This window comes from Coregonus lavaretus (assembly GCF_964263955.1).
Source record: "Coregonus lavaretus genome assembly, chromosome: 1".
NCBI lineage: Eukaryota > Metazoa > Chordata > Actinopteri > Salmoniformes > Salmonidae > Coregonus > Coregonus lavaretus.
In genome coordinates this window covers 52,399,865-52,471,953 of record NC_139988.1, presented here as the reverse complement: position 1 = coordinate 52,471,953, position 72,089 = coordinate 52,399,865, and the positions used below count along the sequence as shown (strand labels likewise).

Sequence of the window (72,089 nt, the reverse complement as noted above, 5' to 3'; positions counted from 1 at the left end):
CCCGCAGGCTTGGAGGGAAACAAAAGTCATTCCACTACCTAAGAATAGTAAAGCCCCCTTTACTTGCTCAAATAGCCGACCAATCAGCCTGTTACCAACCCTTAGTAAACTATTGGAAAAAATTGTGTTTGACCAGATATAATGCTATTTTAGAGTAAACAAATTGACAACAAACTCTCAGAATGCTAAAGGAGAAGGACATTCAACAAGCACAGCACTTACACAAATGACTGATGATTGGCTTAGAGAAATTGATAATAAACGATTGTGGTGGCTGTTTTGTTAGACTTCAGTGCGGCTTTTGACGTTATCGATCATAGTCTGCTGCTGGAAAGACTTATGTGTGACTTATGAATTCCCCAGGGCAGCTGTCTAGGCCCATTACTTTTTTCAATCAAACTCAAAGCATTGTATTTGGGACAAATAATTCACTAAACCCTAAACCTCAACTAAATCTTGTAATAAATAATGTGGAAATTGAGCAAATTGAGGTGACTAAACTGCTTGAAGTAACCCTGGATTATAAACTGTCATGGTCAAAACATATTGATACAACAGTAGCTAAGATGGGGAGAAGTCTGTCCATAATAAAGCGCTGCTCTACTTTCTTAACAACACTATCAACAAGGCAGGTCCTACAGGCCCTAGTTTTGTCGCACCTGGACTACTGTTCAGTCATGTGGTCAGGTGCCACAAAAAAGGACTTAGGAAAATTGCAATTGGCTCAGAAAAGGGCAGCACGGCTGGCCCTTGGATGTACACAGAGAGATAATATTAATATGTCAATCTCTCCTGGCTCAAAGTGGAGGAGAGATTGACCTCTTCACTACTTGTATTTATGAGAGGTATTGACATGATGAATGCACTGAGCTGTCTGTTTGAACTACTGGCGCACAGCTCAGACACCCATGCATACCCCACAAGACATGCCACCAGAGGTCTCTTCACAGTCCCCAAATCCAGAACAGACTATGGGAGGCGCACAATACTACATACAGCCATGACTACATGGAACTCTATTCCACATCAAGTAACTGATGCAAGTAGTAAAATTAGATTTAAAAAACAGATAAAAAAAACACCTTATGGAACAGCGGGGACTGTGAAGCAACACAAACATAGGCACAGACACATGCATACACACACACGATAACATACGCACTATACACACACGTACACATGGATTTTGTACTGTAGATATGTGGTAGTGGGCGGCAGGTAGCTTAGTGGTTACGAGCGTTGTGCCAGTAACCAAAAGGTCGCTGGTGCTAATCCCCGAGCCGATTAGGTTAAAAATCTGTCGATGTGCCCTTGAGCAAGGCACTTAACCCTAATTGCTCCTGTAAGTCGCTCTGAATAAGAGTGTCTGCTAAATGACTAAAAATGTAAATGTAAATGTAGTGGTGGTGTAGGGGCCTGAGGGCACACAGTGTGTTGTGAAATCTTTGAATGTATTGTAATGCCTTAATTTTGCTGGACCCCAGGAAGAGTAGCAAATGGGGATCCATAATAAATATAAATACAAATACTGGGTAAAGGGTCTGAATACTTATGTAAATGTGATATTATTTTTTTTTTTTTGTGCAAAAATGTCTAAAAACCTGTTTTTGCTTTGTCATTATGGGGTATTGTGTGTATAATGATGAGGGGGGGGGGACAAGGGTCTGAATACTTTCCAAATGCACTGTAGGCACAGTCCCCATAGACTTTTATGAGAGGAAGGTCATATTCCCTTAGGGGGTTCTGTTTTAATGTTGGATGCTGTGAATGCCTGCAATTAAGCATAAATTATGCATGGGAAAAGTGAAGTTTACACAGAGGGATAGCAAATATGTGTATGTAAATATGTGCAATGGATGAGCCATGAATTTCAGCAAAGACGAGCTGTTGACATTTCAAACAGCAGTTGATATGCTCAGTGAGGTTTAGAGAAGGGGTGCTCAGATTATAAACTACTGTAGCTAGCTAGGTAAATGAAGAAAGAGCTCTATGTAGACAGCAACATCCCTTTAATAAAGTGTATTATATTTTTATGGTGAGCCAGCAAGGCAAATTAACCTTATTGAAGGAAAGTGCTGTCCAGAAATCTCTTTATTTACCTAGCCACAGTAGTTAATATCCCATAGACTGGGGATATATTAAAAACCTGTTTTGTGTGTAGATTGACGAGGGACATTTTTTATTTAATCCATTTTAGAATAAGGCTATAGTGTAACAAAATGTGGAAAAAGTCAAGGGGTCTGAATACTTTCCGAATGCACTGTATATTACCAATTATGGTCTGAACAAGCAAACAAACAAATAAAAAAAACATTTTTCACAGACATTGAGCCAGCAGAGTTTGAACAAGGACAACCATAGAAAGCAATGATGCAGTTCTCCCCATCTCCCATGTACACACAGATCATTTATTCATTGCTTATCAGTGGTGAACATAAAGCCTTGGCTGTTGAGAGGATACCTGATGTTTGTGACAAAGCAATTAATCAAACACATCATGGGTCACAAAAACAATTCGATACCCTCCTGTTCACAGTCACATTATTCAAACTGAGTGGATAACATAGCGACGTGGACAAACACACAAAGAATACCCCACCCTCTCAATTGAGTCTTATCTTGCTAGTTGTTTTTGCATAAAATATAAACAGCATAAGAATTCAGTGAGGTTGATGTAGATGTGAGTGCAACATATGGAGGCTTAGGTAATTGATTGATGGTGCTCGCTGTCCATTGTCTGTCACGCATCGCAACTCCCAATAGATAACTATCCTGCTCTACCTCTCCCTCCCTCCTTCTTTCTCTTCGCATCTCTGTATTTCTCTCTCCTTCATTTGTTTGAGAGATGAGGTGGATCCAGTGTTGCATTTTCAAGTGTTAATTAATTATCCTCTTTGTCTTACCCTCCACTACGTCCACAACCACCCACATGGGTGGGCTGCATTAAGTATCCATGGTGGGTGGCTCGCCATTCCCCCGTGGGGCACCATGGGTACTGGGAGGTGAGGGAGACACACTAGAAGGGAAAATCTTCACACTCCTCCATCCTTGTCTCTCAGCGATAATAGTCATGCCGTTTTCCTTAATAAATGGTTTGGGCAAGCTAATGAGTGTGTAGACTGGGTTAATCCTATCATCTACATACAGTGGGGAAAAAAAGTATTTAGTCAGCCACCAATTGTGCAAGTTCTCCCACTTAAAAAGATGAGAGAGGCCTGTAATATTCATCATAGGTACACGTCAACTATGACAGACAAAATGAGGGGGAAAAAATCCATAAAATCACATTGTAGGATTTTTTATGAATTTATTTGCAAATTATCGTGGAAAATAAGTATTTGGTCAATAACAAAAGTTTCTCAATACTTTGTTATATACCCTTTGTTGGCAATGACACAGGTCAAACGTTTTCTGTAAGTCTTCACAAGGTTTTCACACACTGTTGCTGGTATTTTGGCCCATTCCTCCATACAGATCTCCTCTAGAAAAGTTATATTTTGGTTTCATCTGACCATATGACATTCTCCCAATCCTCTTCTGGATCATCCAAATGCACTCTAGCAAACTTCAGACGGGCCTGGACATGTACTGGCTTAAGCAGGGGGACACGTCTGGCACTGCAGGATTTGAGTCCCTGGCGTCGTAGTGTGTTACTGATGGTAGGCTTTGTTACTTTGGTCCCTGCTCTCTGCAGGTCATTCACTAGGTCCCCCCGTGTGGTTCTGGGATTTTTGCTCACCGTTCTTGTGATCATTTTGACCCCACGGGGTGAGATCTTGCGTGGAGCCCCAGATCGAGGGAGATTATCAGTGGTCTTGTATGTCTTCCATTTCCTAATAATTGCTCCCACAGTTGATTTCTTCAAACCAAGCTGCTTACCTATTGCAGATTCAGATGCAGCTGTCAAAGATTGTCCTTTGACAGCTCTTTGGTCTTGGCCATAGTGGAGTTTGGAGTGTGACAGTTTGAGGTTGTGGACAGGTGTCTTTTATACTGATAACAAGTTCAAACAGGTGCCATTAATACAGGTAACGAGTGGAGGACAGAGGAGCCTCTTAAAGAAGACGTTACAGGTCTGTGAGAGCCAGAAATCTTGCTTGTTTGTAGGTGACCAAATACTTATTTTCCACCATAATTTGCAAATAAATTCATTACAAATCCTACAATGTGATTTTCTGGATTTTTTTTCTCATTTTGTCTGTCATAGTTGACGTGTACCTATGATGAAAATTACAGGCCTCTCTCATCTTTTTAAGTGGGAGAACTTGCACAATTGGTGGCTGACTAAATACTTTTTTCCCCCACTGTATATAAGAATGATGGCGGCCACTGTGTTCTTGGGGAGCTTCAATACTGCAGAAATGTTTGCTACCCTTCCCCAGATCTGTGCCTCGACACAATCCTGTCTCGGAGCTCTACGGACAATTCCTTCGACCTCATGGCTTGGTTTTTGCTCTGACATGGACTGTCAACTGTGGGACCTTATATAGACAGGTGTGTGCCTTTCCAAATCATGTCCAATCACTTGAATTTACCACAGGTGGACTAAGATCAAGTTGTAGAAACATCTCAAGGATGATCAATGGAAACAGGATGCACCTGAGCTCAATTTCGAGTCCAATAGCAAAGGGTCTGAATACTTATGTAAATAAGGTATTTCTGTTTATTATTTTTTATAAATTAGCAAAAATTATAAAAACTTGTTTTTGCTTTGTCATTATCGGGTTTTGTGTGTAGATTGCTGAGGATTTTTATTAATTTAATACATTTTAGAATAAGGCTGTAACGTAACAAAATGCGTAAAAAGTCAAAGGGTCTGAAGACTTTCGAAGGCACTGTATACACTGTATTATAGGCAATGCCATCCTATTCAACTATTGCTGTATATATACTATTCTATCCTGCGTATTCTAGATATACTAAATATTCTATCCACATGCTTTCCATAATGTCTATACATTCCATCACACATACACAGCGTTGTACGAGATCTTCAGTTTCTTGGCAATTTCTCGCATGGAATAGCCTTAATTTCTCACAACAAGAATAGACTGTCGTGTTCCAGAAGAAAGTTATTTGTTTCTGTCCATTTTGAGCCTGTAATCGACCCACAATTGCTGAAGCTCCAGATACTCAACTAGTCTCAAGAAGGCCAGTTTTATTGCTTCTTTAATCAGCACAACAATTTTCAGCTGTGATAACATAATTGCAAAAGGGTTTTCTAATGATCAATTAGCCTTTTAAAATGATAAACTTGGATTAGCAAACACAACGTCCCATTGGAACACAGGACTGATGGTTGCTGATAATGGGCCTCTGTACGCCTATGTAGATATTCCATAAAAAATCTGCCGTTTCCAGCTACAATAGTCATTTACAACATTAACAATGTCTACACTGTATTTCTGATAAATTTGATGTTATTTTAATGGACCAAAAAATAGCTTTTCTTTTGAAAACAAGGACATTTCTAAGTGACCCCAAACTTTTTTTTTGAACGGTAGTATATATACTCCGGACTCTGACATTGCTCGTCCTAATATTTATATATTTCTTAATTCCATTCTTTTACTTTTAGATGTGTGTGTATTGTTGTGAATTGCTAGATATTACTACACTGTTGGAGCTAGGAACACAATAATTTTGCTACACTCGCAATAACATCTGCTAAATACAGTGGGGAGAACAAGTATTTGATACACTGCCTATTTTGCAGGTTTTCCTACTTACAAAGCATGTAGAGGTCTGTAATTTTTTATCATAGGTACACTTCAACTGTGATAGACGGAATCTAAAACAAAAATCCAGAAAATCACATTGTATGATTTTAAAGTTATTAATTTGCATTTTATTGCATGACATAAGTATTTGATCACCTACCAACCAGTAAGAATTCCGGCTCTCACAGACCTGTTAGTTTTTCTTTAAGAAGCCCTCCTGTTCTCCACTCATTACCTGTATTAACTGCACCTGTTTGAACTCGTTACCTGTATAAAAGACACCTGTCCACACACTCAATCAAACAGACTCCAACCTCTCCACAATGGCCAAGACCAGAGAGCTGTGTAAGGACATCAGGGATAAAATGGTAGACCTGCACAAGGCTGGGATGGGCTACAGGACAATAGGCAAGCAGCTTGGTGAGAAGGCAACAACTGTTGGCGCAATTATTAGAAAATGGAAGAAGTTCAAGATGACGGTCAATCATCCTCGGTCTGGGGCTCCATGCAAGATCTCACCTTGTGGGGCATCAATGATCATGAGGAAGGTGTGGGATCAGCCCAGAACTACACGGCAGGACCTGGTCAATGACCTGAAGAGAGCTGGGACCACAGTCTCAAAGAAAACCATTAGTAACACACTACTTTTAGATTCCGTCTCTCACAGTTGAAGTGTACCTATGATAAAAATTACAGACCTCTACATGCTTTGTAAGTAGGAAAACCTGCAAAATCGGCAGTGTATCAAATACTTGTTCTCCCCACTGTATGTGTATGCGACCAATAAAATTTGATTTGGTAATCATGGCCGAATTACTGACCGGGCACGCAGGGCTAGAGGCACTTCTTAGATAGGAGATGGCTATCTTCTTAGATAGGTGATGGCTACTCATTTTATTTCCAAGATCATTTTGAACTGTCCACTATGGGCAATGCGAGTTCCTGTTATCATCTGTGAGGCTCATGACGAGTTAGGTGATTGGGGTGAGTATGGGCTAAAGCCGTAAACTATGGCTCCGAACATCGCACTTTCAATCTCAGTGCTAGTCACACATTTATGACTCGTTTCAGGAAACTAGGCTTATGTCGCACGTCACATCTTCACAGGAGAGGCATTTGAATGTAAACATTAATTTTTTATCAAAATGCGTTTTTTGGCAGAAATGCTTTCTGAAACGTATGAACTTTCATGTGCCTTAATAACAAACGTGTATGCAATCTGTAAATATGAATACAATTGTTAAATTACGAGCCTAGTTGGTTTAGCCTCGGGGAAAAAACGGAACCTTCCCGCTAGGCATGATTGGCTGAGATTATGGATGGGCTGGACATGCCGAGAGATGAGTTCAGATTGGTCTGCCATGTAGCATGCTTCTGTCTATAACATGAGCTGCTCACAGTGGCGGCTCCTGAAAAAATTCTCAGGGGGGGCAATTTTTCTGATGATTTAGGTGACCTACACACATTTTAAAAAAGATATGTCCAGCAACAACATGAAGACAGGGGCAGCATATAAGTCAATACCAGAAGCATTTATTGACTGATCTCAAAAGTGTTGGCTTACCAGGGTTGGTGGAGCCCTCAGTTTCATCTTTGCCTCGCAAAGCTAACTCAAACACTCCGCAAAACTTCACACACTGGATTAGCCGGCTGAGGATGTGGCGGTTCTTGCTAATGTCGTAGTAAATATATTTGTTATAGTGAATATGGAATATGATATGTTGAGTAAAATGTTGTGCTAAGATCTATTTAGGTCAGGAGCTGGTTATAAGTTCTGTTCCTATCCAATAACAATGGACAAAAGGGTCCTATCTTGTCAGCCTTGTCAGTTTCAGTTCTCCAGTAAACTTGTGATTATCAACACTAACCTCATCGTTGTGGCGGCGGACAGCTAGCCTGTATCCCTCATCCAGTTGAGTGGGAATGTTCACTCTCCCCAAAGCAGACAATCTCAAACAGGTATCCATGTGGGTCTTTGACAGCTCATGTTTCTTAATCTTTCCTGAAAGATGGTGCATGTCCGTTACACACCAGTCACTGTCCAAGCGGTGCTGTCTGCCGTGCCGCCTTCAGGGTGAAAGAGTAAGCAGGGGGTAGCAGAAGACTGCATTAGCTACATCGCAGCCTGCTAGCCAGGTTTTTCGTTCGTACCAATTTTTGGAAAATCCTCGGGTGTAGGACTTCCCCCCTTTAGTAGAAACCTGTTGAATTATTAAATTTGGTCTGGGAGGTCCTAATTGTTTCGTTGCCAATTTATCTTCATTTGTTCGCCGACAAAAAGGAACTTCTTTCAAAGACACAATCGAGTTGCACTGAAGCCTAGCCATTTTGACAGTAATAGTGAATTGATTGACGCTGCTACCCGCTCTTTTCTTAGTTACGTTCATGGTTATGTTACGTATGACGAAAGCGCGTAAGTGCAAGCCCTCAGAAACCCATAGAGATTGTATTGAAAGCTCTGATATTTGAAAAAAATAGATTTTACATGGGAGTCTATGACAGACTTCTGGGCGATTTTCAACCTGACTGAAATCGCCCCAAAAGGGGGGGGGGGGGGCATTTGAAGCACGACTTTAGCCTGATTGGACATTTAGTGGCACTGTGGCAGATCAGACGTCTAAAAAAAATCCCTTCCTTTTCCCGTTTGGCAGTGCGTCGCCCATATCGCCCTATTGAACACACCGCCCCTGGCTGCTCAGTATGTGTAGGTAATCTTTTCTAATGCGACTTTGTTTGAAAGACATCACGAAGAACTGCAAAAGTGTTGCTAATGATCACCACTTTCTGGAAGACGATCCTGCCATGCTGACTCTCTCTGACTCTGAAAATGAATCAGACGACGAGGAAATCCCAGATTTAGGAGAAGAAAAAAATATTTGAAGCAGACATTGTAGAGTCTTCTGGAACGGCGATCAACAGTGTTGTTGACACGGAAGAAGTTGACCGAGTTTTGAAATCAGTGGAATGCCCAGTGGAAGCAGAGTATGATAGTTAATGATATGGAGAAAATTCTGGCGTTTGATTGCAAATATGCGGAGGGAGTCGAAAAGAGAATTCACAGAAGACTGTTGTATAAAACGCCTGTCTCTGGATTACATCTTCAAACTAAGGGCAACCATGGCATCCGTGACAGAGAAGGAGAAGCGTTCATCCATGTATATGGGTAAGAGAGTCAAGCTAGCTACATCTTCAGATATTATATGTTTATAATTTTGTCAGAAAGTCATTTCATTGCAAGTTAAAGTGTGCTGTTAGCTAGCTAGCTAACGTTAGCTGGCTGGCTCGCTAGCTAATGTTACGTGTATGATCTGTTTAGTAATATTATTAGTATCTCAGAAAACCATTTGCATTGCTAGTTATAGCCTAGTGTTAGCTAGCTAGCTAACATTGAACCTAGTTGGTTAGATTTAGGTACCTGCAGATTCATTAATGGTTTTAATGTTATGAGTTGGGATTATGGTTCATTGTTTATCTAGCTAGCTAGCTAGCTACATGTCTCAACAAAATACTCCACTATGCAAGTAACCATTTCAATGTACCATTTACATCTTCTGTATCCTGTGGATGTGACAAATAAATATTGATTTTATTTGATATAGTGTGTGTTTACCAGAGACAGTAATGTGAAGAACAACATGACCTGCACCAAAGTCAAATTAGGATATATTTTTAGGCCAATGATACAGTGTCCAAGTTCAAAAATTCTACCGTAGAATGCCCTGCTTTTATTTCATCACACTCACAACCGTAAGCTATTGTCTGTAATTAGCTCGCCATTAACTTGTAAATAATGATCTTGTTGTGAGTTTATTTTCCTGTAATAATGAATAAAAATGTGCTAACGTTAAGGCATTGTCAGCTATGATATAGTCATTGTTTGAACTGGCTAGCTAGCTAACAAGCTAGAAACAAACCAAAACATTGTTTAGAAAGTTGCTTTTAGTTGCCTGGTTTTCTAGATTGACATATATTAAATATATTTTTAAACGGATGGGTTTATTGGTGTTAAAATACACCAGTTATGCTATTTTGGACCACCAGGCTGCTGATGTCATGCAGCCTGTCGTTTTTGTGTTTGTACTTTTTCATAGCGACAATGACAAGTTTGATGTCGGACGACAATAGAATGTTAATGATGTCACTGCGACAACTGTCTACAGACATGTCGATAGATGTAGTATAAACCAGCCTTTAGTCTTGAATCTTTGTTTGTTTAGTACACTACCATACTCACTCTGTTTAGCACATGGCCTCACATGTGAATCCTTAAAGAGATGGGTGGGGCTAACGCTTAAGCGGGTGTGAACGATGCTGAATGGGTGTGGACAAAGAAGAGCTCTCCAGTAGGTGTATCAAAACATTCAAGGTCCATTATCTCAAAAGTGGGGTTACAAGGTTATTAACTTTCAAAGCAGAATTACTTTCCCATTGTTTCTCAACTGTAGTGTATGATTTACCATTTTCTAGCTCTGAGTCTCTACTAATATCTAATGTAAAAAAAACAATATCAAGTGTTGCTACATTTTTTAATATCCGTTCTTTGTTAACCCTAACCATTTTAATTGTCATTTTTGTAGTTTGTTCTAGTCATTTGCAGCAGAGAACTGGAAGGAATGGCGGCCAAAGGAGGTGTTGGCTTTGGGGATGACCAGTGAGATATACCTGCTGGAGCGCATACTACGGGTGGGTGTTGCTATGGTGACCAATGAGCTAAGATAAGGCGGGATTTGCCTAGAAGTGATTTATAGATGACCTGGAGCCAGTGGGTTTGGCGACAAATATGTAGTGAGGGCCAGCCAACGAGAGCGTACAGGTCACAATGATGGGTAGTATATGGGGCTTTGGTGACAAAACGGATGGCACTGTGATAGACTACATCCAATTTGCTGAGTAGAGTGTTGGAGACTATTTTGTAAATGACATCGCCGAAGTCAAGGATCGGTAGGATAGTCAGTTTTACGAGGGCATGTTTGGCAGCATGAGTGAAGGAGGCTTTGTTGCGAAATAAGAAGCCGATTCTAGATTTAACTTTGGATTGGAGATGCTTAATGTGAGTCTGGAAGGAGAGTTTACAGTCTAACCAGACACCTAGGTATTTGTAGTTGTCCACATATTCTAAGTCAGACCCGCCGAGAGTAGTGATTCTAGCCGGGCGGGCGGGTGCAAGCAGCGTTCGATTGAAGAGCATGCATTTAGTTTTACTAGCGTTTAAGAGCAGTTGGAGGCCACAGAAGGAGTGTTGTATGGCATTGAAGCTCGTTTGGAGGTTTGTTAACACAGTGTCCAATGAAGGGCCAGATGTATACAAAATGGTGTCGTCTGCGTAGAGGTGGATCTGAGAGTCACCAGCAGCAAGAGCAACATCATTGATATACACAGACAATAGAGTCGGCCCAAGAATTGAACCCTGTGGCACCCCCATAGAGACTGCCAGAGGTCCAGACAACAGTCCCTCCGATTTGACACATTGAACTCTATCTAAAAAGTAGTTGGTGAACCAGGCGAGGCAGTCAGTTGAGAAACCAAGGCTATTTAGTCTGCCAATAAGAATGCGGTGATTGACAGAGTCAAAAGCCTTGGCCAGGTCGATGAAGACGGCTGCACAGTACTGTCTTTTATCAATCGCGGTTATTATATCGTTTAGGACCTTGAGCGTGGCTGAGGTGCACCCATGACCAGCTCAGAAACCAGATTGCATAGAGGATTAGGTACGGTGGGATTCGAAATGGTAGGTGATCTGTTTGTTAACTAGGCTTTCAAATACTTTCGAAAGTTAGGGCAGGAGGGATATACAGTTGAAGTCGGAAGTTTACATACACTTAGGTTGGAGTCATTCAAACTCGTTTTTCAACCCCTTCACAAATTTCTTGTTAACAAACTATAGTTTTGGCAAGTCGGTTAGGACATCTACTTTGTGCATGACACAAGTAATTTTTCCAACAATTGTTTACAGACAGATTATTTAACTTATAATTCACTGTATCACAATTCCAGTAGGTCAGAAGTTTACATACACTAAGTTGACTGTGCCTTTAAACAGCTTGTAAAATTCCAGAAAATGATGTCATGGCTTTAGAAGCTTCTGATAGGCTGATTGACATCATTTAAGTCAATTGGAGGTCTACCTGTGGATGTATTTCAAGGCCTACCTTCAAACTCAGTGCCTCTTTGCTTGACATCATGGTAAAATCAAAAGAAATCAGCCAAGACCTCAGAAAGAAAATTGTAGACCTCCACAAGTCTGGTTCATCCTTGGGAGCAATTTCCAAATGCCTGAAGGTACCACGTTCATCTGTACAAACAATAGTACGCAAGTATAAACACCATGGGACCACGCAGCTGTCATACCGCTCATGAAGGAGACGCGTTCTGTCTCCTAGAGATTAACGTACTTTGGTGCGAAAAGTGCAAATCAATCCCAGAACAACAGCAAAGCACCTTGTGAAGATGCTGGAGGAAACAGGTACAAAAGTATCTATATCCACAATAAAACGAGTCCTATATCAACATAACCTGAAGGGCCGCTCAGCAAGAAAGAAGCCACTGCTCCAAAACCGCCATAAAAAAGCCAGACTATGGTTTGCAACTGCACATGGGGACTTTTTGGAGAAATGTCCTCTGGTCTGATTCAACAAAAATAGAACTGTTTGACCATAATGACCATCGTTATGTATGGAGGAAAAGGTTTGGGCTTGCAAGCCGAAGAACACCATCCCAACCGTGAAGCACAAGGGTGGCAGCATTATGCTGTGGGGTTGCTTTGCTGCAGGAGGGACTGGTGCACTTCACAAAATAGATGGCATCATGAGGAAGCAAAAGTATGTGGATATATTGAAGCAACATCTCAAGACATCAGTCAGGAAGTTAAAGCTTGGTCGCAAATGGGTCTTCCAAATGGACAATGACCCCAAGCATACTTCCAAAGTTGTGGCAAAATGGCTTAAGGACAACAAAGTCAAGGTACTGGAATGGCCATCACAAAGCCCTGACCTCAGTCCTATAGAAAATTTGTGGGCAGAACTGAAAAAGCGTGTGCGAGCAAGGAGGCCTACAAACCTGACTCAGTTACACCAACTCTGTCAGGGGGAATGGGCCAAAATTCACCCAATTTATTGTGGGAAGCTTGTGGAAGGCTACCCGAAACGTTTGACCCAAGTTAAACAATTTAAAGGCAATGCTACCAAATTCTAATTGAGTGTATGTAAACTTCTGACCCACTGGGTACGTGATGAAATAAATAAAAGCTTTAATAAATAATTCTCTCTACTATTATTCTGACATTTCACATTCTTAAAATAAAGTGGTGATCCTAACTGACCTAAGACAGGGAATTTTTACTAGGATTAAATGTCAGGAATTGTGAGAAACTGAGTTTAAATGTCCTTGGTAAGGTCTATGTAAACTTCCGACTTCAACTGTAGGTCTGTAACAGTTTGGATCGAGTCTCACCCACTTTTGAATGGGGCATGCTTATTTAAGATGGAGAGGAAAGCACTTTTGAAGAACATCCAGGCATCCTCTACTGACGGAATGAGGTCAATATCCATCCAGGATACCCGGGCCAGGTCAATTAGAAAGGCCTGCTCGCTGAAGTGTTTTAGGGAGTGTTTGACAGTGATGAGGGGTGGACGTTTGACCGCGGAGCCATTACGGACGCAGGCAATGAGGCAGTGATCGCTGAGATCCTGGTTGAAGACAGCGGAGGAGTATTTAGAGGGTAAATTAGTCAGGATGATATCTATGAGGGTGCCCATGTTTACGGATTTAGGGTTGTACCTGGTAGGTTCCTTGAGAATTTGTGTGAGATTGAGGGCATCTAGTTTAGATTGTAGGACGGCCGGGGTGTTAAGCATATCCCAGTTTAGGTCACCAAGCAGTACGAACTCTGAGGATAGATGGGGGGCAACCAATTCACATATGGTGTCCAGGGCACAACTGGGGTCTGAGGGGGGTCTGTAGCAAGCGGCAACAGTGAGATACTAATTTCTGGAAAGGTGGATTTTTTGAAGTAGAAGCTCAAACTGTTTGGGCACAGACCTGGATAGTATGACAGAGCTCTGCAGTTTATCTCTACAGTAGATTGCAACTCCGCCCCCTTTGGCAGTTCTATCTTGACGGAAAATGTTGTAGTTCGAAATGGAAATATCTGGATTTTTGGTGGCCTTCCTAAGCCAAGATTTAGACACTGCTAGAACATCAGGGTTGGCAGAGTGTGCTAACGCAGTGAATAACTCAAACTTGGGGAGGAGACTTCTGATGTTAATATGCAAGAAACCAAGGCGTTTTCACAGTTACAGAAGTCAACAAATGATAGCGCCTGGGGGGTAGGAGTGATACTGGGGGCTACAGGGCCTGGGTTAACCTCTACATCACCAGAGGAACAGAGGAGGAATAGAATAAGGATATGGCTAAAGGCTTTCAGAACTGGTCTTCTAGTGCGTTGGGTACAGAGAAAGGGGGCAGATTTCCGGGCGTTGTAGAATAGATTCAGGCCATTATGTACAGACAAGGATATGGAAGGATATGAGTACAGTGGAGGTACACCTAAGCATTGGGTAACTATGAAAGAGATAGCATCACTGGAGGTACCAATTGAGCCGGTCTCCGCATGTATGGGGGGTGGGACAAAGGAGCTCTCTGAGGCTGGTTGAGCTGAACTTGGGGCTCTACAGTGAAATTGTGTAATAAGAACTAACCCAAACAGCAATAGGCTAGGCATATTGACATGGGAGAGAGGCATAACGCAATCACAGGTGTTATTCGAGAGGGCTAAGACAACAACTGGTAATGGCGACGAAAGTTTGGGCTGAGGCTAAACAGATCAACAGGATGGGGTACCGTGAAAGGAACAGTCCAGCAGGCATTAGCTGTGTAGCTGAGTGATCATAAGGTCCAGTGAACAGCACTAAGTAAGTCCGGGAGCAGATCGTAGGCTGCTAAAGCACAGGCGAGCAGGAGGCACGGCTGTTGATTGCGCATGCTAGCGGGCCGGGTTAGCAGATGGATCTTCGTGGTCGTCGCAACGGGAACCCTGTTGAAACCACATCAGACGATTACGTCGGCAGACCAGACGTGATGGATCGGTGGGGCTCCGTGTCGACACTAGGAGGTCCCATCCGGTTGACAGAGAGGTAGATAGCTGGGAGATGGGCCTGGCTCGAGGCTAGCTCAAGGATAACTGGTACGTCGGGAAGTGGATATTAGCCAACAACAGCCATTCGGTTGCAGCTAGCTAGTTGCGATGGTCCGGTGTTAAGGTCCAGTGATTCCGGCAGAAAATCCGATATGTTCTGGGTCGATAGCATGCTGTGCAGACTGGCCGATAATTGCCCAGGCTAGAGCTGGCTGGTAGGTTGTGCAGGCCACGGACAATGGTGAAGACCGCTAACGGTGGCTAATAGCAAATAGCTAGTTAGCTGGCTAGCTGGCTAGTTTCAGCCGTGGGTTCTTGATAAAAGGTATAATAGAATCCGTTCCACTTTGGGTAAGGCGGGTTGCAGGAAAGTATATTTAGTTAGAGGATGGAAAGTGAGATAGAAAAATATATACGAATAAAAGACAAAAAAAAAAAAAAAAAAAAAGCTATTTACACGAGGACACAACACAATACACGACCACACTACTACGCCATCTTGTATATTACCATAACCCTTAGCCCTAACATTAACCGCTCTGTATTAATGCCTAAAATTAACCCACACGTTAACACCCTTGAAATGAATGCCTAAACTTAACCCTCAAGGTTAGTTTCAGTTTCACTTTTGTGCAGTTTGACTGACAGCTAACAGACGGCAACACACTCTGTAATCAAAATTACAACATATTTCGTAATCCCTGTTGCCTGCTGTTTCAAATCTCTCAGTTTGCCTTAGAGGTCAGTGAGCTGAGAGAAGGGTCACGGGTGTGTGGGCTTCAGTTGTAATCTTCACTCCTGTCCTACTGCGGGACAGCACTCTGCTGAGAAAGCACCTGGGCAGCCATCATGCAAACGGACTAAACACACGGCCCCAAAGGTACCTGGGAATGGGCTGAAACAGATTTCTGAAACGGCATTCTTCACTATCTTCATTGTATAGTACCAGCTTTTTGAAATATACAAAAAGCAGATCTAGCGCTTTGACTTTCTTGGCAGTGTAAACAAATCCTTCAGAATATTTCAATTTTGGAGAATCTTTTATACAATGGGTTAAAGTTATGTATAGTAACCCTGGGTGTAAAATAGTAAATAATGGCTACTTCTCAGAAAGTATTAAACTGTTGTCGTGGAAATGACCACCAAGGACTCCAAGTCAAACTTAAATGAACAGATCTTTATTATCACGGCCAGAGAGGTTACAACAAACTTAATATTCAAAGTACAAGTCTGTCAGAAGCTCTGAAGGGGTGCTCCCCTTCAGCACTCGTTATACTCATGCACAAACTAGGCGTCTCTGCTCTCAGGGTGCAATAAGCTAATCATGACCTTGCACACATAGTTTCTAGGCATTGGGCCAAAGTAACAATGTGTTCCCTTCTTTCTGTTCTTCTTCTATCAGTCCCTTCCCTGAGAGCAAAGTCACAGAACATCCTAACACAATAATCAGGACTCAACACGCTACATGTAGTAACGCATTTGCAGAGACACAGAGGACACTACAATTTCCACTACACTCCCTCCTTTTATCACTATATGTGATAACAAAAATAAATTGTACTTCTTTACATACATTCAGTCTATCAACAGGAGTGCCTTTAGGAAATACTGATTATTACATTTTAGTCATTTAGCAGACGCTCTTATCCAGAGCGACTTACAGTTAGTGAGTGCATACATTATTATTTTTTTCCTCCGTGGGAATCAAACCCACAACCCTGGCGTTGCAAACGCCATGCTCTACCAACTGAGCTACATCCCTGCCGGCCATTCCCGTCCCTATCCTGGACGACGCTGGGCCAATTGTGCGCCGCCCCATGGGTCTCCCGGTCATGGCCGGCTACGACAGAGCCTAGATTCGAACCAGGATCTCTAGTGGCACAGCTAGCACTGTGATGCAGTGCCTTAGACCACTACGCCACTCGGGAGACTTAACAAGAGGCATAACAATAGGCAAAAATCCATCTTCATATTTGATCCTTTTCCCATTACCCTTTACATTATAAGGTTGCTGTCGTTAAACAACCTAGCTTAAAACCTTCAGGTTCTTAATCATACATGGATACTAACTCATTCTTGTATATTAACATCCATTATAGGGGGAAAGGGGGGTTCCTGGAGAGACAGCAAGTTATCAGTATCACCTTCTTTAGTATAATTGAACTTGATAGTTGCTGAGACTCGAGTTGACAGGGTAGTACAAATGGCCTTACAACAAGAAAGCAAAATGATCAAACACATTAAACAAAAGATTCCAGCTATCACCCACTGAGCTATCTGGGATCCCCAACCTCCAAAGACGCCTTTCAGCCAACCAGTAAACACCCACTGATTCCCCAGAATGAGACTTTGCAACAGTGGCAATGTAGTTAGCAAGATCAGTCACATTTGATGACATATCTGTGACAAAAGTGCAGCATTCATCGCCAATGAGTGCACAAGTACCCCCTTGACCAGCCAATAAGTAGTCAGGTGCCTCTCTGTTTTGCAGGGCCACCTTACGGAATGCTTTCACTTCCTCATTCAGAGCAAGCGAAGCATTTCTAGTAGCATTTCCCATTTTCTCAACTTTAATAGCCAAATGTCAAATTTGATCTAAGGCACATGCAGCTCCATATTGGGGCAGCAAAACACCAGTGAATCGGGAGAATAAGGTCTGCACCTGAGCGACATCTGCAAGGGATCGCTTATTAAAACGAGGGGTCGGTTGATGATAGTCCCTGAACACAACCCTCAATTCTGTTTCAGTGTTTCCAAGGACTCTCATGGCCGGCACCACAAACCCAACAGTACACGTCCCACCCCAATTAGGTGGTAAACTATAATAAGCAAATCGGCCACACAACCAATATGTACCATTTGGGGCTCCTTTCAGTGCGATAGACTTATTGTAGACAAAAATTGCATAACTCACATTTCCTCGTGCTCCTGTAACAGAATCATGTTCTACAAGAGAGCAGTTTTGCTACCATTAACCAACATAGTACAGTTACAAACATTTTCACCCAAATGGCTACTCCCATTTCCTCTAATACACAAGGGGGCTACCAGGGATCCTACTATTTGTATTTGTATTTATTATGGATCCCCGTTAGCTGCTGCCAAGGGGTCCAGCAAAATGAAGGCAGTTATACAAATCAAAAAAACATTACAATACATTCAGAGATTTCACAACACACTGTGTGCCCTCAGGCCCCTACTCCACCACTACCACATATCTACAATACAAAATCCATGTGTACGTGTGTGTATAGTGCGTATGTTATCGTGTGTGTGTATGCGTGTGTCTGTGTCTATGTTTGTGGTGTTTCACAGTTCCTGCTGTTCCCGCTGTTCCATAAAGTGTATTTTTATATTTTTTCTTTAAATTTACTGCTTGCATCAATTACTTGGTGTGGAATAGAGTTCTTTGTAGTCATGGCTCTATGTAGTATTGTGCGCCTCCCATAGTCTGTTCTGGACTTGGGGACTGTGAAGAGACCTCTGGTGGCATGTCTTGTGGTGTATGCATGGGTGTCCAAGCTGTGTGCCAATAGTTCAAACAAACAGCTCGGTGCATTCAACATGTCAATACCTCTCACAAATACAAGTAGTGATGAAGTCAATCTCTCCTCCACTTTGAGCCAGGAGAGATTCACATGCATATTATTAATGTTAGCTATCTGTGTACATCCAAGGACCAGCCGTGCTGCCCTATTCTGAGCCAATTGCAATTTTCCTAAGTCCTTCCTTGTGGCACCTGACCACATGACTGAACAGTAGTCCAGCTGCGACAAAACTAAGGCCTGTAGGACCAGCCTTGTTGATAGTGCTGTTAAGAAGGTAGATCAGCGCTTTATTATGGGCAGACTTCTCCCCATCTTAGCTACTGTTGTATCAATATGTTTGACCATGACAGTTTACAATTCGGGGTTACTCCAAGCAGTTTAGTCACCTCAGCTTGCTCAATTTCCACATTATTTATTACAAGATTTAGTTGAGGTTTAGGGTTCAGTGAAAGATTTGTCCCAAATACAATGCTTTGAGATTTAGAAATATTTAGGACTAACTTATTCCTTGCCACCCACTCTGAAACTAACTGCAGTTCTTTGTTAAGTGTTGCAGTCATTTCAGTCTCTGTAGTAGCTGACGTGTATAGTGATGAGTCATCTGCATACATAGACACACTGGCTTTACTCAAAGCCAGTGGCATGGCATTAGTAAAGATTGAAAAAAGTAAGGGGCCTAGAGAGCTGCCCTGGGGAATTCCTGATTCTACCTGGATTATGTTGGAGATGCTTCCATTAAAGAACACCCTCTGTGTTCTATTAGACAGGTAACTCTTTATCCACAATATAGCAGGGTGTGTAAAGCCATAACACATACGTTTTTCCAGCAGCAGACTATGATAATGTCAAAAGCTGCACTGAAGTTGCACAAAACAGCCGCCTCAATCTTTTCATCATCAATTTCTCTCAGCCAATCATCAGTCATTTGTGTAAGTGCTGTACTTGTTGAATGTCCTTCCCTATAAGCGTGCTGAAAGTCTGTTGTCAATTAGTTTACTGTAAAATAGCATTGTATCTGGTCAAACATAATTTACTAAGGGTTGGTAACAGGCTGATTGGTCGGCTATTTGAGCCAGTAGAGGGGCTTTACTATTCTTAGGTCGCGGAATGACTTTAGCTTCCCTCCAGGCCTGGGGGCACACACTTTCTAGTAGGCTTAAATTAAAAATATGGCAAATAGGAGTGGCAATATCGTCCGCTATTATCCTCAGTAATTTCCCATCCAAGTTGTCAGACCCCGGTGGCTTGTCATTGTTGATAGACAACAATACCTTTTTCACCTCTTCCACACTCACTTTACGGAATTCAAAATAACAATGCTTGTCTTTCATAATTTGGTCAGATATACTTGGATGTGGTGTGTCAGACTTTGTTGCTGGCATGTCATGCCTAAGTTTGCTAATCTTGCCAATGAAAAAATAATTATAGTAGTTGGCAATATCAGTCAGTTTCGAGATGAATGAGCATCTGATTCAATAAATGATGGAGTTGAGTTTGCCTTTTTTCCCAAAATGTCATTTAAGGTGCTCCAAAGCTTTTTACTATCATTCTTTATGTAATTTATCGTTGTTTCATAGTGTAGTTTCTTCTTATTTTTATTCAGTTTAGTCACATGATCTCTCAATTTGCAATATGTTTGCCAATCGGTTGTGCAGCCAGACTTATTTGCCATTCCTTTTGCCTCATCCCTCTCAACCATACCATTTTTCAATTCCTCATCAATCCACTGGGATTTAACCGTTTTTACAGTCATTTTCTTAATGGGTGCATGCATATTAGTAACTGGAATAAACAATGTCATAAATGTGTGAAGTGCAGCGTCTGTTTGCTCCTCAATACACCCCACGGCCAACAAATATTCTTTACATCAACAACATAGGAATCACTACAAAACTTATTTTATGACCTCTTACACAACATATTAGGCCCAGTGTTTGGAACTTTGGTTTTCCTAGATATGGCTACTATATTGTGATCACTACATCCAATGGACCTAGATACTGCTTTCAAGCAAATTTCTGCAGCGTTAGTAAAGATGTGATCAATACATGTTGATGATTTCATTCCTGTGCTGTTTGTAACTACCCTGGTAGGTTGACTGATAACCTGAACCAGGTTGAAGGCATAGGTTAACAGTTTGAAGCTTTTTCTTGAGTGAGCAGCTTGATGGAAGACAGTCAATATTTAAATCACCCCGAAAATATACCTCTCTGTTGATATCACATACATTTCCAAGCATTTCACACCTGTTCTCCAGATACTGACTGTTAGCACTTGGTGGTCTATAGCAGCTTCCCACAAGAATGGGCTTTCGGTGAGGCAGATGAACCTGTAGCCATATTACTTCAACAGTATTTAACATGAGATCCTCTCTAAGCTTTACAGGAATGTGGTTCTGAATTTAAACAGCACACCTCCACCATTGGCATTTCTGTATTTTCTGTAAGTGTTATAACCTTGTATTGCTACCACTGTATCATCAAAGGTATTATCTAAGTGAGTCTCAGAGATAGTCAGAATATGAATGTCATCTGTTACTAGCAAATTATTGATTTATTGAACCTTGTTTCTTAAGCTACATACAGCGCATTTGGAAAGTATTCAGACACCTTGACCTTTTCCACATTACGTTACAGCCTTATTCTAAAATGGATAAAATCGTTTTTTCCCCTCATCAATCTACACGCAATACCCCATAATGATAAAAGCAAAAACAGGTTTTTAGATATTTTTGCACATTTATAAAAAAAAAAAAAATGGAAATATCACATTTACATAAGCATTCAGACCCTTTACTCAGTACTTTGTTGAAGCACCTTTGGCAGCAATTACAGCCTCGAGTCTTCTTGGGTATGACGCTACAAGCTTGGCACACATGTATTTGGGGAGTTTCTCCCATTCTTCTCTGCAGATCCTCTTAAGCTCTGTCAAGTTGGATGGGAGTGTCGCTGCATGGCTATTTTCAGGTCTCTCCAGAGATGTTCGATTGTGTTCAAGTCTGGGCTCTGGCTGGGCCACTTAAGGACATTGAGAGACTTGTCCCGAAGCAACTCCTGTGTTGTCTTGGCTGTGTGCTTAGGGTCATTGTCCTGTTGGGAGGTGAACCTTCGCCCCAGTCTGAGGTCCTGAGCGCTCTGGAGCAGGTTTTCATCAAGGAGCTCTCTTTACTTTGCTCCGTTCATCTTTGATCATTACTAGTCTCCCAGTCCCTGCCGCTGAAAAACATCCCCACAGCATGATTCTGCCACCACCATGCTTCACCGTAGGGATGGTGCCAGGTTTCCTCCAGATGTGCCCCTTGGCATTCAGGCCAAAGACTTCAATCTTGGTTTCATCAGACCAGAGAATCTTGTATCTCATGGTCTGAGAGTCTTTAGGTGCCTTTAGGCAAACTCCAAGCGGGCTGTCATGTGCCTTTTACTGAGGAGTGGCTTCCGTCTGGCCACTCTACCATAAAGGCCTGATTGTTGGAGTGCTGCAGAGATTGTTGTCCTTCTGGAAGGTTCTTCCATCTCCACAGAGGAACTCTAGAGCTCTGTCAGAGTGACCATCGGGTTCGTGGTCACCTCCCTGACCAAGGCCCTTCTCACCCAACTGCTCAGTTTGGCTGGGCGGCCAGCTCTAGAAAGAGTCTTGGTGGTTCCAAACTTCTTCCATTTAAGAATGATGGAGGCCACTGGGTTCTTGGGGACCTTCAATGCTGCAGACATGTTTTGGTACCCTTCCCCAGATCTGTGCCTCGACACAATCCTATCTTGGAGCTCTACGGACAACTCCTTCAACCTCATGGCTTGGTTTTTGCACTGAAATGCGCTGTCAAGTGTGCCTTTCCAAATCATGTCAAATCAATTGAATTTACCACAGATGGACTCCAATCAATTTGTAGAAACATCTCAAGGATGATCAATGGAAACAGGATGCACCTAAGCTCAATTTTGTGTCTCATTCTAAAGGGTCTGAATACTTACATAAATAAGGTATTTCTGTTTTAAATTTTGAAGACATTTGCAAAAATTTCTAAAAACCTGTTTTCGCTTTGTCATTATGGGGTATTGTGTGTAGATTGATAAGGAAAAATGTGTATTTAATCCATTTTAGAGTAAGGCTGTAACGTAACAAAATTTGGAAAGGTCAAGGGGTCTGAATACTTTCCGAATGCACTGTATGTAGCTTAAGAAACAAGGTTCAATAAATCAATAATTTGCTAGTAACAGATGACATTCATATTCTGACTATCTCTGAAACTCACTTAGATAATACCTTTGATGATACAGTGGTAGCAATACAAGGTTATAACACTTACAGAAAATACAGAAATGCCAATGGTGGAGGTGTGCTGTTTATATTCAGAACCACATTCTTGTAAAGCTTAGAGAGGATCTCATGTTAAATACTGTTGGAGTAATATGGCTACAGGTTCATCTGCCTCACCAAAAGCCCATTCTTGTGGGAAGCTGCTATAGACCACCAAGTACTAACAGTCAGTGTCTGGAGAACAGGTGTGAACTTTCCGAATGCACTGTATGTTAATGTGGGCTATTTTGAGCACTTTTCTGGGATGCTTAGCAGAGGTAGATATTTTCATGTTATTTATATAAGTGCAGTGTGAGCTGCACACAGTGGACGTCCTACTAGGGCACACCGCCTCAGTGCTAACAGTATAAATCTGGTTCATAGGCACATGATTACTGCATACAATAGCTGTAGGATCAGCAGAGGCAATCAGGGCAGTTAGAGGGACATACATTAGGTTACTGAAATTGTGTCCACCTACCATCACCCCTGGTATAATATACAGTGGGGAAAAAAGTATTTAGTCAGCCACCAATTGTGCAAGTTCTCCCACTTAAAAAGATGAGAGAGGCCTGTAAATTTCATCATAGGTACACGTCAACTATGACAGACAAAATGAGATTATTTTTTTAGAAAATCACATTGTAGGATTTTTTATGAATTTATTTGCAAATTACGGTGGAAAATAAGTATTTGGTCAATAACAAAAGTTTCTCAATAGTTTGTTATATACCCTTTGTTGGCAATGACACAGGTCAAACTTTTTCTGTAAGTCTTCACAAGGTTTTCACACACTGTTGCTGGTATTTTGGCCCATTCCTCCATGCAGATCTCCTCTAGAGCAGTGATGTTTTGGGGCTGTCGCTGGGCAACACAGACTTTCAACTCCCTCCAAAGATTTTCTTTGGGGTTGAGATCTGGAGACTGACTAGGCCACTCCAGGACCTTGAAATGCTTCTTACGAAGCCACTCCTTCGTTGCCCAGGCGGTGTGTTTGGGATCATTGTCATGCTGAAAGACCCAGCCACGTTTCATCTTCAATGCCCTTGCTGATGGAAGGAGGTTTTCACTCAAAATCTCACGATACATGGCCCCATTCATTCTTTCCTTTACACGGATCAGTCGTCCTGGTCCCTTTGCAGAAAAACAGCCCCAAAGCATGATGTTTCCACCCCCATGCTTCACAGTAGGTATGGTGTTCTTTGGATGCAACTCAGCATTCTTTGTCCTCCAAACACGACAAGTTGAGTTTTTACCAAAAAGTTATATTTTGGTTTCATCTGACATTCTCCCAATCCTCTTCTGGATCATCCAAATGCACTCTAACAAACTTCAGACGAGCCTGGACATGTACTGGCTTAAGCAGGGGGACACGTCTGGCACTGCAGGATTTGAGTCCCTGGTGGCGTAGTGTGTTACTGATGGTAGGCTTTGTTACTTTGGTCCCAGCTCTCTGCAGGTCATTCACTAGGTCCCCCCGTGTGGTTCTGGGATTTTTGCTCACCGTTCTTGTAATCATTTTGACCCCACGGGGTGAAATCTTGCGTGGAGCCCCAGATCGAGGGAGATTATCAGTGGTCTTGTATGTCTTCCATTTCCTAATAATTGCTCCCACAGTTGATTTCTTCAAACCAAGCTGCTTACCTATTGCAGATTCAGTCTTCCCAGCCTGGTGCAGGTCTACAATTTTGTTTTTGGTGTCCTTTGACAGCTCTTTGGTCTTGGCCATAGTGGAGTTTGGAGTGTGACTGTTTGAGGTTGTGGACAGGTGTCTTTTATACTGATAACAAGTTCAAACAGGTGCCATTAATACAGGTAACGAGTGGAGGACAGAGGAGACTCTTAAAGAAGAAGTTACAGGTCTGTGAGAGCCAGAAATCTTGCTTGTTTGTAGGTGACCAAATACTTATTTTCCACCATAATTTGCAAATAAATTCATTAAAAATCCTACAATGTGATTTTCTGGATTTTTTTCTTCTCAATTTGTCTGTCATAGTTGACGTGTACCTATGATGAAAATTACAGGCCTCTCTCATATTTTTAAGTGGGAGAACTTGCACAATTGGTGGCTGACTAAATACTTTTTTCCCCACTGTACATCTGCTGAAGCATTATGACAACTTAGCGTCACAATGCTAGGGATTAACTGAGCTGGGCTTGGATCATTGATAAGTCATTGTGTCAACGCAGCCTGATAATGCTGTGAAAGGACCCAGGAACCCAAATTATTTGGGTGGATCCCATCCTCCTCATAAAACGTGTTTTGTTTCCAAAAGGTATCGAAATTGTCAACAAAAGTTACAACCCATTGAGCTGCAATGATCACGTAGCCAGTTGTTTAGATAAATAATCCTGCTAAAGCGTTCAATGCCACGATTCAGAGAGGGCACAGAGCCATATAGATGGGTATTTTATTAGTGTCTAGCAGAGAGTCAATCAGCTCTTTAAAATCCAGTTTCAACTGTTCAGAGCTGCCCTTCATAATGTCATTAAAACCCACATGGACTACGATAGAATCGATTTCCATGTCCTGACGTAGTACATTCGGGAGCAGCTTAGTAATGTCATTTTCTCGAGCTCCGGGATAGGAAATTTTTTTTGCAGCAAGAACAGTCACATTTCTTACCTCGGAGCTGCCCAAAATCACGGCTGGCGAGAAGGAAGAGGAAATCTGCCCACTCCCACGCTTCACAGGCTACGGAGAACCCTTTATGGACAGGCGAGTGGCAGGATAACTTGAGTGCGTTGCTCCCAGCACCTGGTGCAGGCCTCCGACAGATGGAGAAGCCCTGCTCGATCCAGAGCAGGGACAGAAGGATGCCGACATCAACTTTGAAATCGTAGGAGTAGTGAAATGCGACCATCGCTGATTGCCATGCTCCTCTTGCTGTGCTCCTTCGACTCCGCTATCAGATGGGGAGGGGAGGCAGGAGATGGCTCCCCTGGCGAACGAACTCCGGGCAACACTGGCCAGTCAGATAACGACAAACGACAAGGCAGAGATGCAGCCAACAAGCGCGAACGCCGTCCAGCTACCGGCGTAGAAAAGGTAAACATTCCACTCTGTGTTTTCCCCAGTTTCTTATGTAGGCTGGCGACCTGCGTGATCAAAGAAGCCACCTCAAGCCTATAATCCTCAGCAAGCAAACAATTGCCGCATTGGAACTCTGAGTGATCCAGTTTGTCCCGAAACAAAGCGTAGTAGATACAGCTCCTACAGCGCTGGAACCGTTCATTTACTTCTCCAGATAAAGAGGGCTCCATTGCAAAATTCATTTGCAACTAACTTCATTAGCTTGATGGCTAGCAGCTTAGCAGCTCTGTCAAGCAGGCTTCAACCTTGTCTGTTAAGCGGAATTGCGGGACAAGAAATAGTGGTCCTAGTTGATAAAAGCTAACCGCGTCACGGGATGGGTGGGACATTGCAATTGTCTGGCCTAGGATATGCAAGGCTAACAGAAGCATTGTACATTGCAAAATAAGTAATAGGGTCGGGATTCCTTGGGTGGGAAGTAGCCAATGACAGTATTGGGGACAGTGAAATTGTTAAGTTCACCCCAAGGGATACTTGTTCCCCTCACAAGGGGTCAACTCAATGAAGTCTATCATCAAGTGCTCAAAGGAGCCCTCTGGCCTGGGATGGGACGCAGGGGATACTGAAATGCCTCGCCAAACATTATTAGTCATACAGATCATACACTTCTTACAAAAATGTTCAGCAAACACAGTAAATCCTACAGTACTCCAATATTTATTTAAGATCCACCATCCTTCCTTTTGACACATGGTGTAGACCATGTGACAATTTAGCAAGGTATTGGAAAGTACAAAGGGGCATGGCAGGTCTATTAGAATCATCAACCCATACACCCGAGGTGTCCTTGTGTCAGTGTTCAGCTACCGCCTCAGCTGCTGCCTGTAAAACAACAACATCATTAGGAGAGAAGGAGTTAGTGGAAGCAGGAACTGCTGCCATCTGTAGAATGGGGGAAACAGAAGAGGAAGCAGCCAGATTGGCCACACAATCAGCTTTAGCATTCCGTTGAGAAACACTGTCCTTTGCAGAAGTGTGTGCTTGGCACTTAACCACTGCAGTAGATGAATTCATATCTACTATCAGTGTAGATATTCAGAGCAATCCTTAGCCAAAATCCATGCTCTGGTTAAACCAAATAACTCTGCTGCGTGAGCAGACAAGTGAGGGGGAAGTCTAGCACTTTCCACAGTTTGAACAACGGTGACAACAGCATAGCCTACTAAACTGCCCTACCAAGCAAAAAGGCAGTAACTGCTCATAGTGTGGAACTGAGAAAAATGGCTTCAAAGTTTTTCATTGTCCAGCCAAATTAAGTCTAGGGAGATCATTGGAGATGTAGTGATCTGTTGTCTTACTATGAGTAAATGTTTTATTCATGTTGACCCTGACTTCACCTTTGACCCTTAAACGGCAGTTACTGCCTTTTTCCTTGGCATGATATGTTACAAATTGCCATTTTCATTTGTTAGTTTACTATACTTCTCATTTATGCTATTAATAAAAGAGCAGTGTAATTACTGACAGTGTAACAGAGTTGAAACGGCATCCTTTGTGTGTCTTCCACTAAGATACCAGTTGCATTTACATGGAGATGTAGGTGCTGCATCAGTCACATTACATACTGTGTTTTACAAGTAGCCCATGTCTTGTTATAAGAATAAATGTGAAAAGCAGCACTGCAATTGTTTGAGGCTGTACTAAATGATTACCCATCTTGTAATATATAATGATGTATTGGAACATGATAGAAGTATGACGTAGGGTAATACTAATTATAAAATATTACCATGAGATAGCTAATTATATTTTTATATACCGTACATATCTTTTTTAAATGACACTTACATAGACAATTTAGAATAAATAACAGCTTTAAGAATGACTTTAAACATATTTACATTTTCATATTCATAAGAGGACAGAAATGACATTTACCTGCAATTGATAAAATACTGAATGGTTACATTTAATTTTTAAGTAACGTTTTTATTTAATTTTTAAGCAAAACTTCTTCAGTGCTCTTCCACTATCACTCCTCACACTCAACTAAAATATATAGAGCAAATAATCAGGGACATGCATCCTAATGATTCTATTCTGTCATGGATGATAATAATTAATACTGACATTTTGTGGTGTGCAAACATATGATCATAATCCTTTTCAGTTATTCTATTCTATAATATAGGATATAATCAATGTTGATTTTATCTTGTGCAAACATTGTCATGATAATATTCACTGTCATAAGTCAGTTCATCTTTTCATTTCATACCTGCTCCCAAAACGGCTCTAACATTTGCATCTTTATTTACAAATAAAATGTTTTTGCATGGATGGACATTGACAGGAATAAAACTAGTATTGACGTGTTTGTACATTCCTAATGCACCCTCATATGGCAACTTTGATCCGTACAGATACTATAATCATCTACTTGGTGGAAGTCATTTTGACAAAACTGTTTTTTCCCCGCATTCATGCAATGATGACACTGAAGCAGACACCTTGAGCACACTTTTGGCATGCCAAAGCTTGTTGTACTAATTACTTACGCCACCAACAAAGGTGACGGAAAAAATGTGGGATTTTAACTTTCCTGACCGGGACTGTCACTCAATACTGGAATATAAAAGAAAACCAGAAACCCTGGACATGTGAGTAGATATATTATTAATGAGGTAGCAATGCTGTGTGTGTGCTTAACCGGAAAACGAGGGTGCATGGCTTTTGACAATTCAGTATGGGGTGCACGTCCAACAGACTGTCAGCTGGCTAGAGATCGTGTGTGTGGTGTAACATTACTCATTCAAATAACCCATGGAATGTCCGAATAAAATTAAGGGATTATATTAATTATATGGATAATAGATTGAAGCTAGTATAGATTGCTGATCGCCTCTTATGGGAGCAGGTAGCACACATCTATTGCTTCATGCTAATGCTAGCTAAGTAGCCTTTGACATCTTAATAGGGGCGCATCAGTTCTAGCTAGGTGGCTGTCACTGGCTAGAAATTGTGTGTGTGGTGTACTGATTCAAATCAACCATCAGATGAACTTTCAGAATATATATAATTATAGGGCTAATAGATTGAAGTTAGTATCAATTGCTGATCTCCTTTTATGGGAGAAGGTAGCATTGTTAGTCTATGCTCGCTAGCTAGTTAGCTAGCTTAGCTTGCTAGCTAGCTAATTAATTATGTTCTCAGATCTACTTAGCTAGCTAGTTCTTACCAGTGTCTGGTTTAGGTTCAACCATCATTTTCCCCAGGGAATGCTGTGCCATGATGTTGTGTCCCTAGATTAGCAATGTATGTGTGTGTCAGTGTCATACAGGTTTAGATTGTATCACTATCAGAATAAAATGATATGATACCAAGGTCAAAGGCAGTAACTGCTGCCAAGGGCAGGTTGAAACCAAGCTAAAAGGCAGTAAGTTCAGTTACTGCCATTTACCTTGGTTTCACAGTAACTTTTTGCAGTTACTGCTAATATGACCCCCATTTTCTCCAAAACACAATACAATAGAGGCAGGATACTTGTCCACATGATTAAGCATGTATTTAATGTAGAAAAAATGACTAACTAATTTTTGACCAAATTAGCAGTTACTGCCTTTTTGCTTGGTAGGGCAGTAAAGGTTCACCCATGTCGTTTCGCTGTGCTGAGCCATCTACAAAAAACTCAAAGTCCGAATTCAAAAGATGAATGTATTTTAAGTCAAGCCTAGGGCTACAGTCAATCTCAATGGTCAATTCACAGTCATGTTCTTCACCGGCATCAACTGTAGGGAGGAGAGTAGAGGGGTTAGGTACAGTACGTCTCTTCAGTGTAATATGAGACATCGTCAAAAGGATGTTCTGATAATCTGGCAGGTGTAAGATGGGCAGTTTTAGCATGTGTAATAATGGTATGAACTGCATGGGAAACATGCACCGTCAGCTCAGTCATTGCTACAATATCAGAACATGCCAAAACCGCCTCAGTTGCCTCAGCAACAGAGCGGAGGCAAGAAACCATGCCTTGGATAACAGTGTCTTAACGCTTAGAGTTGTACCCCACAGGCCTATAGCCAACTCTGAGGTACTGTGTCAGCACAGCAGACATAAACCCATGATTCTCAGAGACGGAGATGGAATGGTTTGGTGTGGTCAGGCAAACCCAAACAGGGGGTCGACATTAGAGCCTGCTTTAACTTAAACAAGGCTAATTCAGCCTCAGGTGTCCATTCCACCACTTCAGACATTTCCATCTTTCTGCCATAAATACAATCCTGCAGAGGCTGTACTGTCTCCGCATAGTCTTTCAACCATGGGCGACAGGAGCCAGCCACTCTCAACAGCGACATTGTGTAGTAGCAGGTTTAGGCAGGGACTTTATTGCCTCAAGCCTATCTTTAGAGAGGGCGAGACCCTCAGAAGTAATGTCATGACACAAATATTTAACAGAACTTCTACACAACTGCATCTTAGAGGGGGAAGTTCTATGACCATTTTCAGCTAAGAAAATGAACAATACCTTAGTATCGTCGTGACAGATTTCCTCAGATGAGGAACAGACCAACAGGTCATCAACGTATTGAACCACAGTACTACCCCCAGGGGGAATAAAACCTTCCAGGTTCCTCGTCATTTCCTGGGCAAAAATGGCAGGTCCCTGGGGGAACTTGGGAAGGAATAGTAACTGTGTCCGGCACCAGGGGTGCTCTTGCGTGAACAGTATCATTAACTATTCTATGCTCTTTCACAAAACAATATTCACCAGGTGGCTTCCTATCAGGTAAAATAGGGGTGTTACAAGGAGAATTTGGGCATGGGATACAAGCCCCATTTTAAACCAGGGCCTGATGGATGGGAGTACCGTAATTTTCGGACTATAAGCCGCGCCTTTTTTCCCATTTTTCGACCCTGCGGCTTATATAACGGTGCGGCTAATCTATGGATTTTTACATCTAACGGCCACTAGAAGACCTCCTAAATCTATGGATTTTACAGGTTACTGTCCACCAACTTTAACTCTATGGGCTCTATGACCGGTCCGCGCCCCCCACCTTTAAGCGGCAGGCTCCAGCAGGAAAAGATGGAGGCCGGAAAAGAGTGAGACAGGTAGCGCGCAAAAGTAAAAGTGGAACCGAGAGTGGTACGAGAGACAGAACGAGAGCAAGACAGACAGACATTACGAGAGCGAGACAGTTTGTCTCTTTCCCGACAATCCCCTCTGTGCACGAACCCTTACATATGGTAATTAAACATTAAAACACCTGCGGCTTATAGTCCAGTGCGGCTTATATATGTACACATCATTCAATATCATTCAATTTAGCTGCTGCGGCTTATACTCCGGTGCGCCTTATAGTGCGGAAAATACGGTAATACCCTTTTCTGCTTCTATGCTAAGATGGTACTGAGCTTTATATGGTCTGTGATTATTCTTTGGGACAACTTTCACCGGGGTGGCACCTCTCATAGCTCATGGTGCCATCCTCAGGGAAACCACCATCAGTCCATGCTGTCCAATCTTCTGTCTGGCACAGTGCCCACTTACAACATTTTTAGTCATCACTTTACTGGGTCCCTTTGGTGCCCAATCTGGGCCTTCATATCTACTTTTACTGTTCCCTTTCCCCATTATTACTTTAATAATAATAATATGCCATTTAGCAGACGCTTTTATCCAAAGCGACTTACAGTCATGCGTGCATACATTTTTGTGTATGGGTGGTCCCGGGGATCGAACCCACTATCTTGGCGTTACAAGCGCCGTGCTCTACCAGCTGAGCTACAGAGAATTATACCTTAACAATTTACTTTACTCTAACCATTATCACACTCATACCTCAATCATCTGGGAACTAATTTCCCCTTTTCAGTAAATTAGTCAATCATGCAAAAATCATTCCACTCAATCACTTACTATTCTCTAAATCCTAAAATGGAGTTCCCAGAACTTCCATGTAGTTCCCAGAACTACGTAAGTATCCCTGAATACCTATAGACAACGTTGCCGACGGGGTCCCTCTACCCCCGCCTAGTCCCATCTTGGGACTCTGGATCCTTTTATAAGCTTCTCTAAACAATTCTTATTGTTCAAAATTCATTTAAATTGACTTGCTAAAATTCAGTTGTCAGTCCTTCCAGGTTTTGTAGATTGTGTTTTCTCCCATGCAGCCCACAATGGAGGTCTGGTCTGGGCGGGTCCTCATCGTCTTTGGTCTGACGGGAATTTCCCTTGCACGCCTTCACATGGAATGCGACACCGGTGTTCCCTCGCAGACCCCCAATGCTGAGCTCCACAGGTAGAATCAATCATCCTGTTTCGTGACGCCAAATTGTCGTGGAAATTACCACTAAGGACTCCAAGTCAAAGTTAAATGAACATATTTTTATTATCACGGCCGGAGAGGTTAAAACAAACTTAATACTCAAATTACAAGTCTGTCAGAAGCTCTGAAGGGGTGCTCCCCTTCAGCACTCTTTATACTCATGCACAAACTAGGTGTCTCTGCTCTCAGGGTGCAATTAGCTGATCATGACCTTGCACACATAGTTTCTAGGCGTTGGGCCAAAGTAACAATGTGTTCCCTTCTTTCTGTCCTCTTTCTATCAGTCCCTTCCCTGAGAGCAAAGTCACAGAACATCCTAACACAATAATCAGGACTCAACACGCTACATGTAGTAACGCATTTGCAGAGACACAGAGGACACAAAAATGTCCACTACACTGTCAAGAGGAGTAAAACAAGGTTGTCCACTATTGGCATATCTATTTATTATAGACATCGAAATGTTATTTGGCCCTGTGTAGCTCAGTTGGTAGAGCATGACGTTTGCAACGCCAGGGTTGTGGGTTCGATTCCCACGGGGGGCCAGTATGAAAATGTATGCACTCACTAACTGTAAGTCACTCTGGATAAGAGGGTCTGCTAAATGACTAAAATGACGCTATTTTTAAAACAAGTCATAGAAAGTTCGTTGCAATTTCAGTTTAGTCCACCAGAAAAGACATAACAAATATTACAACAAATATTATGGTTAAACTCAAATATGCTAATTGATAAAAAAACATATTTGGAAGACATTTTGAAAAACTGTATAATCATTGTAAATTATATCATAAATAGGACTGGTGGAGTTATGTCACACAAGCAGCTAACAAAAATACTGGAAATGTCTGCTCTATCCAAAATTACAACAAACAGCATTACCGCAAAAAATGGAAGGGGGAGAAAGTAAGGCCTGTTGGCCCTGCATTAAAGACCAAAAATGGTTAAAGAAAATTGTGATAAATAAAAAAGTATACCAGTTTCATCTAAGGACCAAAAAATTGACAGCTGTGCCAAAATAGTTGGGAAGAGATTTTCGATGTACTGATTCCATGGCACATGGTTTATGAACTGATACACAAAACTACGCCGGATTCAAAACTTTGAGTTTTTCAATTTAATTTATTATACAAAATTCTTGCAACCAATAGAATGTTATATATATGGGGATACCACCATCACAGCTCTTCAGATTTTTCTGCGAAGAGACAGAATCATTAGATCACTGGTTTTGGTACTGTCCATATGTAGCTTGTTTTTGGTTGCAGGTTCATGAATGGCTGAAGAATTGCAACAATTACCTGGAGTTAACTCTGCAAATAGCACTGCTGGGTGATCTGAAAAGTAATAGTCAATTGATCAATAATTTAATAATACTCTTAGCAACATTTATCTTAATTTACAATCTGTAGAAACTCAGTTCTCCTCTGAATCATTCAGATTTTCAATGGCAAACTTCAGACGGCCCTGTATATGTGCTTTCTTGAGCAGGGGGACCTTGCGGGCGCTACAGGATTTCAGTCCTTCACAGCGTAGTGTGTTACCAATTGTTTTCTTGGTGACTATGGTCCCAGCTGCCTTGAGATCATTGACAAGATCCTCCTGTGTAGTTCTGGGCTGATTCCTCACCGTTCTCATGATCATTGCAACTCCACGAGGTGAGATCTTGCATGGAGCCCCAGGCCGAGGGAGATTGACAGTTATTTTGTGTTACTTCCATTTGCGAATAATCGCACCAACTGTTGTCACCTTCTCACCAAGCTGCTTGTAGCCCATTCCAGCCTTGTGTAGGTCTACAATCTTGTCCCTGACATCCTTGGAGAGCTCTTTGGTCTTGGCCATGGTGGAGAGTTTGGAATCTGATTGATTGATTGCTTCTGTGGACAGGTGTCTTTTATACAGGTAACAAACTGAGATTAGGAGCACTCCCTTAAGAGTGTGCTCCTAATCTCAGCTCGTTACCTGTATAAAAGACACCTGGGATCCAGAAATCCCTCTGATTGAGAGGGGGTCAAATACTTATTTCCCTCATTAAAATGCAAATCAATTTATAACATTTTTGACATGTGTTTTTCAGGATCTTTTTGTTGTTATTCTGTCTCTCACTGTTCAAATAAACCTACCATTAAAATTATAGACTGATCATTTCTTTGTCAGTGGGCAAACGTACAAAATCAGCAGGGGATCAAATACTTTTTTCCCTCACTGTAAGTGTTGTTGTCCATTAGTTTACTCCAATTAGGAGAAGGGTGGTGTGGTTAGAGGAAAATAATAAAGGAAAATATCCACAACAAAAAATATATATACTGCGTATTTGGAAAGTATTCAGACCCCTTTACTTTTTCCAAATTTTATTACCTTACAGCCTTATTCTAAAACGGATTCAATAAAAAACAAACAAATCTACACACAATACTTATTTACATAAGTATTCAGACCATTTGCTATAAGACTCGAAATTGAGCTCAGGTGCATCCTGTTTCCATTGATCATCCTTGAGATGTTTCTACAACTTGATTGGAGTCCACCTGTGGTAAATTCAATTGATGGGACATGATTTGGAAAGGCACACACCTGTCTATATAAGGTCCCACAGTTGACAGTGCGTGTCAGAGCAAAAACCAAGCCATGAGGTCGAAGGAATTGTCCGTAGAGCTCCGAGACAGGATTGTGTCGAGGCACAGATCTGGGGAAGGGTACCAAAAAATGTCTGCAGCATCGAAGGTCCCTAAGAACACAGTGGCATTCATCATTCTTGAATGGAAGAAGTTTGGAACCACCAAGACTCTTCCTAGAGCTGGCCTCCCGGCCAAACTGAGCAATTGGGGGAGAAGGACCTTGGTCAGGAAGGTGACCAAGAACCCAATGGTTACTCTGACAGAGCTCCGGAGTTCCTCTGTGGAGATGGGAGAACCTTCCAGAAGGACAACCATCCCTGCAGCACTCCACCAATCAGGCTTTTATGGTAGAGTGGCCAGACGGAAGCCACTCCTCAGTAAAAGGCACATGATAGCCTGCTTGGAGTTTGCCAAAAGACACCTAAAGACTCTCAGACCATGAGAAACAAGATTCTCTGGTCTGAAGGAACCAAGATTGAAGTCTTTGGCCTGAATGCCAAGCGTCACATCTGGAGGAAACCTGGCACCATCCCTACGGTGAAGCATGGTGGTGGCAGCATCATGCTGTGGGGATGTTTTTCAGCGGCAGGGACTGGGAGACTAGTTAGGATCGAGGGAAAGATGAACGGAGCAAAGTACAGAGAGATCCTTGATGAAAACCTACTCCAGAGCGCTCAGGACCTCAGACTGGGGCAAAGATTCATCTTCCAACAGGACAATGACCCTAAGTACACAGCCAAGACAACGCAGGAGTGGCTTCGGGACAAGTCTCTGAATGTCCTTGAGTGGCCCAGCCAGAGACCTGACTTGAACCCAATCGAACATCTCTGGAGAGACCTGAAAATAGCTGTGCAGTGACGCTCCCCATCCAACCTGACAGAGATTGAAAGGATCTGCAGAGAAGAATGGGAGAAACTCCCCAAATACTGGTGTGCCAAGCTTGTAGCATCATACCCAAGAAGACTTGAGGTTGTAATCGCTGCCAAAGGTGCTTCAACAAAGTACTGAGTAAAGGGTCTGAATACTTCTGTAGATGTGATATTTAAGTTATTTATTTTTTTATAAATTAGCAAAAATTTGTAAAAAACTGTTTTTGCTTCGGCATTATGGGGTATTATGTGTAGATTGATGAGAAAATAAACAATTTAATCCATTTTAGAATAATGCTGTAACGTAACAAAATGTGGAAAAAGTCAAGGGGTCTGAACACTTTCTGAAGGCACTGTAAGAGGGTGTTAAATAGTGGCCAGTCAAAACTAATTTTTCACACGTGATTGCGGAATGACTGGGCTTATAAGAACACGTTTCACTAGGCTCTTTAGGCTATGGGCTCTCCAACCCTGTTTCAGAGGTCCTAGGCATATAGGCTACTCTTAGAGTTATTTGGCCACTTTAGTTGTGATATAAACCGTAACAAAACATATAGGCCTATGGGCTGGGCTACATGAGGCATGTGACTATGATTTTAAAAAGTCACACAAACAATGCATGCGCTTCTTGCCTTAGACTACACACAGCTGGGCATCATTCACAAGTGATACTATTCTAACCCATCAGTCTATTCTCAATGTAATCTTGTCTTTACATATACTAAATAATATATGTGTGGAATTAGTTTTGATTTAGAATGGGCCATTATCATGCACCTGTTGGAACAGAGCAGGGGGGGGGGGGGGGAAGACGCCATTGTGTGCACTTGAATAGCAAATGGAGAACACTTTTCCCGGTTCATTTTCATTCCAGCCAGGTAGGCTACTCCGGTTATAGCGAAGCAATGTGCTTAATATTAGGAAAGTTGAAATAAATATACTAGACCTAGGCCATAGAAGGCTGATGGGATCTTCCTCTTTTTAATGGAGGCCATCAAAACTCTTTCTCACACAGTTGCATAGCATAGCCTATAAAATGTTGTGCAACATGGGCTTATAGGAACACTTACAGTGAGGGGAAAAAAGTATTTGATCCCCTGCTGATTTTGTACGTTTGCCCACTGACAAAGAAATGATCAGTCTATAATGTTAATGGCAGGTTTATTTGAACAGTGAGAGACAGAATAACAACAAAAAAATCCAGAAAGACGCATGTCAAACATTTTATAAATTGATTTGCATTTTAATGAGGGAAATAATTATTTGACACCCTCTCAATCAGAAAGATTTCTGGCTCCCAGGTGTCTTTTATACAGGTAACGAGCTGAGATTAGGAGCACACTCTTAAAGGGAGTGCTCCTAATCTCAGTTTGTTACCTGTATAAATGACACCAGTCCACAGAAGCAATCAATCAATCAGATTCCAAACTCTCCACCATGGCCAAGACCAAAGAGCTCTCCAAGGATGTCAGGGACAAGATTGTAGACCTACACAAGGCTGGAATGGGAAAAAACCATCGCCAAGCAGCTTGGTGAGAAGGTGACAACAGTTGGTGCGATTATTCGCAAATGGAAGAAACACAAAATAACTGTCAATCTCCCTCGGCCTGGGGCTCCATGCAAGATCTCACCTCGTGGAGTTGCAATGATCATGAGAACGGTGAGGAATCAGCCCAGAGCTACACGGGAGGATCTTGTCAATGATCTCAAGGCAGCTGGGACCATAGTCACCAAGAAAACAATTGGTAACACACTACGCCGTGAAGGACTGCAATCCTGCAGCGCCCGCAAGGTCCCCCTGCTCAAGAAAGCACATATACAGGCCCGTCTGAAGTTTGCCAATGAACATCTGAATGATTCAGAGGAGAACTGGGGGAAAGTGTTGTGATCAGATGAGACCAAAATCGAGGTCTTTGGCATCAACTCAACTCGCCGTGTTTGGAGGAGGAGGAATGCTGCCTATGACCCCAAGAACACCATCCCCACCGTCAAACATGGAGGTGGAAACATTATGCTTTGGGGGTGTTTTTCTGCTAAGGGGACAGGACAACTTCACCGCATCAAAGGGACGATGGACGAGGCCATGTACCGTCAAATCTTGGGTGAGAACCTCCTTCCCTCAGCCAGGGCAATGAAAATGGGTCGTGGATGGGTATTCCAGCATGACAATGACCCAAAACACACGACCAAGGGAACAAAGGAGTGGCTCAAGAAGAAGCACATTAAGGACCTGCAGTGGCCTAGCCAGTCTCCAGACCTTAATCCCATAGAAAATCTGTGGAGGGAGCTGAAGGTTTGAGTTGCCAAATGTCAGCCTCGAAACCTTAATGACTTGGAGAAGATCTGCAAAGAGGAGTGGAAGAAAAAATCCCTCCTGAGATGTGTGCAAACCTGGTGGCCAACTACAAGAAACGTCTGACCTCTGTGATTGCCAACAAGGGTTTTGCCACCAAATACTAAGTCATGTTTTGCAGAGGGGTCAAATACTTATTTCCCTCATTAAAATGCAAATCAATTTATAACATTTTTGACATGCGTTTTTCTGGATTTTTTTTGGTGTTATTCTGTCTCTCACTGTTCAAATAAACCTACCATTAAAATTATAGACTGATCCTGTCTTTGTCAGTGGGCAAACGTACAAAATCAGGAGGGGATCAAATACTTTTTTCCCTCACTGTATATAGAGCGCTGAGTACCAAGCCATTAGCGACTAGCCGTTAGCAAGTTTGGTAGGCTACTAATGACCAATCAGCAGCATCATAGCGCAGTTTTGGAGAAGCTTAGTTACCGTGACTAAATGGTCACGTGGAATTTGACTGTGGTCAAGACTCGTGACTGCTGGTGTGGCGTTAATATGGTCACCTTAACAGCCCTATTCCCGGAGAGATCCCAGAGGACGTTTTTAAGACGTTGTGTTATTGTCCCCTGGAGGTTTTGTCTACTTACCGGTTTGTCCAGGTGATGTTTTTAGGACTTTTTTGGGATGTTGTGTCATGGTCCCCTGGAGGTTTTTGTCACGTGATGGTCCCAGGTGTCCCAAACCATTATAAGTAAATTAAATTGAAAAAATATGTATTGTCACATACACCAGATAGGTGCAGTGAAATGTGTTGTTTTACAGGGTTAGCCATTGTAGTACAGCACTCCTGGAGAAAATTAGGGTTAAACATCCTAAAAAGGTCCTAAATTTGGTCCTGACATGTTCCTCTGAGACGTCCTAGGAACTTAGACAAAGGTCCCCAGAAAATGTTCCCTTGGGACCATCACGTGACATCTAAGGGACTAGTAAAATTAAATTTCTGAGAGCGTCCTAAAAAGGTCCTGACATGGTCCTCAGTGATGTCCTGGGAAAATACAGTGAACTACACCAAAGTCCCCCAGAGAACATTCCATTGGGACCATCAAGCAACATCCTAAGGACTAGTAAAATGAAATTCCTGAGAACGTCCTAAAAAAGTCCGGACAAGGTTCTCAGTGATGTCCTGGGAACGTACAGGGAACTACACAAAGGTCCCCCCAGAGAACGTTCCCTTGGGACCATCACGTGACGTTCTTAGTATGTTCCCAGAACGTCAGTGGGATAACATTGCGCCAAAACCTGTAAAGGACCTAATGGGAATGTTGCCTGAATGTCCTCAGGATGTCCACTGTTTGCTGAGATGTTTGGCAAACTTTGTAAAGTTGCCTAAACATTGTTGTAAGTTATGCACTTTTTTCTCTAACCAACATACCTATGTTAGCTAACATGGTCCCCTTTTCAACATACTTTTTTAAGACAGTTTAATCACGATTGCTGCTGGATCAGCAACTACAGACAGACATTGATTGATGGACCACGTCAAATTCGTTAGCTAGCTAATGACAGATCACATAATTTCTGGCTAGCTAACAAGCTAACTGTCAGTGGATAAACTAACTAGTTATAATATAATATAATATGCCATTTAGCAGACGCTTTTATCCAAAGCGACTTACAGTCGTGCGTGCATACATTTTTGTGTATGGGTGGTCCCGGGGATCGAACCCACTACCTTGGCGTTACAAGCGCCGTGCTCTACCAGCTGAGCTACAGAGGACCACTAAATATTTTTGATTTGCTTGCCAGCTATAGTGGTGATGACAGTAGTCAGACAGACAACTTTACCAGGACGAGCTTAGACTGAAAATATAGCTAGCTACTTGTCAAGCTCTTTCCAAAAGCCATATCTCTGATGAAGCAAGCTAAACGACACAAGTTGTTTGCTTAGCTAGCTAGCTACATGTTAAATGGAAAGGCTTGGCTACCCTCAATTTACATCACCAATTGATGTTACCGTCACATGAAAAGCATGCAGTTACTTGCTGTATAGTCTCGCTTAGCCATACCTCCAAATCACGTTGCTGTCACGCCTGCTTTGGAGGTCTGGATAATTATGTATTAGCCGAAACGGCTGGAATGGTCCGCTGCATTCCAGCGACTACATTTTGTTTGGATGTTACATTTTAAGAACCTGTAGAAGGGGTGCTACGTGTTATGTTCGTCACTGTTTTCCTTGTCGATGAAGGCATTACAACTCCTCTGCTTGAACACTACAAAAAAATAGACTTTATGGTAAGGCTATGGTAAAAGTGTGGCTGACAGTCTGCAAATTATTTAAATTGATAGTCACCACGAACACGGCATACAGTGGGGTCCAAAATTATTGACACCCTTGATAAAGATGAGCAAAAATGACTGTCTAAAATAAATAATTGAAATACTGGGCTATTTTGTATGCCAAAAAAATTAGGGCATTATTTTATACTAATACATTTGCTCAGAGAAATACATTTTGTTTAACAAGTAATAATTGTATGTCCAAAAAGAAATATTGACACCCTTGTTTTCAATACCATTCAATACCTCACCTTGCGACGATAACGGAACTGACCCTTTTCTCAGATATTTTATGAGATTGGAGAACACATTGGGAGGGATCTTAGACCATTCCTCCATACATAACCTTTCCAGATTCCAGGTGAAAGAGCTCTATTTTCATGTAATCGGACCATAGCTCCGGTTTCGATCCAAGTGCCAGTGCCGTTTAACAAACTCCAGGTGTTTACATTTGTTGGATGACATGAAAATGAGGTCTTTGGCCATGCACACAAGTGGTGGGTTTGGCGTTGAAATGAGAATGCATAAGCAGATAAGAACCCCATACCTACAGTAAAATATGGTGGTGGATCTTTGATTGGCGGTAGGGAGAGAATATAAACAGTAAATACCCGGTATATAAAGGGTTTGCTGTAGGATTTATTCACTGCCAATCAGATTGAGTGTGTTGAAGCTGGTCACACAATCTGCCTTCAGGCCCTAGGATAACTGCACCCATTTCTGTATGCTCAAAGCAGACTGCTCTGTGTGAAGCCCAGATTTTCAGACATCTAACAGAGAGGGGTGGCAAAAGCATTTAAGAGGCAGAGGATATTTAAAACATCTGTCTCTTCACTTATTCCCTCCCTCTCCCTCGCTCTTTTTCTGTCTATTTACCTCTCTCGCATCCACGCTCTCCTCTTCTTCCTTACTCTTTCTCAATCTTGCTTTTCTCCTGACAGATTCTGAAGGTCCCTGTACAAGTGTCCAATTGATAAATGGATGGCATAGTCTCATGTTTTCAGGCAGACACATTCGTTAATGCATGTGCATGTATATGTGCAGTCCTCACATCAATAGTTGCTAAAGATCCCATGACACCTGTTGCTAGAAAAGGAGTGTACGGAAGCCTTGAAGCCCAAGGCAGACCCTAGTCCTACCTACCTACAGGCTATGGAAAAGTTGCTCTTTTAGTATTTCTCCAGTAGGTTTCCTCAAGGAGAAAGTCTCCACTTCTATGTCAAAGATAATATAAACAAAAACACTATAGTAAATACTATGGTAATGTCCACAAAACCACTACAGTAAATACTACAGTATATTACAGTCTGCAAAAACACTACAGTAAATACTACTGTATATTACAACCCACAAATACACTACATTATTTCCTATTGCATATACTACAGTTTTATTTTACTACAGTATTTATTTATACTATAGTTAACTGTAAATAATACAGTAAACTACAGTATACTACAGTAAATACTACAATATTGTCTGCAAAACACCACAGTGAATACTATAGTATTTATACCATAGTTAACTACAGTATTTTTTCATGTGGGAGAGAATGGGATTCTGGACTATGCATATCAACTCCTGCAGTCCAGAGCAAGTATAAATCCCCTGAACTTTATTCTGCCTCATCTTCCAAATGGACAACTACAGTATTCCTGTTTACCAACAGTTAAATACAGCGTTTCAATAAGTACCCCCCCAAAAAAGTGTGATATGGTCTATACTTTCTCACTTATGGGTGGCACAAATTGGGATATGCGGGAGGGAAATGGGCAGGGTATATGCAAATTAAATACTGTAGTATTTACTATAGTGTTTTTTTGCGGATAATCAGGAAGTATTTATTATAGTATTGTACAGCATACTACATCATTCTATAGTAGGTACTACACATGATTGAGGGATACTACAGTGTGTAGTATAGTATTCTAAAGTATACTACAGAATTATATAGTAAGTACTGTAGTATTCTATTGTAAACAGTCGTATTTTTTAATGTGGGCTATTTCTCTTCTCTCTCTCTCTTTCTCTGAGTTTCTATCCTTATGTAGCAGGGTGGTAAAAGCACCTAGCTGTATTAGTTTATTTCCACTAGATGGCACTATCCCTTTAAGAGATCAGTAAATAATGCGTGCAAGGGGTTCTGGGATAGCACATGCACAGTGAGAGTCTCGTTGGTAGAAGCCGGGCTGCCTGTGAGTGTTTGGGGTCCATCATGGCTGGTGTCTGTAAATATTACTCTTAATGCAGCTTTGTACAATTGTATAAACATACATCCTTTGCAATGTTCGCTTTGTAATATTTTGTCAGGGTGATCAACTTAGACTGTTGATGTTTGCAGATGTGTAATCGGGTGTTAGCGGCTAGCTACTGCAGTTACTCTCGGACCACGTTGTGGAGTTTTACAAGATAACTTCAGTTTTGAGGGAAAATATTATCATTGCTGTGATAATGACATTTACAATGGCTTGTGAAGTATTCACCCCCCTTGGCATTTTTACTATTTTTGTTGCCTTACAGCCTGGAATTAAAATTGATGTTTTGGGGGGTTTGTATCATTTGATTTACACAACATGCCTACCACTTTGAAGATGCAAAATATTTTTGGGGGTGAAACAAACAAGAAATAAGACAAAAAAACAGAAGACTTGAGCGTGCATAACTATTTTGCAGCAATTACAGCTGCAAGTCTCTTGGGGTATGTCTCAATAAGCTTGGCACATCTAGCCACTGGGATTTTTGCCCATTCTTCAAGGCAAAACTGCTCCAGCTCCTTCAAGTTGGATGAGTTCCGCTGGTGTACAGCAATCTTTAAGTCATAACACAGATTCTCAATTGGATTGTCCTGTATTGGCAGAGCATGGCGCTTGCAACACCAGGGTTGTGGGTTCGATTCCCACGCGGGGCCAGTATGAAAAAATATATGCACTCACTCACTCTGGATAAGAGCGTCTGCTAAATGACTAAAATGTAAAATGTAAAATGTCTGGGCTTTGACTAGGCCATTCCAAGACATTTAAATGTTTCCCCTTAAACCACTCAAGTGTTGCTTTAGCAGTATGCTTAGGGTCATTGTCCTGCTGGAAGGTGAACCTCCGTCCCAGTCTCAAATCTCTGGAAGACTGAAACAGGCTTCCCTCAAGAAAGGGAAAACATCCCCACAGCATGATGCTGCCACCACCATGCTTCACTGTGGGAATGGTGTTCTTGGGGTGATGAGAGGTGTTGGGTTTGCGCCAGACATAGCGGTTTCCTTGATGGACAAAAAGCTCAATTTTAGTCTCATCTGACCAGAGTACCTTCTTCCATATGTTTGGGGACTCTCCCACATGCCTTTTGGCGAACACCAAACGTGTTTGCTTATTTTTTTCTTTAAGCAATCGCTTTTTTCTGGCCACTCTTCTGTAAAGCCCAGCTCTGTGGAGTGTACGGCTTAAAGTGGTCCTATGAACATACTCCAATCTCCGCTGTGGAGCTTTGCAGCTACTTCAGGGTTATCTTTGGTCTCTTTGTTGCCTCTCTGATTAATGCCCTCCTTGCCTGGTCCGTGAGTTTTGGTGTTGTGGTGCCATATTCTTTCCATTTTTTTATAATGGATTTAATGATGCTCCGTGAGATGTTAGAAGTTTCTGATATTTTTTAATAACCCAACCCTGATCTGTACTTCTCCACAACTTTGTCCCTGACTTGTTTGGAGAGCTCCTTGGTCTTCATGGTGCCGCTTGCTTGGTGGTGCCCCTTGCTTAGTGGTGTTGCAGACTCTGGGGCCTTTCAGAACAGGTGTATATAAACTGAGATCATGTGACAGATCATGTGACACTTAGATTGCACACAGGTGGACTTTATTTAACTAACTATGTGACTTCTGAAGGTAATTGTTTGCACCAGATCTTATTTAGGGGCTTCGTAGCAAAGGGGGTGAATACATACAGTGGGGAAAAAAAGTATTTAGTCAGCCACCAATTGTGCAAGTTCTCCCACTTAAAAAGATGAGAGAGGCCTGTAATTTTCATCATAGGTACACGTCAACTATGACAAACAAAATGAGAATTTTTTTTCCAGAAAATCACATTGTAGGATTTTTTATGAATTTATTTGCAAATTATGGTGGAAAATAAGTATTTGGTCAATAACAAAAGTTTCTCAATACTTTGTTATATACCCTTTGTTGGCAATGACACAGGTCAAATGTTTTCTGTAAGTCTTCACAAGGTTTTCACACACTGTTGCTGGTATTTTGGCCCATTCCTCCATGCAGATCTCCTCTAGAGCAGTGATGTTTTGGGGCTGTCGCTGGGCAACACGTACTTTCAACTCCCTCCAAAGATTTTCTATGGGGTTGAGATCTGGAGACTGGCTAGGCCACTCCACGACCTTGAAATGCTTCTTACGAAGCCATTCCTTTGTTGCCCGGGCGGTGTGTTTGGGATCATTGTCATGCTGAAAGACCCAGCCACGTTTCATCTTCAATGCCCTTGCTGATGGAAGGTGGTTTTCACTCAAAATCTCATGATACATGGCCCCATTCATTCTTTCCTTTACACGGATCAGTCGTCCTGGTCCCTTTGCAGAAAAACAGCCCCAAAGCATGATGTTTCCACCCCCATGCTTCACAGTAGGTATGGTGTTCTTTGGATGCAACTCAGCATTCTTTGTCCTCCAAACACGACGAGTTGAGTTCTTACCAAAAAGTTCTATTTTGGTTTCATCTGACCATATGACATTCTCCCAATCCTCTTCTGGATCATCCAAATGCACTCTAGCAAACTTCAGACGGGCCTGGACATGTACAGGCTTAAGCAGGGGGACACGTCTGGCACTGCAGGATTTGAGTCCCTGGCGGCGTAGTGTGTTACTGATGGTAGGCTTTGTTACTTTGGTCCCAGCTCTCTGCAGGTCATTCACTAGGTCCCCCCGTGTGGTTCTGGGATTTTTGCTCACCGTTCTTGTGATCATTTTGACCCCACGGGGTGAGATCTTGCGTGGAGCCCCAGATCGAGGGAGATTATCAGTGGTCTTGTATGTCTTCCATTTCCTAATAATTGCTCCCACAGTTGATTTCTTCAAACCAAGCTGCTTACCTATTGCAGATTCAGTCTTCCCAGCCTGGTGCAGGTCTACAATTTTGTTTCTGGTGTCCTTTGACAGCTCTTTGGTCTTGGCCATAGTGGAGTTTGGAGTGTGACTGTTTGAGGTTGTGGACAGGTGTCTTTTATACTGATAACAAGTTCAAACAGGTGCCATTAATACAGGTAACGAGTGGAGGACAGAGGAGCCTCTTAAAGAAGAAGTTACAGGTCTGTAAGAGCCAGAAATCTTGCTTGTTTGTAGGTGACCAAATACTTATTTTCCACCATAATTTGCAAATAAATTCATTAAATATCCTACAATGTGATTTTCTGGATTTTTTTTTCTCATTTCGTCTGTCATAGTTGACGTGTACCTATGATGAAAATTACAGGCCTCTCTCATCTTTTTAAGTGGGAGAACTTGCACAATTGGTGGCTGACTAAATACTTTTTTTCCCCACTGTATGCACGCAACACTTTTCCGTTATTTATGTTTTAGTATGTTTTGAAACAAGTTATTTTTTTCATTTCACTTCACCAATTTGGACTATTTTGTGTATGAAATCCAAATAAAAATCCATTTAAATTACAGGTTGTAATGCAACAAAATGGGAAAAACGCCAAAGGGGCTGAATACTTTTGCAAACACCATAGTTTATCATTTTCCTAATGCTAGAGGGGAGAACATGATGGTGATCTGTCCCACTTGTGCATCTGTAGTAGCACATGGACAGCTTTGTAATTATATATTTGTTTAAAGACCAGATGTATTCTTTCATTTCATGCAAGAATGTAATTTTGACAAGGTTATTGTGAACTGTTAGCAAGGCTAACTTAGTTTGTGGTTTGTTTTGTTTTCTTGTTTTACAGAAAAAAGCCACTACCATTTTTTATGCACTTTGACTAGATACACTTTGTTTAGTGATTGGATTCACTGATACAGAAGTAGGTCCAGAGTTTATTTCACTCATTGTACTTGTGTTTCTAGTACTTCAAGCTTATTCAGTAAGCAAGTAATTCCTTTTTATTGTAGTCAATTTAAAAGTGATTAAAATAACATTCCAATGGATTCTGTTTCCACTGCCAGGGACAGTTTTCAGAATAAACAACCCCAAAGTCCTGTGCTGTGTTTACTTTTGCCAGGCTACACTTACCACAGTTACTCTGCGGGCTCTTTTTACAGCTGGCATGAAGCAGGAGCCCAGCCTGGGAAACGGCATATGAAAGGCGACAGCAGTGGCAAATTTAGCATGGAAATCTTGGTGGGGCAAACTAAAATTTGTTGGCCACTACACAACAGAACACAACACTAAACAATACATGAATTGCACTATAACGGTGAAAAACGGTGCCCACAAACTGTTACGGCCTATATTTGTTTATATATTTTTATTTAACCTTTATTTAACCAGGTATGAGGTATGGGGATGTGGTAGTTGGGTGGGCTAATTTCAGATGGGCTGTGTACAGGTGCAGTGATTGGTAAGGTGCTCTGACAACTGATGCTTAAAGTTAGTGAGGGAGATAAGAGTCTCCAGCTTCAGAGATTTTTGCAATTCGTTCCAGTCACTGGCAGCAGAGAACTGGAAGGAATGGCGGCCAAAGGAGGTGTTGGCTTTGGGGATGACCAGTGAGATATACCTGCTGGATCGCATACTACGGGTGGGTGTTGCTATGGTGACCAATGAGCTAAGATAAGGCGGGGATTTGCCTAGCAGTGATTTATAGATGGCCTGGAGCCAGTGGGTTTGGCGACGAATATGTAGTGAGGACCAGCCAACAAGAGCGTACAGGTCACGGTGGTGGGTAGTATATGGGGCTGTCCCAACAGCAGAGTCCCAACACCTTACCACTGCTACACCTGGCTATTAGCGGAGCCTTGTCTGGCAGCGAAACAGTTCATTCAGCCTCATTTACTGCCTTTAAAAAAACATAGCTGATATGGCTGACTTGCTTCAACAAATGTGGTTTCTATTTACAATTGAGATGTACAAACTATGGCAGAAGGGGACGACAAGCGAATAAGAGGCAATCTTTAATTTCGATTAACACATTAATGAGCGAGCTAGGACAGACGTAGTCAATATAACTATTTGTTCAGCACTTTTGACATGTACAGCGACAGAATTCAGAACATGGGCCGTTCTTACAGTGTTCTCCCTGAACACCAAGTCAGAACCGTAGGATAAATAAGAGGGGCATATAAGCAGAAAATGAAAGCTCTTACAATATTCTATGATTACATTTCTCTAAAACAGGTTATAGGCTACATGTGCACCACCAAGTCAGAACAGTAGGCGAAATTAAGAGGGGAAAATAGACCAAATTATTAGGGTGAGGCACATGGGCTACTAACAGCTTACTACACAACATACACTTAGTATTACTTTCTTAGCTACAGTATACATATCTCCCTGGCATATTACATAATTTATGCAGCTGCATACAATACATTTTTTGACTCACCTTGTTGTGCTGTGCTCACTTGAACAGGAAGGTGGCGCGGCGGTCCTTCATGGGCAAATTTAGTCATCAAACTTTGTCATCAAAGTCTGGCATTTTCTGGATTTCTGGTGCTTTCAAGACAACTGGGAACTCTGAAAAAAAACAAGGTCGAATCATGATGACGTCAGTGATCTTCAGGTCGTAGCTCTGGAAAGAGGCCTGAGTTCCCAACTTACAATTCCTAGTTGGATGACCTTTCAAAATGTATTTTCCCAGTCGGAGCTAGTTTTTTCCCAAGTTCCCAGTTGTCTTGAACTCACTGAAGTCAGATTTCCCAGTTCCGAGTTAACAGTGGTTTTGAGCGCGGCAGAAATCATGCTGGATTGACAGCATGGCCAATGTTGAATGTTTATAATTTGAAGCTTGGAAAAGAGACCCTTAAACCCAGACTTGGGACCACACAGCCACTCCACTGAATAGCAGTCTAGTGATTGCTTTGCAATGCTTGCAGTTAGCAACTGATTCCTTCCAAACCACTCATTGTTGAATTTGCGATTTCCAACTTGTCCAATGGCCGATGAGCACTGATATGTTTTATCTATAATTTCTCTTCATATGACAAGGATTAAAAAGGATTTGCCAGTAGAAATGTCGACTTGATTCATGATGATGACTGCTAGCTAAGATTTTGAAAGTATGATGTTGACTTGATCATTCCAATCAAAGCTACTGTAGATATAACGTGATTTGACATCATTTTATCTGTGGCCAATGACCTTGAGCCTTCTTGGATGGGCACTTTTAATGTAACTCTATAGCAACACCCAAAGGTTTTGAATTTTCGAGCTCTACCTTTAGATTTGGCGGTGACGTAGTGTCCCCATGAGTGACAGAACACTGAGCCAATCACAGTGCAACTAGAGAACATTACCAACCCCTACTCTCCGTATTTTCCGCTGGCTGCCCCACCACCACAGAAAGCGCTGAGCTAGGCTGAAACACCTGCATTTTCGAGCTGCCTTACTCAAGAAAGTCAAATTATTATAAAACATTTTCATTGTTTGCAAATTGTTATGTGACACGTATTAATGCCAAAATAACATGCATAACAGGCAACCTCCTCCCCAAAAAACTGATTTAAAAAAAATAAGACCACTTTTTCTTGGTCACAGGTGGATGAAATTACTGCGTGCTTAAAGCTGAAGTTGTAACAAGTCTGCATACATTTGAATGGTGTCTCTGTGCCGCTCAGTGGATGTTTAGGATAAAAGTATCTGTCGTTAGTTATATGAAATGGTGCCAATATTGTAGTCACTAAGTATGATCATATTTATTTTACAGTCATGAGAAAGGTGAAATCCCATAGTTAGAATTAGATTTGTACTATATTTAGAAATCATTTGTAATATCTATTGCCCGCTTTATTATATTTTCATAATATTTGTACTATGTACTGTGGTCCTCTGTAGCTCAGCTGGTAGAGCACGGCGCTTGTAACGCCAAGGTAGTGGGTTCGATCCCCGGGACCACCCATACACAACAACAAAAAAATGTATGCACGCATGACTGTAAGTCGGTTTGGATAAAAGCGTCTGCTAAATGGCATATTATATTATTATTATTACTTGAGCTTGTGTCCTCAAAAGTGAGTACACCTTAGCAATTTATAGCTATTTTTACCAGAAAGGTTTGTTCCAGACCTTTCGAATACTATACCACATTACCAATTTGTTTAGGGCCATTTCATGAAAAATAATGACATTTGGTTATGTCTATTTAGGCGGAAATCTAAATTTTGCCCTTTCATTCAAGTGGTTTTTTAAAACGTGCGCTAAAGTGCCAATAGAAAGCATGCCTCTTTACACTAACGCCAGGAGCGCAGTCAGCAGGACACAACGTTTTGGAACGTTCAGATAGTAGAACAAGGAATCATATCGGCTCTATTCATGGCATTTCTATCGGCAACGTTCGACAACGTTTGGCAACTAAACGTAACTGAACCGCTAGACCACCCCAGGCCACGGAGATGTACTTCTTATCATATCAAACACCTGTTTCTTACTGCTATAGTCAAATATGATTTATCTGAAGCTGTGTAACTGTGTAATGTGGGACTGATCCTTCTATGAACTGTACTGTATGGACTGTATCAAAACCAACAACTGGTAGAGCAACAGCCATGCATCAATGCTTTATTACACTTTGTTTCCAGTGGCCAGTTCTGCTCCACTTCACGGCTCTCAACCCTGGCAACTGTGGATGATACATAGCCCAGTCTTGGCTAAACTTAAAGCTTTTCAATAAAATATGACCTAATATTTCACTGTGAATTATTAATGGACTGTGTTCATAAGATCCGGGGGTTTGCGGTTCGGCTTGAGCTGCTATTGAAATTCTCTCCTTTGTTTTTCTCTCCTCTCCCTCAGACATTGGAAATCTCCATCTATTAGTGAGTGTGCTGCCCAGCCTCTCACCCATGGCCACAATATATTTCAACATGTTAATAAACCAGCCAGATTCACAGGCTGAGAAAGAAAACAAGCCTTTCACTTAATGCCAGTTCTATTACTGGGCTTCTGAGAGTATTACATATGGTTGGGTTAATATTCTATTGAAATGTTGGCTGTGCCATGTCCACAGCACAGTGGCAAAGGGCCAGGGATTTGGGGCTGGATCCAATTGGATTCAGATTGATTATTATCATCATATTATTATTTATTGCTTTGTGAATGTGGGTTTTTTCTTGTGTGTATGTTGGAATGGGTTCAGTATGATGGGAAAAGCACATCATGTGTTGGATTGTCAGGGGCAGACATGCTTCATTGATTCAGAGGAGATCAGAGCACAAATGAGAAAGACTACATAGTAGTTCTCCCCCTAAAACTCTCCAATAGTCCTCCCTCTTGGTGAGTCAGTATTGAGACTGAGTGTGCCCCAGGAGCTCTATTCACTGTTCCCCATCTCTCTCACATGAGCAATGTTCCTGTCTACCGTACGGAAGAAGGCTCCACTCCATCATTCTCCACTCAATTCTTCGTAATTTTCCCCCAGACCCACGTCAGCTAAAACACAGAGGCACACACACAACTAAGCAAGACCTGCTCATACATGCAAGCAGACATGTACACACACACACACACAACTGCATGCATACACACACAGACACAGACACACACGCACATGCACACACTGACACACAAACACACACGCATGCACACAAACACGCTGATTGTACCTTAACTTTATAGCAGTGCTGCTATCAGTGTATTTCAGATGTGTTGTTTGTACGTTGACAGGTGTTGATTAAGGGGTTAGAGCCTATGGTGTGACGATAACGGGTGCTGGGACTACCGCAGTGGAGGCCATCACATAGTACAGTACAAGTATTAGGCTGTACCAGGTTGACATACATCACTACTCAGTCAGTACTGCTGATATCACCACTACGTATGTATTTGGACACATGCATGTATATGTTTCATATGAGGTGACAGTACAGAATGTACTGTAAATTAAAGCACCTTATATATCTAGTCCCCTCATTTGAACACGTCATAAGCATTTGGACAAATTTCACATATAGTCAATGAATAAAGTAGTGAAAAGTGTAGTATTTGGTCCCATATTCCTAGCCTACAATGACTACATCAAGCGTGTGACTCTACAAACTCGTTGGATGCATTTGCAGTTTGTTTTGATTGTGTTTTGGGTTCCAATAGGAACTGAATGGTGAATGATGACTGGAGTAATGTTCTTTCTAAGTGAGTAGATAAGATGTTTCTGAACATTTCGAAATAAATCTGGTTAATGCAATGATTAAGAAAAATCATGAATGACTCATGAATATGGATGAGTGAGAATGTTACAGAGGCTACAAAAAAAGCATGCTATCCTCTCACCATGACCAATAATGGGGGAGATGATCTTTGTCCATCTGTAACTTGTTCACTCATCATCATTCACGATTCACTCATGATTAACATCCACATTCATGTAGAGGTGTTCACAAACATCTTCTATTCTTACTTACAATAAAAGTGACTCCAAAATAACACAATACATTATTCACTTCTTATTGGACAAAACATAATCTGAAACACAACCAAATGAAGCTGTAAATGCGTCCAACAAGTTTGTAGAGCTACAAGCTTGATGTAGTCATTGTGTGCAAGAAATATGGGACCAAATACTACACTTTTGACTACTTTAATACACTATAAGTGAAATTTGTCCAAAACCCATTACATTTTCAAATGGGGGGGACTAGAATTGCTCCTGTAAGTCGCTCTGGATAAGAGCGTCTGCTAAATGACTAAAATGTAAATGTAAATAAAGCATTAATTTCTAAATGATAAATCTGATATATATGAAAATACCCTAAAATAAAAGGTGAAATTCTGTACTGTCACCTCATATGACATTTTTTACATCTCAAATCCCAACACCCAGTCAGTTGTGTTTCACGGGTCTTCATAACCTCACTCAGTCTCTCACTCAATAGGATGTGTGATTTATATAAGCCTCAGTCCTATTGCAGGCACGTCCATCAATTATGATGAACCACAGGCTTCACTGATTCTGTCCACTTACAGAAGCGCAGCCTTGTTCACTACTGAGCGCTGGTATTAGGGAATAGGACTCCTGTAATGGGGAACGCAGGGAAAGAGAAAGAGAAGAGGGAGAGAACAAAGGAAAGAGAGGGAGAGTGGGCGAGAGAGGGCGGGTAGGGGTGAGTATTGAGGCCTGGATCTTTTCATAAACCAGAGCAACTTACAGTTAGTGAGTGCATACATTTTTCATACTGGCCCCCCATGGGATCTGTGCCACATTGCAGAATTCACATTTTGTTGAGAGAGTTGCGTGATCTTTTTTTACTTTAAATGAGACCAGAACATACCCTATGGGTCTCCAATAGGATTCCTCTCAGTCCTAGACTCATCAATGTGTCTGTCTGATCGTTCACTGTATCAGGATGGGGACAGACACAGATATCGGTAGTCAGCTTAATGACTTCTAGCCTACTCGAGTCTACTGTGTCCCAAAACAGGATTCTATAATGATCTCACTTGAACTATTAATGCCAAATGATCTAAAGATAAATTATTAACCTCTCCCTAATAGATCCCTAATATTACCAAAGGGAAATTAAATTACTATTCCAGTGTTAGTGGTAGTGGAATCAACAGACACAAAGTTTGACAAAAGCATTTATATCTGGAGCACTTGAGGACAGAGAAATTACTCAGGGGTAGAATGGAACATTTGGGTACAATTAGGTATCAGTGGCAGAGAAGGGAAAATAAGCATTTTGGGTGAGAGATAAAGAAAAAGAGTAGTTGGAAGACAGTTAGACAGAGGAAGAAAGAGCCTGTGATAGAATCAGAAACGTTTAGGTATCCTATTTAAAAGAAATATGTGACTAGACACAGTATTATTTCATTAGATGCTCTCGTCTGCCTAGAACTGTGCCTTAAAAAGTAGCATGGGATTTCATCTGACAAATAATCAATATTAACTTAATAGCCTCTTAAGTACAGGTAACTGCCAAAATAATGGAAACACTTAAATGAGCGATACAACGTATATTGAAAGAAGGTGCTTCCACACAGGTGTGGTTCCTGAGTTAATTAAGACATTATCATTCCATCATGGTTAGGGTCATGTATACAAATTCTGGGCAGGCCATTATTTTGGTCATTATTTTGGCTACCATGGCTATGGCCTCATATGATAACAATGCCCCCATCCACAGGGCACAAGTGGTCACTGAATAGTTTGATGAGCATGAAAATTATGTAAACCATATACAATGGCCGTCTCAGTCACCAGATCTCAACCCAATTGAACACTTATGGGAGATTCTAGTGCGGGGCCTGAGACAGCGTTTTCCACCACTGTCAACAAAACACCAAATTATGGAATTTCTCATGGAAGAATGGTGTAGCATCCCTCCAATAGAGTTCCAGACACTTGTAGAATCTATGCCAAGGTGCATTGACGCTGTTCTGGCTTGTGGTGGCCCAATGTCCTATTAAGACACTTTGGTGTTTCCTTTATTTTGGCAGTTACCTGTATGAGCCCAAGTCATCATCCCTTGTGATTGACTACAATAATATAGCAGTCCTTTACCACCCCCTTTTGACAGCTTTCACAACTGAATGTCAGATACAAAGAGTTATATTCCGATCTAATTACACTTTTTGAAGTAATGTTATGGCACCTTGGTATTGCTGATACACTATGGACAATGTCAGTGTCAGTTGTTATCTCTGTGAGCCAACCCATATGTAAAGTGTATGCACGCATGACTGAAGTTGCTTTGGATAAAGCGTCTGGTAAATGGCAAACAATATATTACACTGAACAAAAATATAAAGGCAACATGTAAAGTGTTGGTCCCATGTTTCTTGAGCTGAAATAAAAGATCCCAGAAATTTTCCATATGCACAAAAAGCTTATTTCTCTCAAATGTTGTGCACAAATTTGTTTACATCCCTGTTAGTGAGCATTTCTTATTTGCCAAGATAATCCATCCACCCGACAGGTGTGGCATATCAAGAAGCTGATTAAACAGCATGATCATTACACAGGTGCACCTTGTGCTGGGGACAATAAAAGGCCACTTTAAAATGTGCAATTTTGTCACACAACACAATGCCACAGATGTCTCAAGTTTTGTGGGAGCATGCAATTGGCATGCTGACTGCAGGAATGTCCACCAGAGCTGTTGCCAGATAATTTTATGTTAATTTCTCTGCTATAAGCTGCCTTCAACGTCGTTTTAGAGAATTTGGCAGTACGCCCAACCGGCCTCACAAGCGCAGACCACGTGTAACCACGCCAGCCCAGGACCTCCACATCCGGCTTCTTCACCTGTGGGATCGACTGATTAGGGCGTAATGAATTCATTTCAATTGACTAATTTCCTTATGTGCGGCAGGTAGCTTAGTGGTTAAGAGCGTTGTGCCAATAACCGAAAGGTCGCTGGTTCTAATCCCAGAGCCGACTAGGTGAAAAATCTGTCGATGTGCCCTTGAGCAAGGCACTGAAACCCTAATTGCTCCTGTAAGTCGCTCTGGATAAGAGCGTCTGCTAAAATGTAAATGTAAATGTTATGTGAACTGTAACTCAGTAAACATTTTGAAATTGTTGCATGTTGTGTTTATATTTTTGCTCAGTATATGCAGTATATATAATAATCACCAGCTGAGGGTCTGCTGACATGTGAGGCTACTTTGAGCCTGACGGGGGCCTGTTATGTCTGGTTGCAGTTCAGATGGTGCTGGGTGGACAAAATTATTTAACTGGTTCTGCTCTCAAAATCCATGTGATTTATAGCCAATCACAGTAGACCAGAATCACCTCTTAGAGTATCAGCTTTTTGAAGTTGATTTGACAATGTGTCAGACTGGCAATTATGGCTGAGGCTGTTAGCACATCAATGTCAAATCAATGGCAGTCAGTAATTATTGTGATACGTCTCATAACATAATAAGTCCTAAAACCTTTTTTTCATCAAACATTCTTACAAGACTGCAGATACCAGGTATCTAAACTGCTGTGTACCTTGTATCTTTTACATATGACAGCTATTTTGGCTGTTTCTGTTGGGGTTTTGTTTTTGAAAGACTGAGACATTAACAGTACTTGAGATACAACAACATGTGGCAAAGGAATGACTTAATTGCTATCTTACATGACCTCTGTCCTGGAATGAATCGGATAAGCTGGATAAACTTTGATCACAGGTAGGGCCTAAATGTTAATAGATAGCATTATAAACCTAACTTCCCTGTAGTGGGTTGGTGAAGAGGAGATAGAAAGGGATAAAGGACACGGTTATAATGCTATTTCATACTGTATTCTGAAGAGAAAGGCCTTTACCTAACTTTATCTGAGGAAGAGGATAGCCCAGCAGGGACCTACAGCAGCTATGGAGGACCAGCTCAGCTGTCCCGTCTGCTTTGAGTTCTTCCAGGACCCAGTGAGTCTGAAATGTCAACACAGCTTCTGCCGCAGCTGCCTGGAAACACCAAGATGGATTCAACAAAAGCAGCGTGAGTGCCCTGTCTGCAGGCGAAGGCATTCCATAGACAATATCCAGCCCGCCATGTCCAATATGAAACTGAGAAACATAGTGGAGGCCTACCTGCAAAGAGAAGAGAAGGAGGGGAGTGAGGGAAGAGCAGTGGGTCTTGTGGTGTGCGCCAGGCATAATAAGAAGCTCAGGTTGTTTTGTGAGGAATGTGAGGAACTTGTTTGTGCTGTGTGTGTGGAGACCGAGTGGCATGCCAAGCATAAACACCAGCCAGTGAAGGAGGAAGCGCAGTGGCGTAAGGTACTGTGCTATAGCTGGAATACAGATCTACTTGCAGTCTTTTCCTCTTGCTAACCGAGTTGCCTTTGGTATTAGATAAAAGTACCAATACAGAATAGCTGAGAAACCAAATCTAAACTATTTTTACTTTGATCCATCCTTGTTCTACTGCAACCCCTCCCTACCTCTCCACCACTATCCCCACTCTCTTCCATGATACTACCCAGAGGGAACTCACTTCATTGCTCTACAACCTTCCTGAGAAACTGGAACTGGACATAAAGCAAGCGAGAGCCTCAAGAGCGCATGCAGCACAATACATCAAGGTATATCACTAGCTAAATTACACAATATTACAAAGGTAGGCCTACTACAAAGATATTACATAGATAATACATAGGTACGTGTCTATCTTACTGTACTGATCCATCTGCCAGACCCAGGCCCAAACCACAGCAGGACAGATCAAGAGTGAGTTTGCGAAGCTCCACCAGTTCCTGAGAGTGGAAGAGGAGGTCAGACTGGCAGCTTTGAAACAGGAGGAGGGGATGAAGACAGGGTTACTGACCGAGAGGATCACCCGTCTTGCCAGTGACATGGCCTCACTCTCCGGGAGGATCGCAGGCATACAGACCAAGATGAAGACAGATGACATCTCATTTCTGCAGGTCCATCTCACACTTTATTTTGCATGTCACAACTGTTCGATATACTGAGGCTTTCTCAAACAAACATATTAGTCTGTACTGAGGTCCACATGTGTTCTTGTTTCAGATGTACAAGGACTTGAAAGACAGGTATGCAACATTACAATGATCATCATTAGTCAAGTATCTGATCAGTCGCCAACACTATTATCATAAAATGTCTGTACTGTCTGTCATTTCAGGGCCAAGTGTAGATTGCAGGATCCAGAGCCTGTAAAGGGGGCACTGATAGACGTGGCCCAACACTTGGGAAACCTGAGGTTCAAGGTCTGGAAGAAGATGCAGGAGATGGTGCAATACAGTGAGTACACAAAGTTTTATAAGCAACTGTCCATATATTTGAGGTTAATCATTGGCTTGCTTAAATGACGTAGCACAGTGATCAGTTACTAAACATTATAGTACAATATCCAGGCTCCAGTGTCAGTCTTTCATAGCCTTGAAAAAAAAGTATTAATGTTCTGATTCTTGAACGACAAACTGCTGACACATGTTCTGTTCATACAGCCAAAATACAGTGTACTAACCATCCATGTATCTGACCTGGTGGCCAACTAACCTGTCCACTCCCTCTGTCCCAGCCCCTGTGACCCTGGATGTGAATTCAGCCCACCCTGATCTACTGATCTCTGGGTTCCTCCTGGAGGTGAGTGACAGACGGGCATCCCAGCCTGTGCCTGATAACGCTGAGCGATTTGACAGCTCAGTGAGCGTGCTGGGCTCTGAAGGCTTCTACTCAGGCATTCACAGCTGGGAGGTGGAGGTGGGGCCTAAGAAGGCCTGGACCCTGGGCGTGGCCAAAGAGGGCGTATCCAGGAAGGGCAATGTGATGGTCAGCCCAGATGGTGGGATCTGGGCGATGAGGCTATGGAATGGGGTGGAGTATAGCGCCGGAACCGCCCCCCTGGGTACTCCTTTGGTCCTGAGTAGGAAACCCCAGAAGGTCAGGGTCAAGCTGGACTATGAGAAAGGAGAGCTGTCCTTCTATGACTCCAGTGACATGTCACTCATCTATACGTTCGAACAGAGTTTCACAGAGAGACTGTTCCCCTACTTCTCTCCCTGTCTGAACTCTGATGGCACTAACCCTGGAGTACTGAGGATCTGCCCTGAGAAGGTGTTTGTGACTGTAACACCTGCTCACTAAGGATATTATCTGGTGATACTACTTTACGATCAAATACCGAAGTGTCTGCATTGGTAAAGTCTGTCACGGTGACTCCTGGGTATTGACTTTGTCTGTCTATTGTTTTGTCTATTGGTGTGGAAATTCTCAGCTCCAATGGTGGCAGTGATGTCTGTGACACCCATGTCTATTCCGAAACTTTGTCTGGAGCATGTCATCTTTCCTGTTAATACATTTATTGAGTGAAAGTGTCATGAATTCCCTACTTCTTGGTGTTATGTTCAATAAAAGTACACTCTTAGAAAAAAAAGAGTTCCAAAAGGGTTCTGCGGCTGTCCCCATAGGAGAACCCTTTTTGGTTCCAGGTAGAACTATTTTGGGTTCCATGTAGAACACTCTGTGGAAAGGGTTCTAGATTAAACCCAAAAGGGTTCTACCTGGAACCAAAACTGGTTTTTCAAAGGGTTCTCCTAAAGTATGTTCATCTCTAGGAGACAAAACAAATGATCTAATGATTCTGTCTCTTCGCAGCAAAATCTGCAGAGCTAGGAAGATTGTATCCCCCATATAAATAACATTATATTGGTAGCAAGAATTTTGTATAATAATTTAAATTGAAAAATTATACGCTTTGAATCCGGCGTCGTTTTGCATATCAGTTCATAAATACTATGCCATGGAATCGGTGTGTAAAAAATCTCTTCCCAACTATTTTGCAATCTAAATGGGACGGCTGTCAATCCTTTGGTCCTTAAATGAAACTGGTATACTTTTTTATTTATCACAATTTTCTTTAACCAATTATGTTCTTTAATGCAGGGCCGACAGACAAGTTCCTTACTTTTTCCCCCTTCCACTTTCCTCTTCCATTTTTGCGGTAATGCTGCAATTATTTGGTTGTAATTTTGGGTAGAGCAGACATTTCCAAATGTTTTTGTTAGCTGCATGTGCGACATAACTCCACCAGTCCTACCTATTATATAAATTACGAAGATTATACCTTTTTTAAACATTTTCTCAAAAAATAATGTTTTTTTATCATTTAGTATATTTGAGTTTAACCACAATATTTGTTGGATTATTTTATCTGTCGTTTCTGGAGGATTAAATTGAAATTGCAACCAACTTTCTATGGCTTGTTTTAGAAATAGTGATATTTGGGAGATTATTTCCTTTTCAATAACTGTAAGTGAGAGGTTGTAATCTGAATAAAGGGAAAAAGGCCATTCTTGAACATTGGGGGAGACAATCTTACTAATTTGCTAGAGAAGCAGTTCAGATTTAAGTCTAACTTTTGTATGACTGAAGCTTTTAGTGCTAGGTCTAATGCTTTAATATTTAATAATTTCTGTCCTCCGAATTCATAATTTAAATAGGCCCGTTTAATTTTGTCTGGCTTGCCGTTCCAAATAAAATTGAATTTATTTTCTCATATAATTTAAAAAACTGTTCACTAGGCATAGGCAAGACCATAGGCAAATAGGTAAACTGGGATAATACTAAAGAGTTAATCAGGGTGATTTTTCCACAAATTGACAGGTATTTACCTTTCCATCTTATCTATTTTTGCTAACTTTCTATTAACATTTATCGGAGTGAGATCATTTATTTTATTTGGGATATGTATTCCGAGTATATCCACATCACCATCAGACCATTTTATTGGTAAACTACATGGTAATGTACATTTTTTATTTTTAGCAATAAGTAATAAAGTACATTTATCATAATTTGGTTGTAATCCAGAGAGGTTAGAAAATGTATCTAGATCCTCTATGAGGCTGTGGAGGGATTCAAGTTGTGGATTTAAAAGAAAACATGAATCATCAGCGTACAATGACACCTTTGTTTTTAAGCCCTGGATTTCTAATCCCTTGATATTATTGTTGGATATAATTTTAATAGGTAACATATCGATGGCCATAATAAATAGTTATGCCGATAGTGGACAACCTTGTTTCACTCCTCGTGACAGTTTAAAACTTTAGGAGAAATAGCCATTAGTTACTATTTTACACCTAGGATTACTATACATGATTTTAACCCATTTTATAAGAGATTCTCTACAATTGAAATGCTCCAGGCATTTATATATAAACTCCAGTCGTACTTTATCACATTTCAAAGTCTGCTATGAATAGCAGGCGTGGTTTCACAGATTTTTCATAATGTTCTATTGTTTCCAGTACTTGCCTTATATTATCGCCAATGTATCTCCCATGTAAAAAACCTGTCTGATTAGAATGAATAATGTCCGACAATACCTTTTTAATTCTATGCGCTATACATTTTGATATAATTTTTACATCACAACACTGAAGTGTAAGGGGCCTCCAATTTTTTTTATGGACTGGATCTTTATATTTTCCACTTGTATACTGTTTCAGTAATAATGAAATCAGGCCTTCTTCTTGAGTGTCTGATAATCTACCATTTACATTAAAACATGCTAATAACGGTCCTCTGAGTATATCAAAAAAGGTTTGGTATACCTCAACTGGTATGCCATCCAACCCTGGAGTTTTCCCGGACTTAAAGTCTTTAATTGCATCCAGAAGTTCCTCCTCTGTAATTTCACCTTCACATGAGTCTTTCTGTATGGCTGTTAATTTTACATTATCAATAGAAAATAAATCTCTACAATTAGCTTCAGTTAGAGGAGATGGAGGCGACTGAAACGAAAACATATGATTAAAGTACTTTGCTTCCTCCTTCAAAATATAATTTGGTGAATCATGGGTGACTCCATCATTTGTAACCAGTTTCAGTAAATTATTTTTGGTAGCATTTGTTTGTTGAAGATTAAAAAATGATTTGGTGCATTTTTCCCCATATTCAATCGAGTGCTATATTTTTATAATATATTACACTTGATCTTTCTTGAATAAGTTTCTTCATTTCTTTTTCTAATTTATTCTGAGCCTCTGTTACAGTTTTTATTGCTATCTATCTGTTCTGTTAGACCTATTTCCTTTGTTAGTATGGACTCTTTTGACCTAAATTGCTTTTGTTTTGAAGATAAGTGCTGAATTGCATGGCCTCTAAAGTCACATTTAAAAGTGTCCCATACAATAAGGGGATTTGCTCAACCTATGTTATGTCGGAAAAAAATCAGTTATAAATTCCTCTGTCCTAGTTAAAAACAAGTTATCATCCAATAGGCTTTGATTAAATTTCCAATATCCTCGCCCACTTGGAAATTCAGTGAGAGTAATGTATATGCCAATTATATGATGGTCCGACTGCATTCTGTCCCCTATCAACACTTTTTAAACTTTTGGTGCCAATGAGAATGACATGAGAAAGAAGTCAAGACGACTAGCTTGATTGAGTCTCCGCCATGTATATCTCACTAGATCAGGATATTTAAGCCTCCATGTATCTACTAGCTCTAATGCATCCATGACATTCACGATTTCCTTAAGAGCATGAGGGTGAGAGTTTGTAGTGTGATTTCCTTTACGGTCCATTGAGCTAATTAAAACGGTATTATAATCTCCCACCATAATAATAGAGTCTTGTATTGCTTGCAGGGTTGATAATTTATTATATATATTGTCAAAGAAGTGTGGATCATCATTATTTGGTCCGTAAAGGTTAATGAGCCATATCTGTTTATGGTCCAATAACATATTTAAAATAATCCATCTACCTTGCGGATCTGTTTGGACAATTTGTACATTCGGATCGAAATTACTGTTAATTAATATCATCACCCCTTTTGAGTTTCTTTGCCCATGGGAGAAGTATATTTGCCCCCCCCCCCCCCCCCCCCCCCCCCCCATTCCTTTTTCCACACAACTTCATCTAGAATTGTTGAATGAGTTTCGTGTAAACAATAGATATTATAATCCTCTTTGAGCCATGTAAATATTGTTATTCTTTTGTTATTATCTGCTAAGCCATTACAATTATAACTGGCTATACTTATTTCACCACATACCATAATGAGACACAAGTTTCAAATCTATGTTTCATTATACAGTGAGAGAAAAAAGTATTTGATCCCCTGCTGATTTTGTACGTTTGCCCACTGACAAAGACATGATCAGTCTATAATTTTAATGGTAGGTTTATTTGAACAGTGAGAGACAGAATAACAACAAAAAAATCCAGAAAAACATGTCAAAAATGTTATAAATTGATTTGCATTTGCTATTTAAAAATATATATCTATTCAAATATCTTGCATATCTTAATTTCCATCATTATCAATTAATATGCGTAATAATGTTGGCAGTTCATGCGTAGGATTGTTACCTATAACCCGGATTTCCATTGTATTACATTACATTTTTGTCAAGCAATTATTATTTTAGCAAACAATTATTGTGGTTCATCCTATATTCTCCCTAACATCCTTACCCCCTTGCAACAGATGTGGGATAAACACACACACACGCACATACTCGACACACTCAACCCCTTTCCTCCGCAATCAACCATAAGATCAGATGCTCAACGGTTGTTACATCCCAGAGCCCAATTCAAGAAAGGACCTGATTTACGAATGCATATACAGTTACAGCTGTTTGAGAAAGCATGCAAGATTGAGCAAAAATTGACAACAATGTGAGATTTGATTAATCTATGTCAAGTCCTAGGTGATGGAGATCAGATCCACCCTCTTCCCCTGAGACACAAACACTGGTCCCCCGTTGTAACCATTTTTCCCAAGCATCTCCGTGCAGTCAGACCTTTGATTATTTTGTGCCACCAGGGTCACAATAATATGCCCCCTCTCTGATTGTCCGAGTGTGACCCCCTCCCCATGGGTTACTGCATTTTAATGTGCAAATATCCAGTCACTCGAGAATAAGATGGATGAGATTCGTTTGAGAGTCTCCTGTCAAAGAGACTTGAAAAGCTGCAATATTCTATGCTTTGCAGAAACTTGGCTGACTGAATCTATGGATATACAACTCAGTGGTTTCTCCATGCAACGTCACGATTGGATGGCGGCCGCGGGCAAGTCCAAAGGGGGAACGGTGTGCTTCTTCATAAAAAACTACTGGTTCCCTGCATCCAGTGTGAAGGAAATATTGAGCGTTTGCTCACCTGATATAGAATACCTCATGGTAAGCTGCAGAGCTTTTTATCTACCAAGAGAGTTCTCATCTGTAATTATCATGGCTGTCTACATCCCACCACAAGCCAACATCACTTGCTGTAAACAAACAAGAAACCTCACACCCAGAGGCGGCGTTTCTTATGGGTGGAGACTTTAACACGGCCAGACTAAAAAAGGTTCTACCTCACTTCTACCAACACGTCTCCTATGCCACAAGGGGCAATAAAAACGATGGACTTTTATTCTACCCATAGAAAAGCATACAAGGCCCTCCCTCGCCCTCCCTTCAGCAAATCAGACCACGACTCCATCCTCCTGCATCCTGTTTAGAAACAAAAGCTTAAACAGGAAGTACCAGTGACGTGTTCAGTATGGAAGTGGTCCGATGAAGCAGACACGAGGCTACAAGACTGTTTTGCTTGTATAGATTAGGATATGTTCCGGAATTCATCCGATAGCATTGAGGAGTTTACCACATTAGTCACAGGCTTCAACAATAAGTGCATAGATGACGTCGTCCCCACAGTGACCATACGAACATATCCAAACCAAAAACCATGGATTATAGGCAGTATCTGTGCTGGGCTAAAGGTTAGAGCTACCGCTTACAAGGAATGGGAAACGGACATCAACGCATACAAGAAATCCCGCTACGACCTCTGATTAGCCATCAAACACGAAAAAGGACAATATAGGAGGAAAGTGGAATCCTATTACTCCGGCTCTGACGCTCATTGGATGTGACAGGGCTTGCAGACGATAACAGATTACAAAAGGAAACCCAGCTGTGAGTTGCCCATTGACTCAGAACTCCCAAACGAGCTAAATGCCTTTTATGCCCGCTTTGAGGAAAACAACACTGAGTCATTCAGGAAAGCTTCTGTTGTTCCGGATGACTGTGTGATCTTGCTCTCCAAATTCGAATTGAGTAAGACTTTTAAACAGGTTAACACTTACAAGGCCGGTTAAGAATTAAAAAGGTTTTACCGGATATTATTCATCCTGATCAGACAAGCTTTTACATGGACAATACATTGTAACAGTAGAACACTATGAAACATCAAAGAAACCAGGCCTGGTCTTCATAGCAGACTTCGAAAAGGCTTTTGATAAAGTTCAACTAGAATTTATATGCAGTTGAAGTCGGAAGTTTACATACACCTTAGCCAAATACATTTAAACTCAGTTTTTCACAATTCCTGACATTTAATCCTAGTAAAAATTCCCTGTCTTAGGTCAGTTAGGATCACCACTTTATTTTAAGAATGTGAAATGTCAGAATAATAGTAGAGAGAATGATTTATTTCAGCTTTTATTTCTTTCATCACATTCCCAGTGGGTCAGAAGTTTACATACACTCAATTAGTATTTGGTAGCATTGCCTTTAAATTGTTTAAATTGGGTCAAACGTTTCGGGTAGCCTTCCACAAGCTTCCCACAATAAGTTGGGTGAATTTTGGCCCATTCCTCCTGACAGAGCTGGTGTAACTGACTCAGGTTTGTAGGCCTCCTTGCTCGCACACGCTTTTTCAGTTCTGCCACAAATCTTCTATAGGATTGAGGTCCGGGCTTTGTGATGGCCATTCCCATACCTTGACTTTGATGTCCTTAAGCCATTTTGCCACAACTTTGGAAAGTATGCTTGGGGTCATTGTCCATTTGGAAGAGCCATTTGCGACCAAACTTTAACTTCCTGACTGATGTCTTGAGATGTTGCTTCAATATATCCACATAATTTTCCTTCCTCATGATGCCATCTATTTTGTGAAGTGCACCAGTCCCTCCTGCAGCAAAGCACCCCCACAGCATGATGCTGCCACCCCTGTGCTTCACGGTTGGGATGGTGTTCTTCGGCTTGCAAGCAACCCCCTTTTTCCTCCAAACATAACGATGGTCATTATGGCCAAACAGTTCTATTTTTGTTTAATCAGACTAGAGGACATTTCTCCAAAAAGTACGATATTTGTCCCCATGTACAGTTGCAAACCGTAGTCTGGCTTTTTTATGGCGGTTTTGGAGCAGTGGCTTCTTCCTTGCTGAGCGGCCTTTCAGGTTATGTCGTTATAGGACTCGTTTTACTGTGGATATAGATACTTTTTTACCTGTTTCCTCCAGCATCTTCACAAGGTCCTTTGCTGTTGTTCTGGGATTGATTTGCACTTTTCGCACCAAATTACGTTCATTTCTAGGAGACAGAACGCGTCTCCTTCCTGAGCAGTATGACGGCTGCGTGGTCCCATGGTATTTATACTTGCGTACTATTGTTTGTACAGATGAACGTGGTATCTTCAGGCGTTTGGAAATTGCTCCCAAGGATGAACCAGACTTGTGGAGGTCTACAATTATTTCTCTGAGGTCTTGGCTGATTTCTTTTGATTTTCCCATGATGTCAAGCAAGGAGGCACAGAGTTTGAAGGTAGGCCTTGAAATAGTGAATTATAAGTGAAATAATCTGTCTGTAAACAATTGTTGGAAAAATTACTTGTGTCATGCACAAAGTAGATGTCCTAACCGACTTGCCAAAACTATAGTTTGTTAAAAATAAATGTGTGGAGTGGTTGAAAAACTAGTTTTAATGACTCCAACCTAAGTGTATGTAAACTTCCGACTTCAACTGTATAAATGCTTGGACTATTTTAATTTTGGGGAATCTCTCGTACAATGGATTATTGTTACAGTATGTATAGCAACCCCAAATGTAAAATAATAAATAATGGTTACTTCTCAGAAAGTATTGAATTGTCTAGAGGAGTTAAACATAGGATTGTCACGATCGTCGGATATAGAGGACCAAGGCGCAGCGTGGAAGGTGAACATACTTATTTATTAAATGATACACGAACAAAATCGATACGTGACGTCCAAAGGTGCAAAACACAAACCTACACAGGAACAAGATCCCACAAACACTGTGGGAAAAACCACCTGACTAAATATGGTTCCCAATCAGAGACAACCAGCAACAGCTGATACTTGTTGCCTCTGATTGAGAACCACTCTGGCCAACATACAGTGAGGGAAAAAAGTATTTGATCCCCTGCTGATTTTGTACGTTTGCCCACTGACAAAGAAATGATCAGTCTATAATTTTAATGGTAGGTTTCTTTGAACAGTGAGAGACAGAATAACAACAAAAAAATAGAGAAAAACGCATGTCAAAAATGTTATAAATTGAGGGAAATAAGTATTTGACCCCTCTGCAAAACATGACTTAGTACTTGGTGGCAAAACCCTTGTTGGCAATCACAGAGGTTAGACATTTCTGGTAGTTGGCTACCAGGTTTGCACACATCTCAGGAGGGATTTTGTCCCACTCTTCTTTGCAGATCTTTTCCAAGTCATTAAGGTTTCGAGGCTGACGTTTGGCAACTCAAACCTTCAGCTCCCTCCACAGATTTTCTATGGGATTAAGGTCTGGAGACTGGCTAGGCCACTCCAGGACCTTAATGTGCTTCTTCTTGAGCCACTCCTTTGTTGCCTTGGCCATGTGTTTTGGGTCATTGTCATGCTGGAATACCCATCCACGACCCATTTTCAATGCCCTGGCTGAGGGAAGGAGGTTCTCACTCAAGATTTGACGGTACATGGCCCTGTCCATCGTCTCTTTGATGCGGTGAAGTTGTCCTGTCCCCTTAGCAGAAAAACACCCCCAAAGCATAATGTTTCCACCTCCATGTTTGACGGTGGGGATGGTGTTCTTGGGGTCATAGGCAGCATTCCTCCTCCTCCAAACACGGCGAGTTGAGTTGATGCCAAAGAGCCCCATTTTTGTCTCATCTGACCACAACACTTTCACCCAGTTCTCCTCTGAATCATTCAGATGTTCATTGGCAAACTTCAGACGGCCCTGTATATGTGCTTTCTTGAGCAGGGGGACCTTGCGGGCACTGCAGGATTTCAGTCCTTCACGGCATAGTGTGTTACCAATTGTTTTCTTGGTGACTATGGTCCCAGCTGCCTTGAGATCATTGACAAGATCCTCCCGTGTAGTTCTGGGCTGATTCCTCACCGTTCTCATGATCATTGCAACTCCACGAGGTGAGATCTTGCATGGAGCCCCAGGCCGAGGGAGATTGACAGTTATTTTGTGTTTCTTCCATTTGCGAATAATCGCACCAACTGTTGTCACCTTCTCACCAAGCTGCTTGGCGATGGTCTTGTAGCCCATTCCAGCCTTGTGCAGGTCTACAATCTTGTTCCTGACATCCTTGGAGAGCTCTTTGGTCTTGGCCATGGTGGAGAGTTTGGAATCTGATTGATTGATTGGTTCTGTGGACAGGTGTCTTTTATACAGGGAACAAGCTGAGATTAGGAGCACTCCCTTTAAGAGTGTGCTCCTAATCTCAGCTCGTTACCTGTATAAAAGACACCTGGGAGCCAGAAATCTTTCTGATTGAGAGGGGGTCAAATACTTATTTCCCTCATTAAAATGCAAATCAATTTATAACATTTTTGACATGCGTTTTTTTTCTGGATTTTTTTGTTGTTATTCTGTCTCTCACTGTTCAAATAAACCTACCATTAAAATTATAGACTGATCATTTCTTTGTCAGTGGGCAAACATTCAAAATCAGCAGGGGATCAAATACTTTTTTCCCTCACTGTAGATATACAAAAACTAGACTAGACACAACGAGCACAAAACATAAACTCTACACACCCTGGCTCAACTTAAAAGAGTCCCTAGAGCCAGGGCGTGACAGTACCCCCCCCTAAAGGCGCGGACTGCGACCGCGCCTAAACATCACCGAACAGGGGAGGGCTGGGTGGGCATTCCTCCTCGGAGGCGGTTCTGGCTCCGGGCTTGACCACCACCCTCTACTAACCCCCCCGTAGTGCCCCTGGTCTGGTCTAGCCCCACTGGCTGGAGCTGGACTGGACTTCGGTGGAGCGGATTGCTCAGGCTCCGGTGTGGAGCAGCTGACCGGTACCTGACCAGGCACCGGTGAAACGGGACCGGGCTAGCGACGCGCACCACTAGCTTGGTGCGGGGAGCAGGAACAGGCCGGATCGGGCTGGCGATGCGCACCACAGGTTTGGTGCGGGGAGCAGGAACGGGCCGGGCCGGGCTGGCGACGCGCACCATTGGCTTGGTGCGGGGAGCAGGAACAGGCCGGGCCGTGCTGGCGACGCGCACCATAGGCTTGGTGCGAGGGGCAGGAACAGGCCGGGCCGGGCTGGCGACGCGCACCATAGGCTTGGCGCGATGGACAGGAACAGGCCGGACCGTACTGGGAACACACACCACTGGCCTTACACGGGGATCAGGAACGGGCCGGACCGGACTGGCAACACACTTCAGTACCTCTCGCCGTGCCTCTACATTTTCCTTCCCTCTCTACACCAATGGCTCCCGTAACCCGGTGGCCTTCTCTCCTCGTCCACCAACTCGCCCCTTATCTGCCTCCAGTGGCCCCGTCGTCCCTGCCATGTGCCCCCCCCTAAAAAATTATTGGGGGTGCCCCTCGCCTGTCCGACGACTGCCCGGTTGGCGCCGCTTCTCCTCTCCTGCCTGGGCACGCTGCTTGGTCCTGTATTGGTGGGATCTTCTGTCATGATCGTCGGATATAGAGGACCAAGGCGCAGCGTGGAAGGTGAACATACTTATTTATTAAATGATACACGAACAAAATCGATACGTGACGTCCAAAGGTGCAAAACACAAACCTACACAGGAACAAGATCCCACAAACACTGTGGGAAAACCACCTGACTAAATATGGTTCCCAATCAGAGACAACCAGCAACAGCTGATACTCGTTGCCTCTGATTGAGAACCACTCTGGCCAACATAGATATACAAAAACTAGACTAGACACAACGAGCACAAAACATAAACTCTACACACCCTGGCTCAATTTAAAAGAGTCCCTAGAGCCAGGGCGTGACAAGGATGCCCACTATATCTATTCGAAATGCTATCTCTTAAGATCAGATCGAACAATAATATCAGGTTAATCTGTTTATTATTATTATTATTATTGTTATTATTATTATTATTATTATTATAGGGTTTATATTTATAAATCCACTGCTTAAAAACAAGTGTCAATGTATGCCAATGAATCAAGTTCTCTTAAATCCATAATCTGGATCACTGCACAGTCTCATTGAGCATCTAGATAACTTATTTTCTAGCCTCTCTGGACTAAAACCTAATTATGACAAGTGTACCATGTTACATATTAGATCGTTTAAACACTCAAATTTCACATTACCCTGTAGTTTACCAATAAAATGGGCTGATGGTGAAGTAGACATATTTGGTATTCATATACCTAAAGATAGAAAATAACTTACCAAAACTAATTTCAATAGAAAGTTAGGCAAAACAGACAAGAGCTTGCAACCATAGAGAGTAAAATACTTGTCTATTTATGGAAAAATCACACTGATTATCTCTTTAATCATGTCAGTTTACGTATTTACTTATGGCGCTGCCGACTGCAGATGACTAGTTTTTCAAATTATATGAGCAACAAATATTTAAATTGATTTGGAATGGTAAACCAGACAAAATTAAACATGCCTATTTATATAATTGTCATGACTCTCCCTGGGTGAGGATCAAAGGCCTCACATCAGCTTGGCGAATGGCCGACAACAACCAGACCCTCTTACCCACAGGGGGGCTTTGCCGGTCTTGACACCTTAACACTCTGCCATAAATTAGAGAGATAGGAGAATCTATCTCTGGCCCTCTAGTATGGTGAAAGGAATATCCTTTGTTTCAGAGACTTTTGCCGCCCAAAAACGTCAACATCCAACAATGAACATTGAGACAATATATTTCAACATCCAAAAGTTGGGAATGATGAGAAATGGAATATGGAAAATTAATATATATTTTGTGATGTCATTAAAAATGGTATAAAGGCATTATAACGAAAACATTGTGACTTGAAGAGCTTTTACACCGTGTATATCAGGTTTACATCCTTTACCTTGTGTAGAAAATATCAAGGAGGAAGACAATGTTTTCGTGAAGATAGGAATGTGATTTTAGCTTTCTAACAAAATCATAGTGATAATAATACTTTTGCCTCGTATCTAGCCCCGCCCGAGGGAGCTCAGAGAGCGTGTCAGTATGACGGAAACGCCCCTCTTTACCAGAGTGCATTAAAGACTGAGATAAGAATTATCAGATCAGACTAGACGGACCTCAAGCTGCAGCTTTTGTCCAAATTGGTCCCGACCCTGACAATCAACACGAGCTGAAGATGACAAAGTTGCCTCCTCTAAAAATCAATGTTACAGCTGAGTAGCTGTTCTAAGTACTACATCTAAGAAGGTGAATTAAAATGGGACCATCCTGTTACTCTCTTCAAACCATCGTCTACTACACTGCTCTCATCACCCCACAGGGGATCATCGACACGGCTGATTAGCCGTCCTCAGAAGACCACTTCCAGAACGAGTGAAAGTAAACAGACGACTAAGAAGAAGGACATTGTGACCTCTTGTCGACAATCTGAGCCTTACATCTGAGCCTTACATCTAAAAGGCCATCCGAAAAGAGAAGGCCCAAACGACCCATCCCACAAAGGCCTGGATCCAACAGAGACAAGAAAGACAAACACGTAAATACATGCATTGCTTCTTACCAAACGAGCGGCAGTTCTGGGCAAAGTATTAGGATTACTATGAGCGTAGGTCCATGTGTATCCAAGTGTTTTCTCTCTCTCTCTTTAACTCGCCATATTTTGTAACAAGTGTCATATTGTGTTAGTCCACTAGGGAGGTATTAACTTTCTAATCCCTACCTATACCATGTACGTGTTTGTATCTTGTGTTATCATTTTTAATTAGTTAGTAAATAAATAATTAAATCAATTTGTGTGGTACGGAATGATCAGTAAGACCCGGGTTCGTGCAGACTTAAAGAGCCTACGACTTTCAGAATGAGACTGATATGAGGTAAATGATGAATAAATTAATGATAAGAGATATCTAGATATCTTTAGAGTTAATTCGGGAAACGGTAACTCGTTAAACTACTTTTCCCGTGATGCCCCAAATTCCTAACGAGTTAATTGTTACATGATTAATTTAATCTAGTAACAGTTAAACATAGTAGGTAATTATTCGATAAATAATAGTCATCACAATAATGAAAGTCACGTCACGACATAATGAATATGAGTTTGGGACGCTGAAATTATCAAATATTAAAGCATTGAACCTCTCACTAAAAGCTTCACTCATACAAAAGTTATGCTTAAACCCAAAATGGTTCTCCAGTAGATTACAGTGGGGAAAAAAAGTATTTAGTCAGCCACCAATTGTGCAAGTTCTCCCACTTAAAAAGATGAGAGATGCCTGTAATTTTCATCATAGGTACACATCAACTATGACAGATAAAATGAGAAAAAAAAATCCAGAAAATCACATTGTAGGATTTTTAATGAATTTATTGGCATATGATGGTGGAAAATAAGTATTTGGTCAATAACAAAAGTTTCTCAATACTTTGTTATATACCCTTTGTTGGCAATGACACAGGTCAAACGTTTTCTGTAAGTCTTCACAAGGTTTTCACACACTGTTGCTGGTATTTTGGCCCATTCCTCCATGCAGATCTCCTCTAGAGCAGTGATGTTTTGGGGCTGTCGTTGGGCAACACAGACTTTCAACTCCCTCCAAAGATTTTCTATGGGGTTGAGATCTGGAGACTGGCTAGGCCACTCCAGGACCTTGAAATGCTTCTTACGAAGCCACTCCTTCGTTGCCCGGGCGGTGTGTTTGGGATCATTGTCATGCTGAAAGACCCAGCCACGTTTCATCTTCAATGCCGTTGCTGATGGAAGGAGGGTTTCACTCAAAATCTCACGATACATGGCCCCATTCATTCTTTCCTTTACACGGATCAGTCGTCCTGGTCCCTTTGCAGAAAAACAGCCCCAAAGCATGATGTTTCCAACCCCATGCTTCACAGTAGGTATGGTGTTCTTTGGATGCAACTCAGCATTCTTTGTCCTCCAAACATGACAAGTTGAGTTTTTACCAAAAAGTTATATTTTGGTTTCATCTGACCATATGACATTCTCCCAATCCTCTTCTGGATCATCCAAATGCACTTCAGACGGGCCTGGACATGTACTGGCTTAAGCAGGGGGACACGTCTGGCACTGCAGGATTTGAGTCCCTGGCGGCGTAGTGTGTTACTGATGGTAGGCT

At 41.7% G+C, this 72,089-nt stretch overlaps 1 protein-coding gene across 1 annotated transcript; it reads left to right on the top strand.

Annotated features, from left to right (window-relative positions):
- Window positions 1-25,548: 25,548 nt before the first annotated feature.
- Window positions 25,549-57,862, top strand: LOC311133461 (E3 ubiquitin-protein ligase TRIM35-like; the record flags this gene model as incomplete). Its single annotated transcript, XM_084166943.1, has 7 exons — window positions 25,549-25,743; window positions 55,595-56,029; window positions 56,236-56,334; window positions 56,446-56,676; window positions 56,783-56,805; window positions 56,898-57,016; window positions 57,297-57,862. 7 exons carry the CDS (start codon window positions 25,549-25,551, stop codon window positions 57,860-57,862), a joined length of 1,668 nt encoding a protein of 555 aa, XP_084023069.1.
- Window positions 57,863-72,089: the final 14,227 nt, after the last annotated feature.